Genomic DNA, 72,089 nt, shown 5'->3' with positions numbered 1-72,089 from the left:
TGTTGATATAAATATCCATGCATTTTTTTTTTTTTTAAAGCTAAACCTTTGGTATATGTTTCACGAATGCACATGTTGGAATGTGTGGTTTGATTCAGCTGCAAGATTGAACAATTCATTCACTGATGTTCCAACATGTTTGCACTGATCTGATTACACATGACCTGCACATTTTCTTGTTGAACCTGTATGCGTGGATGTCAAGACCTGTTGAAATGCAATAAGCCATGTGTGCCTGCTGCTAATGTTTTTGGAATGGCTTTCCCTAAGTTGTAAGCTAACATGACTATTACTGTAAATCAGCTTTGCATTATTTTCCTCAACAAAGGGGTGCTTTACAAAGATATAATCATTTCCCTAGTAAATCCATTGTATTATGAATTATAAGGCAGACAAAAACTTGTTAGTACAAGAAACAAGGAAGGACCTTCTTTGCATAAGCAATTGAAAAAAAAAGTGTGTGCCAATTGAAGATTAAACCAAGAAAACCTGGTGAAAATGAGTACAATAAAGAGCTGTGCACTATGCAGGTTTAGACAATGGGGAATACACCTAATACATTGATAATTATTATTATTTGTTTATTTAGCAGACGTCTTTATCCAAGGTGACTTACAGAAACTAGGATGTGTAAACTATGCATCAGCTGCAGAGTCACTTAGAACGTCTCACCCGAAAGACAGATCACAAGGATATTAAGTGACTTGCTCAGGGTCACCCAGTGAGTCAGCGAGTGAGCCGAGATTGGAGCCAGGGACTTCCTGATTACAAGTCCTGGACCACACAGCCTCCTGAGTCAAATATACCTGCTCACATTATGATAGATATACAGTGTAACATTTTTTTCTTGAGAAGTTTGTGCTATGTTTGTATTAGATAAAGCATTTTACAGCACAGGGTGATCGACCTAGATTCAAGGTTATCCCAAGTTTACCCCTAAGGGAGGTTCCCCAGTGCTGTGAAATTCTCCAATAAAATCCACGGTGGCTTTCCCAGCGAGTATAAAATCAATTTTGGGTACAACCTCAGTGCAAGGGTTCCCAAACTGTAGTCCCAGGTTGGCGATTAGACCAGGGAAACCTGGTGAAAATTAGTCATATAAAGAGCTTTGCAGTATGCAGGTTTAGACAATTGGGTATACTGCAGGCGCCAGGTGCAGTATGCTCAAAACACTGACGCCAAAAAAACACTTGGGAGTGTTTTCAACATACATTCAAAACACTCTACTAGTCACTTTCAAAACACTCAGGTCATGTTCATAACACTACTTCTACATTCAAAACACTTGCACGCTCAAAACCCTCTATACATTAAAGTCCATATCTCACATAGAAAATATTTTTTTGGCTTTGGGGTCGTACTTGGTTTACTTTCACAATGAGCAAGAAATTAAATTTTAAATTTTAGAGCACTGAGAGGCTATCAATCAAACTATCAATAATTCCGGAAAATACCGACAACGCACCGATGATGCACGAAGTTGGCGTGATGTCACTATGGGAACCCATACCAGGCACAGCAGAGAGATATACATGGCTTCAGAATGTGAAAGCGATCATTACGAATTTCGCAGACGTTTTGAGTAGTCTGTACTACAGTAAGGGCAGCGGGAGTGTGGTGTGTAATGAAAGAAATTGTGGGGAGGAAGTATAAGTGGTTTGACGCCCGATTCCGAACAGTTTCGAACCTCCAGCGGGAGAAAATAACCACGCTGGCATGAGGAATGCGAGCGACACGCCCCCTTGTCTGCGGGTCGGCAATTCTGAATGTTGTTCTTGTATGTGTTTGTACTGGTTTACAGTACTCTGACGTTCATGGGTTTTTTTGTTTTGTTTTGTTTTTTATTAAGTCAGCAATATGAACTCATGTTTATTTTCTTTGGGTCGTTTTGGGGCACTGAGTTTATTTGATAACGGTATATTGTATAATAATAATTATGATAATAATAATAATATCTGGTCTGAAAAAACAAATGCAACACTTGCAGGGAACTGATTGTGTCGTGCAGTGGATAGCCTAGTTGTATTGAACACTAGTGCACAGGGTAAGAAAAAATCTATGGTAATCATTTTTATATCTGTATGAAGTGTCTTATAGATGTAGCTATTTAAAAATGTATTTTTGATATAAAAGTAAACGGTACGGAATTGTTTAATTAAGGCTGGTAAAAAAAAAATATTTCGGTTTCTAAATGGTTCCGCTGTTGTCAGGGGAAAATGAATCAATGGTCACTTACTTGAAGATTGTCTTCGCGAACAGCTGTCTTTGTAAAGGTCTGCGTGTGTTTGTGAACTTGTGTACCACTGTTTTACAAAAGAGAAAAAATAAAATTTGTACCTGCCAGAAACCAACAAACAAAAGCTTTAGTCTCTGTGTTCTGAAGTGATCATTGCATTGTGCGCTGAGGAACTTGTTGATTTTACTTTCACGGTATACAGTACTTTTTTTCATGCAATGCATTCCCTTGCGACCTATCCGAGGTGAAATGTATTTTTGACACCGTTTAACCATCGCGAAATGGTTCTGTTTTCCCTAGTGACGTCACAGATGTCAAGATTCAAAATCAGGGCTTTTTGGCTGAAGCTGAGGCACTCAACACAAGCTTTACGATTGTAAATTTGTTACAGTTGCAGTGCCATAGTATATATATATATATACGTAGCTGTCTTTTTGCCATTTTAGCAGGGCTACATCAAATTCACTTTTAGCACATATTTTCTCTGACTGAAAAAGTTAAAGTCTCACATGAGAACACATGTAATGGTGAAGGGTCTTAGACACTCTTTGGTTATGTTATTAAGGTTTGAAAGTTTGAAATAAACTTACACATTCTCTACCCACTTATGAAAAACATAAAAATACATATTTTTATTTTTAAATAATAAACCCTGGCAGCAGTGGCGTAGCCAGGATTTTTTTTTTTTCTGGGAGGGGATGGAAATGGTAACTTTTTAAAGGTGAGTAATCACAGTGGTGCAATTGGCAACCTGATTTCTTATTCGTGCATTGACGTTTTATTTTCGAAAAATAAAGAACAATCTTTTTTTTAACATTAGATCCAATAACCAAATACAATGTTGTGCAAAACGGTTTAAAAAAAAAAAAAAAGATTCTGTTTAGAACATTTCTGATTAAAAATAAAAAAGGAAATACAAAGCAAAGGATGCGCATCAGATTTTAATTTCACATTATGATAATAAATAAAAAATAATGATATATAATTTATACTTCTGGTTGTTGATTTGTGTTAACTAATATTTTGTGTTCAAAGCAAAGCAAACCATTTTATTTACTCTCGCAAATCCTGACATTTAATTACCACTTGACTGGCGCAAGACTGCCGGTGGTAGCTGCTATCTTGTTGTCTTCAGACGGTTCATAAACAGTTTTCTGCCGTTTAGACAAATTAGGGCGACAAAAACAAATAGCTAATTTTTTTATTATTATTTTTTTCCTTTTCCCTACCGCTGTCAGGCCATACTTCATGTCTCTCACTCAGAGTTACGTCACGTTGCGCGTCTGTTTGGACTGTAAAGTGTAAAAGCTGTGTGCATTGTACAATCAGAAGAATTCAAGGTTGAAACTCTCACACACACTCAAACGATTTTTTTTTTTGGTAAGGGGGGGGGGGGGGGGGGCGGGTGATATGTTGCAAGCCAAATGAATCTGATTTTGCAAGTTGTATTTGGTTGTACAGAGTAGTGGTGAAAAAAATAACTTATGCAAGGCTCTCGTTTCCTTCTGTATTTTGCGCATTCGTCTTTTTTGGGCATTACAGTTCAGAAATTAGGATTTAAGAGTTATGTTTTTGTGCACGTTGTACTGGTTTTACTCAAACTGATTCCTGTTCAGGTGTTTATGAATCGGAATAATAAGAGACATGCAGTTCTTTCTTGTTTGATGACCAAGAAAAATAACTGCATTTCTAAAATGTTCAATTATACAAAGGTGTCTAATTTAAAGGTTTGATAAAAAAAATAAAAAAAAAATGTCTGTTTAGTTTTTGCAATTTATTTTATTTACTAAAATTAAAGTGTTTCACATTTTTTTTATTTTCACTCAGTGCATATGCCATGTGATTTACATCTTTCACAATATGTATTAAAATTAATAAAGGACAGTTTAGGTTATATTTATTTATAATGTTACAGGTTTAAACATCTAAAATGTTTTTAATTTGACATTTGACATTGATGCTTTATGAGTGTAAATGGCAGTCATTGCTGGAGTTTCCATTGCTGTATAATGCTGAATGTTATAAGACTAGTAAGAGACAACTAGGAACATTCATTCTATACCCAGGTTGTTTCTTCCAAACATTTATATTGCTTTTCTCATTGTAGACCGAACATAAATCAGGCCTGTAGTGTACATACTGAAGTATGTTTTCTCTATAAGGTTTATTACCAAGTACAAGGGTGTTTTTAATGGTCCATAGGAGACTAAATGGCTTTGAACTGCTACTTAAAAGGGTCTGGTTAATTATTGGCAGATTGACAAGCTACAACTGAAAGCCTTCATTTTAAAGAATTTAAAAGACCTGCATTATGTAACACACATTGGCATTTGGATACATCACTGATGTCAGTACAATAGTTGAACAGCATGTTTTACTGCTGACATTTAGTTATTGGTATTTCTATAATGTTATTGGTTTATGAATATGGCCCTTATTCTTCATGCATCTGGTTATGTATTGTTTTCTCCTGTGTATAGCTGCTGAGGTAGCTGAGCCCGTGCCCCAGTTTTCCACTACATCCCTTTAATTTTTTATGATTTTTTTTCCAGGACACACCTTTTATATATAAAAAGATCCCTTCACTTAAATGTAAGTTACTGAATGGAAATGGATTTAAGACATTGGGGTACACCTCTTTGCTTTACAAAATGAGAACAAAACAAAAGCTGTACATGTATTTTTATGCTCACAAAAAAAGACTTGGGAGGAATAGAGTTATCCCCTACACATGTTTTACATTTGAACCTAGCAAAACACATAAGTACCCCCTCTGTTCTTGTAGCTATCCCTTGGTTCAGTCTTTTATATATAATAATAATATTCGATTTGCTGACATTGTATAAAATTTCCAGAACTGATCTTCTACTGGAATGAAGGTTGCACAGGGCTCTCTTTGTTCTTTATTCTAACAAGTTCAGTGAGGTTTAACTTCAATTCAATGCCAATCTTTCTCAATTACTTCCTATGCCCTGTTTAAATAGAAGCAAGCTGGAAGGCAGCCAGCTGAACTTGCCCAAGTGTCACAAGCTGATCCGAAGTGCCACAGAGTATTTGTTGTAGTCTTACCTACCTGGATGCACGCAGTCTGTTTTCCATTATGGAAGCAGTGCTGTCGCAAACACTTGCGGTGTCCCTCAAGGGTATGCTCTTGGGCCTTTTCTCTTTAACATCTACATGCTTCCTTTGGGTCACCTCATCCGCCAACATAGCCTCATGTTTCACTCCTATGCAGATGACACCCAGCTCTACCTAAAACTAGACCCTGGATGTCCCTCTGCCATGGTCTGGCTCTCAGCTTGCATGTCTGCCAATTTTCTTCAGCTCAACACTAACAAATCTGAACTTCTTCTAGTAGGATCAAAAACTCAACTAAAGAATCTCAATATTGCTTCCTTGAACCTTGGAAACGGTCTGCTGCTACCTTCCCCCACTGTACAAAGTCTTGTTGTACTTCTGGATAGTAACCTCTCCTTTGATGTCCAATTTTCCTCTGTAGTCAAATCCTCCTTCTACCACCTCCGAAACCTCTCAAAGGTCCGTCCCTACCTTTCCCTCCCGGATGCAGAGATACTCTGTCATGCATTCATCTCCTCTTGACTCAACTACTGCAACTCTCTCTATGGTGGTCTTCCGTCACGCACCATAAACCGATTGCAGCTGGTTTAAAATGCCGCTGCTAGGATCCTTACCAGATGTAAAAAACATGATTACATTACCCACTGTCTTGCCCAGCTGCACTGGCTACCTGTAAAGTTCAGAATTACTTTCAAAATTCTCCTGCTTGACTACAAGGCCCTTCATCACACAGGTCCTGAGTATCTCTCCAACCTGCTGACCCGCCATGTCCCTGCACGCAAGCTGAGGTCCTCTGACTCTGGCTTGCTTGTTATACCCAAGCAAAAGTGCACCACACTCGGAGAGCACTCTTTTAGCTTCATGGCCCCAACTCTCTAGAACTCTCTCCTAGCTTTGGTGTGTGCAGCTCCCAGTCGCTCGCTTCAAATCAGCTCGCAAGACCCATGTGTTCTCTCTTGCTTTCAATGCTCTTTAAGCCTGATATATGTTATTAGCTGTTGTCTAAATTGCTATTTCAGGTTTTTCACGCCATCTTATTCGTATGATTCTGTCTGACACAGGCATCCACAATGTTTCGAATTCACATCCTAGCCCTGTATTTAATGTAATATGCCTGTAGTTAATGTATTTGCATTGTAATATGCCTGTAGTTAATGTATTTGCATTGTAATATGCCTGTATTTAATGTATTTGCATTTTTTTTTTACTGTTTGTATTTAATGTGCTATGCCCTGTATTTCACTGTATTTAATGTATTATGCATTGTTCCTCACTGTCTTGTAAAGCGCTTTGTGATGGTGGCCCACTATGAAAGGCGCTATATAAAATAAAGATTGATTGATTGATTGATAGTCATACTTCTGGAACACTCCTTCTACGTCACAACATGACAATTGGAAACTACAATTCCTTCCATCTTATTGCTCTATAAATCTGTCTCAAAACACCTTCTGCTATATATGACTCTTCCTGTTCATATCACTCGAAAATATATAAAGCCAATAAGAGACATTTGTCCCCCTATCAGATGGCGAGAGAGAAAGGGGGAGGGGTGGGGAGGGGAGAAGCAAGTTCTTTCTTTTCAGTTTCTTTAGTTTTGTGCAATTAACACTGTATAGAGAACACTACCCCTCCAAGTGAGATATTCTAGGCTACTTATCAGAATATGTATTACTGTGTAGCTGTAAATATTGGGTACACATTTTCAAGGCGTTTAATCCAATTTATAATTTATTTTCTAAAAGATCAAGATCACATAAGTACTCTCCAGTTGTGTATTTCTAATTCTGACAGCTCTACGTAGATTACTAGCCTCTCTAAAAAGCAGGGAGTGAAAATGGAGTCTCTCTTAGAACAACAAGCGGGCGTTTGCCTGTGTGGAAGGCTAAAGAATGTGCCACTCCTACATAACCACTCGACAAATGAACTCCAGCTGTTATTTTAAAGACACCTCAGTTGTTCCTTACCATTTTTTTTTTCTTTTTTTTTTTACAAATTTAGAGCTCAGCTTGTGAACAAATGAATCTTTTGGGTGGTAGAAATGAATGTAAAGTCAGTAAAAACAATGACAGTAGCCAAGCACTGTAAAAAAAATAAATACTTATGGCACATTCCTTACATATTAAGAGTAATTAGACTGAATCCTGCTTGCAGTTTACTAAGATTTTATTGTCACAATGGGTATGCCACTTCAGGCATGATGCCTTGGTAGACTATAAAGTTTTCAGGAAATTAATAGCATCACTGTGGGATTTTTTTTGTGTTATAGACTATTTTACTGTTTTCTGGTCTCAAGGATTTTTTCAGTTATAAAAGTGTATCTAAAGTATTACAAAGTATCAGTATTTTATGCTAATTGACATAGTCGGTTTAGAACAGAAGAAGGTTTTAAAATTTCATCAGATGTCACTAATAAGTGTCTTCTGTCCCACACTGTTAAGCATTTTCTGTGGTGGTGGTGCTTTCTCATTGAACCCAAGAACTAAAAAGACATGTACCAGACATGGAGGAAATGACTGTAAGACATTTGTAAATTAAACCAAAACGAATCTGTCTGCAACTATTTTACATCAGAAACAAATATACAGTCAGAGTACCATTTCACTCGGATCAAATGTTGATAATTCATTCTAACGTATAAGGTGCTTTACAACATATTGTATAAAAAAAAAGCTGAAAAACAATAATCGATCTTCCTTTTGTTGAACCTTTCCTGAACACATTCCTTGACTTCTTCACCTCGTCACAGAAATAACGAAACATTTCCAAATCTGCTTAGAGACGTCACTGTACAGAGTATTCCTACCTCATACTGTATTGTTTCAGTGGTTACAACTTGTATGAGTTTCAGTGTCGATATTATGACATTACTTATATCTTATTTTTTAAAGCTTTCTACATTCTGGTCAACACTGAGTGTCACTACTTTGTATCTACAAATTTGAGCTCTTTCATTCACGCCTCAAGTTCCCATGACTGATTGCCAGGTGTTGCCAATTCTTCATTTATTTTTAGTAAAAAAGGCGGAAGGGCTTCCCACGTGTTTAGTAACCAGCTGTGCACCTCACATTTGGCATGCTGAAATGACCAAAGTAGGATACAGCAGTGCTTTTCCTCTTACTTTGCAAGATGAGCACACCACGCACTCCAGCTAATTATAAAGTAATCAAAGACAGACTGTGAGCAGCTTGTTTAATACACATCTGGATGTCGCTTTGACTATGCAAGTCAAAAACAGAGTAATACTTAACCCTATCTTCAGTATAGTACACACTGTGCATTTCATGAAAACCTGGAGTATAGAAACACTCAGCTGGTGATGTCAAGCCTCGTATCATATCAACGGTCACATTACATTATTTTTTTAGATTATTTGTATGAGATTTATTAAAGTATATCCCTTGTGATGTTTACACAGCTGTTATTTGTATTTTTAAAGTATATCTTTTCTCCCACATGGCAGTTAAACTGCCAACAAAATTGTTGTTCTCCATTCACATGACTTATAATCTAATATTTTACATTTTAAATCTTTTGAGACTGAAAAGACAGTGGCTAACTTGACAGAAAGCATGGTTCCCTCTCCATGCTTACTGTAAGTCTAGTCTGTACTGTACTGCAGGGAGAGCATAGCAAATTCATGGCACATCTTAAATGAGTGGACAAATTGTTAAATCTCATCACACCTCATCATTATAAATATATTTGACACAATATTTAGAGTAATTGGTCAGTGAATGTCAATTAATCTATTGTTCTGCTTGTTATAAAAAAACACAGAATCCAATTTAGATTTGAATGTGTGGTGGTAATAAAAATAATCTGCAGATGTGCCCAAGCGGCCACATTTATGATTCAAAGTTCTCTGAAAAAATGATAACTGATACAGTGATGAAAACTACACGCCCAGATGACTACCGAATCAATAATGCAAGCCAATTCTATAGATACTGTAGGTCGAATAAAGAAAACAACACCATATTTAAATACTTTATGAATAAGCAGACAGTATTTGGCATACATGATGAGTCATTAGTCAGACCTGATTATACTATATTGGAACCTGTTTGCATAATCAAGCAGTATATCTTATATATATATATAATTATATATATAATTGCCTTACACAATCAGGCAACAAAAGCTTTCAAACCAGAGTTCAGTGCATAAAAGTCTGCCGTCTGCATACTACAATATTACACTGACCCATATGAAGGATTTATATGCATGCCATGTAAAAATGTTCACTGTTTACAAAACCATCTGCTCACAGTTAACTTAAATAAGCTTCGCCCCCCCCCCCCCCCCCCCCCCCCCACCTCCCCCTCCAATTAATTATCTACAGACACTCTGCATTGGTACACAGAACTCATGATGGATACCATTTTAAACAACTGATAGTATTGTCAACAGAATTGTATTTATAGTAAGTTTCTGGGTTTCATAATCTGTAAAATAGGGCAATATGTGAAAAATATTCATAATTTGAAGGATTTAAGCTTTCCATCAAAAAAACCTTAGTGTTGTCCAATCCTGGATTTTGTACCGACTGTACACCTGTCAGAATGCACCAGTGACACAGTACTACTGATAAAGAAAAATCCTGTGACTAATACGCTGAGGATACAAACTGCAGAGACACTGAGTGTGCAGTACAAACACCGCTGCCAAGTTTAATGATTAGCATTGTTGTAGTGTAGTAGATGGCTGTTGATCCGTATGCAAGTGAATGTTTAGCTCTGTGTACTCAGGGAAGGAATTGATTGATTCAGAAGTCACTGCGTATAATCAGACAGTAAAAGTGCTTTCATGCAGGGGTGGTCAAACATTAGCTGATATCACAGTTAATTTCTTATATGCTTGTCCAATGTTTAATAGCCCCTTTAAAAATGATATCTTATGACCTTGTCATGTGCTTTTTACTGCATTGTGGTTACCTGGTAATTACATTGAAGAAAACAACCACATGTGTGTATACAGTGGATTTCCAAAAGATACTTTCAACATTTAATGTATTGCTAGTATAGGGTGTTGAGGTTTATTATATCTTCCTCTGCTGAAAATATGTTTAAGATTAGGATTACAATACCTTTTTGTACTGCACTGTTGTATTGTATTACTGTGTAGAGATTTGTATTGGCAGTATTGCAAGGTCCCCTTTTTACAAGAATATTTTGGCACTAAAACAAACAGGACATAATATTAGGATATGTGGAAATTCTTGGTTAGAGTTATTTAAGAAATTGACTACTTAAACCCACCTTATTAGCATTCTGTTATGTTAGCTAAATGTGCCTAATTGATCTCTAACTGAAATAGTTGCTAATTGTACAGGTTTATATTATTTATAATTGTATACATCATACTTATGAGCAATGTCAAAAAATACTTTATCAGCAGCTTAGATTTTCTTTAGGGCATACATTTTTCTTTTTTTACATTTTAATATACAGTACTGTTAAAAAATCGGCCTCAGTTAAATGATCTACCTCAGTTAAATTATTAAAATATCCTGGTCAATGCCTTATTACTGAAACAAATTTTTCAGCTTTTGAAACACATAAAAATAACTGTGAGCAACATTACCCAGAAGTTACAGAAGCTTTCAAAACTTCGGACAAAACCATTTTTACCACAAGAATATTTCCCTCGTCTGGTGTCATCATCTGTAGAGTTCCAATTCAGTAGGGGACATGACACATAGTGGGCTATGCTGCTGACTCAATAGGAAAGTATTGCTATATATTTTTTAACTGGATTAAGACGAAACAACTTCAAATGAGGAACTTGCTTGTGCTGTCTGTGTTCATTGTATACAGTGGTCTTTCACGAGCAAGTACTTCACATTTGTTTGCATGACACAGCAACTTTTGCATAGAGTATTGTCTTCAATATAATGTCATCTCTTTACATATTCAACAGTTAATGTTTTTTTTAGCTGATTATTATAAGAGTAAAATTGAAAAAATCATGGTAACATAGAAAAATGTGCATTAAAATTGGATTTTTTTTTGTTGTAAACTCTTAGCTGTCTTTCTCACGCAATGTTTTAATTGTTACAGAGAAATAAGGAAGGAGTACTCTGAATGAGAATTAGATTGAGAAAGATAAAACTGGATGTTGGGGGTTGCCGGGACTTATAAACAAGAATGGAACTTGTGCCATCTATTTATGCCCTGGCAATGTTTTCTTTATGTTTTCTTAATGTGCTTTGCATTAATTGCTTCTATTATCTTAATATTTGTCTGCAAAATATACTGTTTACTGCACATGTACAGTAGCTTCCTCTCTACACAGGGATTTGAAATCCAGGTGAAAAGACAGCAACCTAAAACCTTTATCATCTGCTAACCAACCACTAATGGATGATTTACCTCTTTTATAAATAAAGGACCACAGGGTTTAGGCTCCTGGCACTGTGAATTGAATGTGGTTTGACCCATTCCAGTTATATGTACTGCATCATAGCTGAACTCAGTTATTATCATGTACGGTTTTAATAAGGAATTGATTCCAAAGATAATCTCAGGCAAAATGTTGCAGGTTCCAGTTTGATTATAATAACCAACTTCCATACAGCAAAAGACACATTCAATTAGATGGTGGGAGGCAGTGTTAGGTAATGGTTTGCTAAATTGCTGCTACTCAATGGAATTCTTCCCACAGTCAGAAGGAAAATGCCTCTAGGTTCTGCCTACACCCAGTTATGTACTCACCTATAATCCTGAATAATCACTTGCGGTTTGGATTTTGCACTTTATGGTGTAACTTGTTATTTTTTACTGCTTGAAGAAAATACTCCCATCTTCTCAGAAAAGTTCTAGCATTGCCAGTGACAACCATTTGAAAGGCCTGTTTTCAATACTATCTTGAAGTAAGTTCTGGAAGTACTGTAGTCTATAAGTATCATTTATCTATCACATATTCCAGCTAATGCTGCAGGACAAGCTACATAAGTTGATTTTTTTTGGCAAAATATAAGGAAACCTCCCCAGTTAAACATGGCAACCTTAACATAATTTATAACCATGTTTATTCAGATCCTAACAAGCTCACCATTCCTAGCAATAGCTGGCTTTGTGTGGTCTAAAGCAACAGCAAGAACATTTTTTTTTTTTGGTACTGTATATGAGAGGTCAAGGAGGTAGCTTTTAGAATAGCGTCTTGGCATCCAACCAAAAAACCAGCTCATATCAAAACATTCCTGAGCTTTTCATTAAACTGTTGAGCAATACTAGCAGAGTGTAGCTGGTGCAACCATGACATTCTCCAGCTGCAGATAACATTCCTGTTAGCATGGCCCACAGTTCAAGAGATCACACCCATCAAACAGCTAGCTGCCCTTAACGTTTCGCTATGTTGTACATATCTTTCTATAGGGAGCTTGTGTTTGAAGTGTAAAGCTGAGAGAGTTTGCTGCAGCCAGTTCCTGCCACGTTGTTCCTTTACCGGCACTCCCCATATTTGTTTGCCTGGAGCTCATCCAACTATATATCAATGCAGCCCTGCTCCTCTCCAACAGGATATAGCTGCAGGTGATGGACTGCAGTGCTTGCTCATGGGGCTCCTGAAAGGAGCACACTGACATTCAGCCTATCTCAGGGATTGGTACAGTTTAGGAATTACACAACACCAAAACATTATTCAAAATAATGCAACAGTTAGTGTTGCAAGATAGAGGAAAGTTGAGCTGCCATATTCCATAAGGGAAAGTATTCCATTTAAGTTTTGTGAATATGGGTCTTTTTACCAGTCCTGAACCTTACCCTAAAATGTGTGTTTTGGGAAGAAAATCCACTGATTAATCACACTTCCCAGTTGACATCCCAATTAGCAATTCAAGTTTCAAATAAGCTATGGAAACCATAGCGTCACAAATAATTGTTGTGCAAAAAGAAAACGTTCACATGAAACAGAATTCTACAGCTACAGCCAAAGGTTTTGCATCACCTAGAATTTTAGGATTAAGACATAATTTAAATAAATAAATCAATATAAAAAATATATGAACATAATTTAGATCTCTTATTTAACATCATGTAATCAAAGAGTCTACCGGAAGCCATATTAGTAGAATAGTATTTCATGTTAGATTTAGAAATTTATGGAACTCTACAAAACCATATGTAATGGAATATGTTACATAACATTATTCAGTAGGTTTCATTTTACTTTATGTAGCAAAATTAGTTAATTCTATAGGGTGATGCAAAACTTTTGGCCATAGCTGTGTACTGTTATATTGCAACACATTAGTTACTTAATTACTATCTCAGGCATCAGATGGAAACTTAATGCAATATGATTTCCTTTTCCTTTTATCTGGCGTTAGAAGCAGTGACAGCAAGTGCAACATTCTATAATCTGATGCTGGAGGAAAGTCCAGAAACTTTGGTTATTAGTTTCTCATCAAAATGAAAAGCGACATTGGTGCATCACGACCCTTCATCAGGAATCTCAACAGAGTAAAACAGCATTATTACATATATAGTCTGTGAAAAACCAATGCACAGAAATGCCACCAGCCTGGATTTGCTTGACAAAATGAAAAGGTTCCCAAACAAACAAACAAACAAAAAACTACTACTGTATAGTACTGTATCCAAGCCTTATACAATTTTCATAACTTGGAAGTAACTACTGTATTCCTGTAGTGGAATTACATTTTTAGGTTTTGTAACAAAGACAGACACTTTATTATTTTCACAGGTTCAGGTTGAAGTTCAAGCCTGAGTCACAAAACTGTTTGCAGAAATCCACCATGTACAGTCCTGAGCTGAAACGGACTGTGTGGGAGAATCTTATCAGCAGTAGACAGGTCACAGAACTAAGAGAACAGAGGGCCATATCTCTATAACAGTAGACACGGTATTGTTCACGGTAATGTACTTACTGTATTTACAGTCTTGTTGTATAACATTAGACATGCTTTTTCACGCTTTTTCTTGTTTAGTCTGGATGGAACAAATGATGTTGAGTAGTTTTAAAAAGAAAATTTAAATGTATTTCGATTTTAGTATTTTTTGTACTAAAAAAGGCAAAATGGAAGTTTACTGTGTTATTATTCATGTTATATGTTCTTCTGGTGTATATGTAAGAATTGAAAACCTTATAGTTGGATAAATGACCAATAAGTGAATAAATGGCAGTGGATGGGGCAGGCCCCCCCCCCCAGAAAGAAGTCTTCTTCTGGGGATATATTAGGTCTTTAAGTACCAACAAACAGGTACCTGTATGAAATGCAGGTGTGTCTACAAAAATAACGCTGCTCCAAATGTTAACTAAATTAAATCTGTAATTAAAAACAAAGTAATATTAATATTATTAATAATAAAACTATCTTGTCCCAGAATGTCCAGGTGATTTGTTTTACAGCTGTGTTCAAAGGATTAGCACCAACCTATAGAATGAACTCATTTTGCTTCATGAAGTCGAATGAAACCTGCTGAATAATGTTATGCTAACATATTGAATTACACACCGCTTTGTAATTTTCCATATACAATGAAAAACTGACAACTATTCAAAAATGTGGCATTTCGAAATATAACAGGAAATACTAGACTACTTGGCTTCTGGTAGATTTTTGCAATAACATTTTTTAGTTTCTTTGATTACATGATGTTAAATAAAAGATTTAAATTATGTTCAGCAATGCATTGCTTGGAAATTACATTTCATTTGCTATCCATTTTGTTCATTCGATATTTTTTAACTATTACAACGGACATAAAACTGAGGCAGTTTCTTTTCTTACTAATAGGCCAAGGGTGTGGTGTTCCAATAGCATAAAAATTGAGGATATTAAGGCATTCAAACATCCAGCTTATACATTAAATGGAATTTGAAATCCACATATCACAAAGATAAGGAAATCTGCAGAAAATGGTATGTCAAGTACTGTCAGTAAGTGTATTTAGTGTGTTGGATTTGTAGTTAATCTTTTGCTGAGAAGTGTATTACATCAATCTTTAAAATCATTTAGGTTGCTGGTTAAAAGCCATATATGAGGAATGTTAATTCCCTTGTCAATACATCAAGGCATTCCAAAGTAAGTCTGAGAGAGTTATAAAGAATAGGGGAGGCGAATTGCATTGTGGGAAATGCATCTTATTTTCAAGGTTAACCGCTTTCGGTTCAGTTAACATTCACCCCAAGCTATAGAACCGCAGGGAACATTCAGGCTGTTTTCTGCCAGAAATTTTTTAAGCAACTTGTTATAAGTGACATTTTCAATCAATATGCAACACTAAAGCAAAAAGTATTTATTTCAGTAACTTGGTGAAATTGTTTTGAAAATGTTGCCTAGCCAGCTCAATAGTTGCCAGAAAAGCTTCATTGATGTTCTATGGCCCGCAGGCAATTTAAGCAATCTGCTATGCGTAACACAGCACTTGTATGTACCCGTCTTGAATTTCAATTATATTTTTTTGTATTCTGCTGTTCCCTTTCAATTCGAAGACGACCACCAACAACATTACGTATGGGATATGCCTAACAATAGGCAGGTCATCTTCTCTTTCCAGGTATCAGTGTTACGGTAAGTAATCTAACGTTCTGTGTGCTGACATGCTCGAATCACCAAGAATCTGATAGAGGAAAGAATTAGTCATGCAAAAACCAAAAACAGTCCAAGGCAACTTGCATTAGACAGAACAATGGAAAACATTCCTGCTTAGTTGCTATGAGTTCATGTACCTTTAATTCCCAATGGTACATTGAATTGCTGTTGCTCTCTATGCCAAAGTGTGCAATGCTGTAGTCTGTTCCCTTATTCTAATGTTCAGTGCTTATTAGCAAATGTTTCTCAGATTTTAGATTGTGCAATTCAGGAAATTGGAAATTTGCTGTCTGCTGAAAAAGACCATCTATAGAATGTCTGACAATGTCTAGAAAGTAGAATAATGGCAGGATGCCCTATTTCTCCACTGGCTTTTACCATGGCATAATCATTTGCTAATTATTAGGCCGTCAAAATGGGTAGTGGTAGGAGAACGATTGGCTTCTGGAATGCAACTGCCACCAATTAGAGCATACGTGGATGACATGACAATCAGTGATGACTACAACAGTAGCCTGTGCTGATCGGTTATTGGGCAAACTAATCAATAACATTGAATGGGCACAAATGCAATTCAAGCCCACTAAATCAAGGAGCATCTCTATAATTAAAGTAGTGGATAAAAGGTTCTACATTAACGGTGAGGCAATACCAACAGTGTCTGAGAAGCCTGTAAAAAGTCTTGGAAGATGGTATGACAGGGATCTAAAGGACACAGTTCGTGTGGGAGAAGTAAGACAACAAGCAGTGCAGGGTTGAAGAGCACAGACAGCAGCGCTTTACAGGGCAAACTTAGGCTGATGCGCTAGGGAGGCCGCACTGTGGTTGGTCCCTGGAACCAGCATTGTAGCCGTTGTGTGTGCTGATGCGCCAGGGAGGCAAAATAGGCTGATCCCTGGAGCCAGCATTACACTTCAGCCATCAACACCAAGCAGAAGGATATCTACATCATCAGATGGAAGGAAATGCAGATGGATCACATTAGTTTACAGTAAAAGAATCTATGTTTTAGTTGGTGCTTATCTTGGCGAGAGCTAAGTCCAATATCAGCAAGAAGTTTTAAAACCTACTCTATGTAATGGAAATCGCAGTTTTTTGGCTGTCCAAAAATAGTGAATATCACCATGTGATTCCATATATTACTGGCTTCAGAGGTTTGCTTTGGGCTCAGTAACAAAGAGGCTGTACATGTATAGACAGGGAGTCAGGGATACCCCTGCTGAGGCTTATCCAAACACAGTGCAACAAGGCCACACACTGCTAGTACAAAGCAGGATATCATACAGCAGAGAAAACACCAACCTGCAGGGAAATTACATTGTACAAACTTTTTCTCATGATATTATATTCCACGGAGCCAGACTCACTGTTGACTGTTCATGATTTTGCATTTATTGTCTAAGTTTCTTCAGTGATAGTAGTTTATATATACTGTATATATCAAATTAGTTATATTATCTCTTGGGAGCTGGGAAACGGAAATGATCTCTTCTAACAATACAGCTCATTAACCGCATTGTAAATAAAGACATGCTATTGCAGACAGACTTGTAAACACTCATAACATGCAATGCAAGCTCTGCCTAGACGTTATAAGTGTTCCATTACAAGGCAATGCTGTGGATGAACATTTTAAAACAGTTGGGGATTTTTCTTGAGAGAATGTTGCAAAACTTCAAATTTCATTTCAAATAAAGACAGAATATTTGAAAGATTTTTTTTTGTATCAATTTTCGTGAAGGATAAAGTAAAAATGTATTAATGTAACAGAATTAGTACAAGACACATCACATCTTTAATAGATGATCACCTGGTGAAATATAATGCAAATTACATGTAGGGTTAAAAAGATGTTCATAGCCACCCTTGTTGTTCTTTGGTAGATGGATATTGTTTAGAGACTAATTCATTACTGTCTGTAATAAAGGTATAAATAAGAGCCAAGTTCCTGGACCACATGTTAAACTAGCCTGTATCTGATATTTACTCACTAAACATAGCAGTTAGTAACTGGCATAGTCCTTCAGATTCAGGTTTGTTATAGCACCAAAAGGATTGATTAAAAGAACTATGTCCAAAAGTAACATAGTTCTCATGTTATGAACAATTCAGGCAATGATACTCAAATATAATGTCTGGCACATGAACAGATTTTCTGAACATGTCTTATTTTTATAATGGGTCCATTTTATATGGCTTATATTAGTGTTAAGCTGAAGCATTACTAAAACTCTTACCGTCTGTTTAATAAATTGCTTATGTTCAGATGGACGCCAGATTGTGATTAAAATACAATACTTTCCTGCTTCCAGTATACATTCAATATCTGCCCCCTGGTGGTGAAATTGTGCATTCAGTCACTAATCTTTCCAGTGTTGGATGAATAGGTAATAGATGAATTGGTATGTAGGACTGTATAGTCCAGGGTCTTACCCATACTCAGAGGGGTGAACTATCAAGGGAGCTACACAGAAAAGGAGAACATTTTGGGAAAATGAAGTTTGAACAATATGTAACTTTGCTTTTTGAATTATAACAATGGCTCAGATGCTGCAGTATTCTGATGTCACATCTGCACCTACAGCACAGTAGAGGCCTGGTTAAGAAAGAATACACAAACTGAGCTTAGATTAATGCATTACGAAGCAACTATTCATCAAAGTGGTTCATTTGAGGTTTCTGTGGTTCTGTTGTTTATGGCCTGCTGTTATTACAACTGTTTTTTGGAGTTTCACTGGTACAACTTGTTTTTGTTCCCTGGCAGACATAATGTCTAGCTGAAAGGAATTTCTAAAGCTCTGAAATTAAAAGTTCCTGTGTTGCCAAGGCAAATATTTCAAAATATTGATGTGGAATAGTTCAGCTTGTAAGTTAACATACAGCGGTGCCCACAATGAATGGATTCAGAAGTCCAGCAGAGGTTCTAGCACAAGTTACAGTCATCAGACCTATGAAGCACACATGTATACTGCTTTTCTTGTACATTATTAGGCCCTTTGTTATTGCCTGCAAGGTGACATTATAGTACAGTAGGTTCTCATTCATTGTCACACCAGTCATTAAGGTGTAATTCTGCACAATTACAGTAGATGGCACTGATAGGTGTAAGCTTACACTAGGAAATTCTATAAGAAACCCCAACTAACACACTTAAAAGGATGTAATACATTTAAGGAAGTGGTCACAAATTAAGAAAATGTACCCAGTGATAGTCTACAAAAATCCACACCCACCCAATCTGGATTTGAAAATGTACTGTTTTCCAGTAGGAAATCAGAAAGTGTGTTTATATACTCTGTAGTTGGTATGCAGATCTAGCTACCCAACTCTCTTCCAGAAGGCAAGTGAAAACAATATGCTGCATGCCTATGTTTTGCCTTGTTGAATGGAATTCATTGTAATCGCCCCAAGGATTGTTTTATGTTAAATATCTAGTATATACTGTACATCATCATCATTCCTTAATTAGCAAGGGCGTGTACAGTGTGATACACACATTACTGAGCCACTTATAAATGTATACCATAGTAAAAGTGTAAAAAGCACAGTGAAAGCATGTCAGGGGCAATTCTAGGGTTTTTTGTTTGGGGTGGCAAGAGATACTGTGGGGTGAGTTGGCGGGGGTGGGGGGGGGGGATGACGAGGAGGAGGTACGGTATAAAATCAATAACAAAAACAGCAGCAGCTTGATTTTAAAACAACTGGATCCTTCTGTTTTTATGGTACCTTGCAAAAATATCTACAAAGTCATTCATGTGCAGGGATTTTGCATGTTCAGATTCAATGCTTAGGACTCCAAGGTTTGCTCAGTCGGTTGTCTGCCATTACAGAACATTAGTGGCTTTTCACAATCTTCAGTGTAGAGAAGCTACGCTCACAAGCAGCACTGCTTACAGGTATTGTTACTGCAATTTTACATAAACGAAAAACCTCCTCAAATGGTTCCAGAAATCTTGTGAACTCAAGCAAACTGGATGGCTTCTGCATGCCACTCTTAACTTTGCGATCCAAGGTTCGATGGGCCTGATGTAGCTCATGGCTGGGATCTTCTATTTCTGAACCATATGTTTCTGCTAGTGGCTTTACAACATCTTTCTCCAAAAAGTCTTCACTGTTAGGACTCAGTGCATGTCTTCCCTTCATGATGTAGCAGTTTTTCTTTGAAAATCTACATTCTATTTCCCCGATCATGCTGTGAAGAATGCAGTTAGAATGTGTGTTCTGAAAGTGTCCTTGTTACTTCCATCCTTTCAATACTCAACTGTAGACATCACTACTGATCCTTCAAGTCTTGGACGTGGAGTTATTTTTTTGATACTTGTTGTGATGGGAACATGGCAACGGTTAGCTGTATTAACAACATCTGTCCAGATATCATCAAAGTGAACTTCACTACGAGACTGCTGAAGGGACTACTGTACAGCATCAATCAGGTCAATAGCTCTTGCCAAATCATGTTTTGGTGACTGGAGCATATCTGACAAAGTCTTTGTTTCACCTAGAATCTTGCGGAACACAGCAAGTAGACCAATGAAAGCAATGTCAATTTGAGCAAGTAAGCCATGTGCATCTACTGCTCTATCTGAATGGTCTGCAGTTATTTCCTCTAGTACACGGATTATTGCTGGCAATGGATTCATGACATTTTTGCATGCAAAGTTCCTACACACCCATCGTGTATCACTTAACCTTTGAAGCTCTCTTGGCATACCTTCATAAATCTTTTTTCTGGATTTGCAACCACTTATGGTGCATGTAAGACCCAGAAATAAACACATACAATTTATCTAATAAAGAAAAGAAATTAGCAGCTTCTTTGACTGATTTCACTGAATCAACAAGGACTAAGTTTAAGCATTCTGTATGGTGTTGCTTGTGTATTTTGCATTCTGAGGCTCCAACGGCTTTCTTTCTAATAATAGATTTTGCTTTCCAACCAAACGTAGAATTTCCAGAAAGTTTCCTTTATTTTTAGACTCTTTGGATTCACAATGTCCCCTCTAAGCAATGTTTTGTGTTGCAGTTAAAAGGAGCACTTCTGCAATCGTCTTGATATACTGCCGGTATATTTTTCCTGTAGCCTTCGTTGATCAGCTGCAACACGGAGCTGTTAATATCTGCCACGCTCTGGTATTTTTTCCAGTCTCCCAATTTGATTTCACATGTGAAGCAAATCCACCATCTTTGAATGTAGCCTGTTTCCAGTTGGAGTAACCTGTTGATGTGAAAGCTGGGTCAGGAGGTGTACTTGGCAGAGCAAAGTGGCGGCAGGCAAAGCAATGCACTGCATCTCTGCTTTGAGAGAGTTCCAACCACGAATGTGCTTTGTACCACGAGGATTGAAAACTTCGCCACCTCCTTTTTGGGGGACTCTTGTGAGAACAGGTCTTATTGGGTCTTAAATTCTGAATCTTGAAATATCTAAAATATTAATAATAATAATAATAATAATAATAATAATAATAATAATAATAATAATAATAATATTAATAATAATAATAATAATAATAATAATAATAATGCTTCTATTGATGTAATTTAATTATATTGAACATATATTTACTAGTTTTGCACAACACTAATGTTATTTAAGCATTTAAAAAATACACTGCCCAAAACTATTTGGGATAATACAACTCAGCTATCTTCTTTCATATATACAGTAGCTTCCAGGATTACTCATACACTTGATACAATGTAACTGAAAGTTGTTTTTAGCAAAACATATACAAGTGTACATTCAGTATTTGTTACATATAAAGGAAAACATGAAAAATTGTAAGACTATCAGTATTAGATATCGTAAAAATATTAAACGTCTGTGACATTCATTTACAGTTATATGAGTTGTCAATTGTGGTAGCACATCTGTTTCGGGAGAAAACCTACACCTTTAAAAAAAAAAAAAAAAAACCTTCGTTGAGGCACTTAGACTGAAAACGAAAAAATACACCTACACGCAACCACGTCCTTGCAGCCACAGCGGTCATTCTTAATCCTGACACCTGTTGCAACTTGTGTGTGAATCTTCAAACCAACGTCAATGGGTGATTACAAAAACATTTTCCTTGCTGCCAGGTATTTTCATTCTTGCCTGTGTGACGCAGCCCATAGGAATATCGCCTAGAAAGTGTCCTGAGGGCATCAGATAATGTTTAATGGTTAGGTATTGTGTCTGAGGTTAGGTTTTAGGGCAGGGGTTTCTTAAGGTTAGATTTGGGGCTGGGTTTGGCACAGGGTGGCTTGATTTCGTAGTTTCCGAGCTCTGGAAGTGAAAGGTGGGAGTAAATGTCAAATGCCCTAGAATATCTGATGCCCTCAGGACACTTTCTAAGGGATATTCCTTCACGCTGCGTGATGTACCTTTACTTCCCTCCGCTGTTTAAACTTTGACACTGCACTTCCTCTACAGCTTCACATGGATTGCTGTTTACTCCCATTTTTTAATTTTTTGCTAACTTTGTAAGCGCCTATGTCTTTTACCAGCGGCTTTGTGGTATAAAGTTTTTTTTTGTTTTTTTTTTTAACTGTACTTTGCAACTCTTTCTCGGAATTGAATCCCAGCTTGTGGTGTCTGCGCAATGGCGTGTTGTGGTAAATACCAGGTAAGGAATGTACATATTTATAGGATTAGAATAGAGGACCGAACCATTTAACTTCGTTCGAGCGCTTAAAGCCTGTAATTGCAACATGTTTACTTTTTATTGTTATGGCTTATATTGGGGTTTGCAGTTTTTTGCTGTTCTATTGATTTAAATAAAAATGAAAATTCAATACTATTACTCAGCCATCAAATACTTTTTTTGTATTTGTTCAAGGAACGTACAAAATAGACAGCATCATTCAAACATACAGGTGTTACAAAGAATTCTGTTCCCCCATGGAAATCAGTTTTCCCTGTCAGTAATTTACCGCGTTTCGTCTGGATTTTTTTTATTTATCTATTTTTTTGTTTGTTTTTATTTTTTTGTCGCGTCGTACGTGATTTGTTGCAAATTTCAGTTTGACGCAGAACTACTGGAAGTCTCAAACACATTTAGAAAAAAAAACTACAATACAAAATCATAACACTTAAGAATAAAACTGCAGTTATTCCCATTGATTCCGTGTTCATTGTGAAAACATAGACATCAGATGTTGGAACGAAACCCGAATCAATCACACCGTTCAATACAGTTTTCACAGGTGTTCATTATTAAAACAAAATGCATATTCTTGAACTTAATTTTTGGTTCGGCTGGCTATATGTGAGCGTTACATTCGTGGGCATGATAACGACTATGGGTAATTATTGAGGGATATGCATTACGAAAAGTAATCAACAATGGTACAAATATGTAATAACTTACCATACACCACTGATGTTACCCCCCCCCCCCCCCCCCCCCCCCCCCCCCCCCCCCAATAATATTTTATTCAGTTCAGTTAATGATGCACTCAGTACTTACTGTTTTAATTTAGGTGTCAGAGGAAAAAATCCCTAATGGCAGACTATGGAGGCCACTTATTTACAGAAGATGTACTGACATAGCATGGCTAATCATTTTCTTCATTTTCTGGGCAGGAATGGTAAGTAGAATGTTTTAATAAACCTCTATAACCAATAGTATAATACATATTTTGGGAAATGGTTTTCCCACATGTCATCCAGAGGAGTACCCAATATGTAGTTATATTTTACCTTTACCTTTAGAAATAAGATGAAATGCACATTTTTTAACCCCAAAACTGATTTGCAGAGTTACATTGACCACATTGTGACAAAAACAAACCATGGTAAAACATTACATAGAGTATGTCAAAGTTGGTGGTGGTAATGTGGGTTCACGTAAGAACACATAACTAGCTTTTATTCATTCTATGAGTAGTTGCTGGTGTTAACCGAAATATGACTCTCTTTTTAGATCTTAGTTGTTAGCTTTTCACTTAAAAAATTATTGAGGTTCATATCAAAGATACAACAGTGTTTTTTATTGTATTTAGAATAAACCAAACTGGAAGGTTAAATAAATACTGTGGTTTATTTATCATTAATCAATCCACATACGCTGGAATAACCCAAATAACTGCATTGAAAAGGCAAGCCTTCACTTTCTATCCCGGCAGATGTTTGTAACTGGTTATGCCATAACGGCTGGGGCTACCGAGAGGCTGCTCTTCGGCTATGACAGCTATGGGAATGTCTGCGGACGGAGAAACTTGCCTATCAAAGGAGCGCCCCTTTCAGGACAGGACATGACTGATCGGAAGTAAGTATATTCAATTAAAAAGCTTGAAGCAGCGGCAGTGCATAGCTGACATAGACGAGAATGGCAGCACCACCAGCTCACTTACTCTGTATCCATCATGTTTAACCATGCTGGTTCTAGAATGGTGTGTTTCCATTACCTCCCAATGTGTCTCACTGTATCAGGATTCCAGTACTGCACCCTGGTGTTTTAAAACCACTATAATAATGCAAGCAGTCAGTCTTTATGACACCTAGTGTAGTCATGATGGGTAATTAGCAGTTAGATGACATTTTATTGTAGTTCTTTGGTTCCAGGTAGACAACCATGTAAAAATGTGCGATGAATTTGCCAGTTATGCCTAATATTTTGGAATGTTAAACATGTAGCTTGGCATTGCAAAGTTTATGTATACGGCAAGTAGGGGTATTAAAAGTTTTTTTTTTTTTTTTTTTTAATCTTAGTGTAAACATGTGCAGTGAATTGTGAGGGTTAAAGCTGTAACATTTTTGATGCAGACCATACAAGCTCCAATGATAGTTTGAAGCTGGAATACACCTAAAAGTGGCACAAAAGTATCTGAGAAGGTTTTATAGATACTCCACCTCAGTGCTGGTTTTCATTAACTATTATTTCAAAAGTCAACATTGCTATTGCGTGTTGTGGGTGTGATGGTAGTAAAAGACACTGATCTGCAGTCACAGATAAGGACATTTTACAGTTTTCCACAGATATACAGATATATGTCTAAGTCTGCCGCTGAGCTTAACCATTACAAGTAGAGGTTAACACGCATCACCTTATTCTAACACAAATGCTAGAGTTATGTTATTCATGCAGGATCAAGAACTGTTCTGGATAAAGGGCTCTTTAAAAAAATTGATGTGTGTGCATTTCCCAGTATCCCCTATAGGGGTCAGGAGAGTGCCATTGATTGTCCACTAAACAACATTTGCTTCCTACCCTACTCCCTGAAGCATTAAACATTGAGAGATTAATAAGCCTGCTTCAAATTATTGACAAAAGCTGCACTGTTCACAGACCCCTTAGTGGAGTGCTGTAGTCTGCTACTGAGAGACTGCAGCATAGAAAGGAACCCGTGGAATTATGTGGTCTATGATACTATGAAAGCACCATGCCTTTCTTTTCTATCACCAATCTAAAATAACTCTTGTATTACTTAAGGCCTAACAGTGTAATAGTATTTGTGTTTTTGGTCCTTATCATTTGTTTTTGTTTCCTGTCAATGTCGAGTCTAGTGCCTGTTTATTATTTTGTGACTGGTTAAGAAAAAATAAAAGTCAAAGTTTGACCAATTTAAAAAGTACCATATTATTTTGGTGAGAATTAGCTTTCTTAAAATTCAGAAGGGATACGTTTTACAAGCAGCTGTGACTTGTGCTGTATGTTTTAGGATGAAAATGATTCTGTGTTTTATTCCAAACAGGGAGGTGTTTTTTCTTAATTCTTGCAACCTCGAAATTCGAAACATGAAAATAAATTCAATCGCTTTATGTGTCTCGAGCTGCCCACGGGAGCAACTTAACAATAGGAAAGAAGTCCAACGTTTTGCTGAAAGAAACGGTACGTACCTTCTTGAAAAGACTGCTAACCTTACTAAAGTCCACTTCCATTGTTACGTTCCATTTTGTATGTCAGCACTGACTGAACTAATCAATGGCAAGAGTCAGCCAATGAATAGCTGCCATAGTCACTATGGCAACCATTCATTTGTTGACACTTGCCTTTGATGAGTTTAGTAAGTATTGATATACAAGATGGCATCATGTAATATTGGTTGTTTAAGGTCTAGTATATGTACTGGATTTGAACTGAACTCTATTCATAAATAAAAAGTCTGTTTTGATGTAATAAATAACCATTAAACAGTACTACACTTTTGATGTTTTCTTTAACAACCAAAAGCATGACAGAATTGTATTTGGTCCATCAAAACAGACTTAAAAACCAGAATTCTGTTACACAGGTTTCCTCTAAGTGATACCATGCTGTGTATTTTTTCCAGCATTTTATCTGAATCGGGTTAAGGAGAAAACAGGCATTAACTGCTTAAGAGGCACTGGATTCTATTGCTTAGTTATCCGGTTCTAGTTTTGTAAATTGAACAGGCATTTGTTCTCGTTTCAAATTAATCAAAGATTACAGTAAACACTTTGTATATATTCCTTCATATTATTTATTTTAATGTTATATTTTTGTCATGTCAAAGTGTAACGTCCCTAAAAAAATTATATTCCTTGCAAAATGTAGGTGCCCTTTCATCAAACCCCAAAATGCTTCTTATTGTTTTCAATCACTCGACAACACCCACAGTACAGAAATGTTCATTAATGATCAACAAAATGAGAATATGTTCAAAAAAATGATGTAAAGCTGGTACATTTGTATCTCAGAAACTGGAGAGGAACAGGAAATTAAAACAAGGTAAAGGCAATCATCCAAATAAAGCTGAAGCACTAACGGATAACGACAAAGAACATCTGTACAGCACTGAAACACTACGTTAAAAAAGAAAAAAAAAACTGTACTGCTGAACCTCGTCCTCTTTAATATTAGCATCACAAGCGTATCCATGAATTATAAAAAATAATAGATGGGCCTCTTCATGCAGTGAGTTACAGGAAAACAATTCCATCTCGGATTTCTGTGACAGTTTATAAATTACTTGGGAGTCCAGTGCCGTTCACTCTTGTATGCAGAGCAATGGAGAATTTCTTTAATAAAAGGAAACGGTCGGCACGCAAATTTGAGAATGCCTAATCCAGGATTTTTATGTTGTTCCCATCAAAATTGCATGCTTAAAACACTGTTCTGTAATGTGATTTGTGTTTATAGGGTCCTATCTTTGTGTCTACAATTTAAACAGTTCAGAGTATACTCTAAATGCCCATGCAGCAGAACTCTGCCCCATGCTGCCTGTGCCTCCAAGGTAGGGACTACTTTATTTTAAACCATAAAATCCTCCCCATGAGTTACTGTCATTCAGAACTGCAGGCTAGAATGAGAATATTTTCAGCATCTTAAAATCATTAACACCGTCATAATGACAGCCCATGTCTGCAGCTGGCTGCACTTTCTTCTCATTAGCTTCAGTACCATTTAACTTCTTCCCCATTTTATTGATGAGGATTTAATTATTGATGTGTTTTAGAACATTTTGCTCATACTAAAAATGACTCTGATTTCATTGTCTAAGATCCTGCCTGCCTCCCTACTTCCTCTTTTTAATTTTACAAAGTCCAAAAATTGTTGCCAGTCCTTGTTGCCTGTGGGTCTGTTTGAACCATTACATGAGATTGTTTTGCATTTGTATCTGTTGACTTGTTTCCCCTGTCCTACTGGCTAATTGATCTGCTGGCAGGAGCAGAACCTGACAACTTTCAATTGTTGACTCAGCTGCTCAACCTCAGGCGAGTTACACAGGGCCTGGCAACACGAAAGCCAGCACTACTACTACAACTACTAATACTACTGTACTACTAATTATTATAATAATGATAATAATAGTAGAAAAACATATAGAAACAGTGGCATAGGTGGTGACCCTGGGTGGTGATCATGAATCTGCACTGTATTTTTCTCCATTTTGAAATAATGTTCTCTGTAGAAAAAATCTAGACTGGAGGTCGAGGGCATTATTTAAACAGGGGAGTTTCATTAGTACTGAGGCACACACAACATCAATGTCATTACTATTATACTAAAACAAGTTATTTATTTACTTACCTCTGTTTGAAATAATCATTGGAGTCTGTTCACTTTTTAAGAGCAGGGTGTGTGCGTCATAGTGACGCATTTAATCAGTAAGCAGTGGTTTTAGTACAGGTGCAGTTAATCAGCAGAACAGAACAGCTGACCTCCATAGAAACCAGTGGGAGAGCAGTGTCCGAATGTTGTATTATATATGATATCTAATATTAAGGATGTATAAGTCTCATGATGTTTCTTGTGGATTTAATTTGGTGGGTGGCACATCAAAGTTTCTGCTAATCATCTGCATTAAAATAATGGAGTTAACACAATATTAAGTATTCAGTGACGAGTGTCATAATACTAGTGTAAGTAAGCAATTGCAAGTCTGTAGTGGGACATATCTGGCACAGTAAGTAAATATCTACAAAAGCAGCCAAAAATAACTAGCAGCAGAAAGTAAAATTATATTAATGTAATTGAATTTGGTTGCAAAACAAGATTAGAAAACATTGGAAGTAGCAGGCACTAAATTGAAGTCGATGACCATGTAGTGAAATCTCGTATTTGGACTGGCATAAACATTTTTAATAGTTATTAAACTAAAACAGTGAGGAACATGTTGTGATGAATTATATTTATTTATTTATTGCAGCAAATCATTCCCACTCTTCAGACGGTGTATTCCTCAAACCCCAGAGTGCTACTCACAGTTTGTGCCAGTTCTGATCAATGTTGTCAATGAAATGGACCTTTTTCATCGGATTATAGCTGGAATCATGACAAGCAAAGACAGTATCATAGGACTTTGTGCGCTTGCAGTAGGTAAGGTTACCATAGACCCTAAGCAGGGCATTAGTAAGACTTGGATCCTTTGGATGACAGTGTTTTGCCAAATGACTTTTATTTTTGAAAGTCAATCATTTTTGTTGCAGCTAAAAATGTGTCTGAATTAATTTTTCTCTCATTTTTTTCCACAGTATTCTCTTTAATAATGGTGGCCATTTTCAGATTTATTGCAGTAATACTGGTTCACATTTTAGTAGCTCTGGTTGTGTTTGGTCTGTTTTGTAAGTATTACAGTAACTTTTACAGTCTGTAAATGTCTGCATTAAAATGTATGTATTCTTTTCAAAACATTGCTTTTTTAAACAAATTAAATCAAGTGTGTTGAGCTTTATAAAACAGTATATCCTTCTAAAAATGAGTAGATGTGTTTGTAATGTTTCAGAGTAAGTAACGCGGGAGAGTAGATGCTGCAGTAGCTCATACAATCTGCACAGCTAGTAGAGCAATAATCGTAACATTTTTTCTTCCCTCGTGGCTGTAAATTGTACCCTTGTCTAACCAGTAATGAACTGTATAAGTTTAATAAAGATCTCAAGGTCTTGTTTTCTTCCTGTTTAGTTGTGTCCAGTGTTCTGTGGTGGCTTTATTATGACCATGTGACGGACCCCAGCATTGAACTGGAATCAGAAAAAGAGAACAGCAAGTTTTTACTGGCCTTTGCTGTCGGCACTACAGTTATATCAGTAAGAACTCCATTTATATACAGTATTTTCAATTTTGTACCCTGACAGAAAAAAAAAAATCTTATGGTTACATTCAGGACAATTAAGTTTAAATTCATCCAAAAGCACACTCTGACATGTCACAACAACATAGGACCAACAACTAGACAGCTGTTAAGTTGTGAACATGGCTGTGACCTTGTTCATGAAAGTAACCACTGCTTTTTCTTATGCTAATTGTGTTAAAATTGTTTTCTTTTAAATTTTATCTTAAATAAATACTTTAAATGCATTCCAATGTATTTTTTCCCCTGTTTTCAGATAATCATCTTTGTTTTAATCTTGGTAATGCGGAGAAGACTGAAGCTGATGACTGAGCTATTCCGAGTGGCCAGTGAAACAATCAGTGCTGTCCCTCTACTGCTGCTACAGCCAGTCTGGACCTTCATTATCCTTATCTTCTTCTGGGCCTACTGGGTGGCTGTGCTGCTCAGTCTGGGCACTGCAGGTCTGTTTTAAATGTACAGCCCGGGAGGAACAAACAACTAGAAAAGCTGTGGTTCACATGTCACTGTATCCAAACAAATGTAAAAAAAAAAAAAAAAAAAACTTTAAAGCTTTACATTGAACAGATGACAGAGAAGCCAGATGGGTTTCATCTAGCAAAGTTAAGCTTCAACGTATGAATTGGTTTTCTATCTGGGCAGTTACTGAACCACAGGCCCAGCAGGATGTGTTGTATGGCACAAGCTATAACACTTTAATATGTTTAAGAATTGTTCCAAAGTTAAAACGTGGTGTTTAAGGTGTCTTCTTATTGTGGGAACTCGTCTTCTCTTTGTTGTCCTCTTGCTCAAAGTGCACACGATGATGTCTTTTATGTAATAAACAATCTATTCCGTTATATTGAAGATCTTCACTCCTGGCCTGTCCTGTACCACTAATTCAAAGAAGGGATGGATGTTAACTGTACAGTATGAGGATCCAGAATCTCAGTGTATTTATTCTACATTCATTTTCCATTTTTAAAACAGTGCTGACGTCTCCAGTTTCAACTGGTAATAAATATTTAAGTACTGGAACAGCATATAAAGCTTCTGGTAACATTTAGGCTTTCTTTGTTTTTGCAGCTAGGATTCAAGGATGAAAAATTGTAGTAACGCATATCCTCCATTAGGTGTTGCATATGCTTCCATTATTTTTACATTATGCTATTATAAGTGCAGTATGTGTCAACAACCAATTTCTTCATGAAAATCTAACAAAGACTTTACTGTCAGTTTTGGTAATGTTTGAATCAAGTAAACTTAGGGTAACAGTATCCTGGGAGACAGTTAGCATGGTTTTTTAGCATTATATCACACCAGACTTTAAATTCTGCACACCAGCGACCCCTGTGGTCTGGCTGGGCGCCTGCAGGCTTGCCTGTAAACTGCATAGAGCTGCGTTGTCCTCCGACGCTGTAGCTCTGAGGTGGCTGCATGGTAGGTCTGCAGTATGAAAAAGAAGCGATCGTCTGACGGCACACGCTTCGGAGGATGGGGTGTTAGTGGTGAGCTGAGCGTAAAAAATAGGTTATTCCAAATTGGGAGAAAATGATTAAAACAATTGGCAACTACTAAATTAAAAAAAAAAATTGAAATGTCTTTTCTAGGTAAGCTATAAAAAAGGCCAACAAAATGCTCAGATATATAGTGAAAAGTGTTGAATTTAAATCAAGGGAAGTAATGTTAAAACTTTACAATGCATTAGTAAGACCTAATTTAGGATATTGTGTTCAGTTCTGGTCACCTTGCTACAAAAAGGTTATTGCTGCTCTAGAAAGAATGCAAAGAAAAGAGTGACCAGAATTATTCCTGGGTTAAAAGGCATGTCATATGCAGACAGGCTAAAAAAATTGAATCTATTCATTCTTGAACAAAGAAGACTATGCGGCCATCTGATTCAAGTATTCAGAATTCTAAACGGTATTGACAATGTCGACCCAGGGGACTTTTTCGACCTAAAAAAAAAAAAAAAACAAGGACCAGGGGTCACAAATGGAGATTCGATAAAGGGGCATTCAGAACACAAAAATGGAGGCACTTTTTTACACAGAGAATTGTGGGGGTCTGGAACCAGCACCCCAGTAATGTTGTTGAAGCTGACACCCTGGGATCCTTCAAGAAGCTGCTTAATGAGATTCTGGGATCAATAAGCTACTAACAACCAAAACGAGCTAGATGGGCCGAATGGCCTCCTCTCGTTTGTAACCTTTGTTATGTTCGTATGTTCTTCTAATGTTCTTATGCTATCATAAAAACCTTAAGAGCTGGGGAGAGCACAGCCTTTAGGATTATGGTAAACTTGTATTTAATTTCTTCTACCCCCCCAGGCACTGCCTATGCCACTAATGGTGGCCATGTAGAGTACAAGCCTCTCTCTGCCATCCGGTACATGTGGTGGTACCATTTATTTGGACTGATCTGGACCAGTGAGTTCATCCTTGCCTGCCAGCAGATGATCATATCTGGAGCAGTGGTTTCCTGTTACTTCAACAGGTGAGGACTGAAGTTCTTTATCTTTTCTTTCATGTGGATTAGTGCTTTGAGTACAGTTTTGTTCAGCATGCTCTATTAGCATGGAATTTTGTTACAAAAAGGAAACTCACAGCAGGGCTTTTTATAATCTGAAAGCTAGACTTCCTTGGATAACTAGTGGGTCAGGGATGAAAAGGTGCATGATTTTAATGGTCTAACTGTCAATTAGTAACCAAATCCCCATTTCTTGAATTTAGCCCATAGTAAAAAAAACTTGAAATGTTCTGCTTCTAAAATACTTCTGGGCTTTTAGGCTCAAAAATAAGCCAGTGGTGTAGCAATGATTTTTAAAGGCATGTATATAAGGCAGTGCAAATTGTGGCCTTTTAATTAGTGGCAGATTGTTATAAATTCAAATTGTTTTTAAACATATGGATCTTTTCCTTGTCAAAACACTTCCCCATGTAAATTCATTTTTTATTTCACCTTTAATGTACCTGGCAGTCTAGTCGTGTCTAAAAAAAAAGAATACATAAATTGGGAAATAGTTTATCCTCTTTACAGTAAGTTTTAGCATCACCATATTTCAGGAGGGTAAGTCATTGAATGTAATTTAATTCACAAATGATACAGCGCTAGCAGTACGAGTCTGTAGCCCAGCAGTGCTCAACATGTTATATTCCCACGGGTTGTATTTAAATGTCTTAACAATGACAAAATATCTAATTAAAATACACTACCTTCAAAGTTGAAATTGTGGTGATCAAATGACCACAGCATAGCTGAAAACCCCAAAGAAATACAAGCTGGGAAGGTGTTTCAGCTGGTTAATGTGCATTTCAAAAATGCTGCACATGTACATTACAGCAGCTCCAAACAGTTTCCTGTATCACAAGAGAGTTGGAGTTACTTAAGCCAAGAGGGGTTCATCTGCCTGGATTGTAGGCCTAACTGTTCCATATGGTCTAGTCAGAATCATCAGATTAAAGTAAAGCTTCATGACCTGGAAAACATTCTAGATACTAGATCGGTATTCACCTATGGACCCTATTTACAAAGTATCAAAAACTGTCCAATTATTCCTGATTTGGCGGTGGTGGGGGATTTTATTTTCAGTTTCTTTTCCAAATCATGTTAACCATGCTGGCTATTTTCCATTGCTTTGTTGAGTTTTTGTATTAATAATTATTCATGATAAATCTGTAACTGGCACAGAGAGGGCTCATTATGTAATACACAATTATTTTGATCAATTATGTATTGGCTTTTAAACAAATACAAAACTGTACCAAGCAAATCAAAAATGCAAAACATAACGAGGAAAACCGTTTAACGAGAGCAAAGCTCTGTTAATAATTAGTAATGAGCTGCCCAGCTGGGTTTAGGCAGTTGTCCAGGAAACCACTGTTGTCATGAAAGACACTTTGCTTGTTGCTGTGGATGTTTTTACCAAACAAGGGGTTTATTCAATTGATCTAAATGGTGTAAGGTCTGAATACCATCATAGTTTCAATAAGTACAGTAGGACACTGCCTGTTACTTCACATACAGAATTAAACTGAAGAGACTCTTATGCTTTTGATTTACATAATATTAGTACACAGATGTAGAACTATCCCAGCAGTTTCCATAAACCAACAAAACTGGGGAATGGGTAGTAACAAAATAAAAAGAAAGAAGATGTGTATAAACAAATCCCTAGCATGCTTGAGCAGGGTACTTTCCAGGAGCACAAACTCTGAGTCGTAAAACACTGATCTCATATCTGCTGAATCTAAAACATTGCTGTTTAAACTGAAGAGAAGTGCTTTAAATACCCCCTAAAGGCTTGCTTAAGCACGGATTAAGCGAATCAAATCCAGATTGTACAGAGACCTGTTTTAATAAACATAGACCCTTCTGTTATCTTTGGATGTTGCTGTGAACCGTTTCATAACATCCCAAACCTCATGTATCAGGTTTATTTAAATAGAAGCCTCACTTAATTAGGTTCATCTTATCACTGAAAAAGGGAGAAATAAACGTTTTAGCCCGAACATTGAGCATTTATGAGAATTAAACTGCTCATATTTCAAACTCTGTTCATCACATTGTGGCGGAGTGTCCCGCCCCTATTTATTATTATTTGTATTTTTGTTTGCGGCGCGGATAAAAGCGCAGCGTCTTTAGCAATTGTTATTTTCTGTCTCCTCTCTTTCTCCCCGTACCTCCTCTCTGTACACCCCAACCATGCAACACAGACAGCTGCAGGTTCTTATACTCTGGCCGAGGGGTTAACTAGCTATTAATTATGTTATTATGCCTCGGCCACAGTCTGCACACGTTTGGTAAGGATGCATGACTGTCAGCTAGTTAAATAATCAGTAGCTGATCAGTCATGCATCCTCACAGGGTTTTTAAATTATAAATATAAAAAACAATAACAAAAGACGCTGCGCTTTTATCCGCGCCGCAAACAAAAATACAAATAATAATAAATAGGGGCGGGACACTCCGCCACACACATTTAACTGATTTTTTTCATATAATATCAGCAGTACATTATATTTTCAACAATATCACCTTGCTTCACCCATCTACAAAGATCTGTAGTGTCTGTGATACCACTAGATCAACATAACTAATCACCATGTCCTATCAAAAGCAATCATTTACATCACAGCTTGCTATTACCAGGGGGAAAAATAGAGTAGAAACTAAATGAAAAGATATCATTCATCTGAGTAAACTGCATTCAGCGTTATCATCTGTAATGAGCTAGTGATTTATAGTGCAACCTGTTGGCAGGCAACATAAAGCCATAGTTCTTAAACAAATAAAAAACGCAACCTCCTTTTACATAGACAATAACTATAGTGTTGTCTTGTAGTAAGATAAACATTTTCAAGTGAAGCTGCTCAGTAGCACCAAGATGTCTGAAGCAATGTTTATTAGGTGCTTTGCAATGCCTCTTCGACATTTTTATTTCAGTTTCATATCTAGGTTATCAAAAGGTTTCTGTCTTTTCAAATATAATAAATAACCAATCATTTATTGTTACTAAGTCATTTTTTATTAGTTTTTATGTTTTACGCCTTTTAAAGTTTCTATTTGTTTACAGAATATTGCAACTAATAGTTAGAAAGTTCTGTCTTTGCTGCAAGTCATTGAAAAAGGGTCAAAGGTTACATCCATGTGCTAGTTACAGTAAACTTGTTGCCACACTTTCAGTGCCTCATATTTCAGAAACCATTTGAGATGCAGACTTCATATTTACAATGGGGTATAAACCCCTCGTGTGGAATATGTCAGTGGTGTTGACCTTGACCTGAAACTGGAAATGCTCTTGTCCTTGAAGAAGAGGAGTAGCAGGGTGTGTCTGTGTGCTGCTAAACATGTATAAAATTATGTTAATTTATGTTTCATGGGTATTTGTTGTTTTTGCTGCTGGAAGTTAAATGAAATAGAAGTAATATAAACACTGTCAGTATCAGAAACAGACTGTTATTCCAGATTCAAGGGAACACACATGAGGGTATTTCTAAATGTAGAAGGGTTACGTTTATATGTTTTTTCCCTTCAAAGAGTTTTACTATCCCTTTACGGTATGCATTACATATTTTCCTTTGGAAACCTGTATAAATCCTAGTTTAAAGAAGGAATGGCTCTAATATTCAGTCACATAAACATTCTTTAGGAATAACTTTCAAAACATGTTACATTTTCATGCAAGAAAATATTTCACTGTGAATGCAAAAGCACTACCATAATATGTCAATTGAAATATGTTTTTGCTCGTGTTTTTGTTTGCTATGGTAATTTTCCAGTTTGCCTACATTAATAAATATCATGCACTGATGTCATTTTTCCACTCATAAATGTTGCAAATGCTAGGGTTGATCCAGGGACCAGTAAGTAAAGCTTCATGAGGTGCAATTAAAAGATTATACCAGAAAACCTGGAATTTATTTTTCAAACTGCAGTAACTTAAAGTATCTTTTTGACAAAGAGCAATGAGATTGAAAGACAACGTTTGTATCTTCAGTGTGTTGCTTGCTGTGTATTTCTTGTCTGGACTGTGTAATGCACACATACAATTAAATAGTGTTGAGTAAAGGTGAGGAAGTCATTGCGATCTTTCGTTGTCCTCATGCCTGTATTCTCAGTGTTGTAATAATAAATAAATCAAAGGCATGGCATGCATCTAAAAAAATATATTGTGATTGGTTTGTTGTTTTGGTTTTTGTCTAGGGATAAAAATAATCCACCCAGCCACTCAATCCTGTCTTCAATATCTAACCTCTCCAACTACCACCTCGGCACAGTGGCAAAAGGCTCCCTTATTATCACTTTAGTGAGGATACCAAGGGTCATTCTCACTTACATCCACAGTACTTTACAAGGAAAGGTAAGGTACCGGCTGTGATACAGAATGTTTTCAACTACACAGCTATTCTTTTTAATATAAAAGCAGTCGTGGCTGAGAATAACAAGGGTGGAAATTGCCACATTAGGCATAACTTTCCCATGGCAAGAATCGTGAACCCAGCAGCAGTTATCCTGTATTGCCAGCTGAAGGCCTTGAGGGCATAGCAGTTGATGAAATGTTTGTACAGCAAACTTTAAGCTGCGGTTAGAACTTTTCACCTGCAACAGATTTCTCCTTAAACAGACACAAGTTCAGTAATTCTATCCGCAGAGTCACAAAGTAACACACAGACTTCTATGAAACAGAAAACTGTAAAAATTTCAAATATTTTATTTTTGTACAAAAGGGGGGTCTATTCTAGTGCTAAGAACTGTAATAATTTAGACTGTAAATGTTTTAAAAGCTACTATGACAAAAGTAGTATTTTATTAATATTGGCATGTATGCTTGCTGCTCCCTGCTTGTTACATATAATTGAATAGAAGCTCAGTATTCATTTTGGAGCTTAAACACACATTGCTTTTGTAAAAATGACCCTTGTCCTTTGCTTTACAGCTCAGTTGCATAATTCCTGCTACACCTTACAGCTTGCACTGTCAAGGACAGAGCATCAGATTAATTATTCAACACTATGTCAGTGCTACTGCTGGGTCACATAATTGCATCCTCTCTCTCTCTCTCTCTCTCTCTCTCTCTCTCTCTCTCTCTCTCTCTCTATGCCTGTTTTTTTTATTTTTTTCTGATGCAGTCCTTTTACAGTATATTCTCCTTGTTGACCTTGTGTGATTGAGGCTCTGGAAATATCTTTTTTTTTTTCTTTTATTCATGGCTACATTTTGAAGCATCTTGATTTTCCATTACAATTTCTGACAGAAAGGTATTGAACGCCTGTAGAAGCACAAACAGTACTGCTGTGTTCTTGCCCACACTAGACTGGTAATGTTACTAGTTTGCTGGCATAGTTCACAGTATGTACAGCACAGTACTATTGATAAGGGCACAGTATAATCAATATCATTAACAAAGCTGACAGAGTTTATCTGTCTGTCAATGATATTTAATTAAGCAGATTATTAAACAAAGGTTTGTGTGTGTGAATTGTGTTGTTAATTTTAGGACAATGCCTGTGCCAGATGCATGGTCAGAAGCTGTACTTGCTGCCTATGCTGTCTGGAAAAGTGTCTGCGTTATTTAAACCAGGTAAATACAACTCTTAATCTTCATTTTACTAATTATTAGTAATATGTTCGATTTGGTGTTAGATTTGAACATATAATAATTTATATTGTCTTTTAATAAGGCTATTCCTAGAGTACACTGTCCTTTTTTTTGTCAAGTTCTACAGTGTTTGCCTAACATTACATCTGGTGTGTTTCTATTGATAAAATAAACCATACTCCCCTCAACTTTTTCAACTACTGCCTATGGAGCTAATATTACATTTCTTAATATAAAACATGAGTGAATGTTCAAAAGTGCATGTCAGCATTCTGAGCCACTGGGGCTGAAGCTGCTACAGTAAGTTGTGATATTGAGCCAAACTGTATGATACATACAGTACATGCAAATTTACCAGTATGATATTGATACAGTACAGTGTCAGAAACTGATGAACACAATGATTGGTTGATTATGTAATATCACAATTTGTGTATTTCTCGGTCCTTCGGGTGAGACTTAAAACTGAGGTCCTGTTGTAAGTGACTCTGCAGCAGCAGTGGTGCCTAGTTCACCCCCTAGTCTCTAAGTCGCTATGGATAAAAGCGTCTGCTAAATGACTAATTAATAATATTTATAATAATACCTTATCTTACATTTTGCTTTCTTTAGGAACATTTACCATAAATGTGTTCATTTTCCTAATGCGGTAATTTCTTTGTTCATATTTTCTTTTACAATGTGAAGGTAAATGGATTACTAAAATAAAATCATCTTTGACAACAGTGGCTGTCATATATGGGCTACTTTAAGGTATTGTGTGGAGCTTCATTTAATCATTTTCAGCTGTGGCTGTTGCATATTTTAACTTCTGGAGTCACCTTATTTGAATGCTTAACAAAAATCTTCAATCTTGGATGGCTCGCTTGAAATGATACATCTTTCCCCGAACTGAAATTGGTTCCCTACAATATTGTGGTCATCGTAGATGTTTCTGGCTTGAGGTTAGGTTTTTCAGAGAAGCCATAAGCCTAGCTTCGTGTGTTGAGCAGCAACACTGGTTCGTTTTTTGGCTTTCTCTTAAAGAAGATCAGTGGTTACCAGGGTAACCAACTCTCTCTGGACTCTATAATTGAATCTTGAGTTTTTAAACTTTAATTCAGCTGTTACACAAAGCAGTGATTATTCCCAGCCAGCAGACTGTGGAAAGAAAAAAGTCAGGTTTTGAATGTGTGCCATGGTGCCTTTCTCATGAATCTAATAGGAGATTGTCAGTGCCTTTGCTGTGCCTAAAACCTAGAACTGCAGAAACATGTCCGTTTTATTAGTTTTGTGCAGATCTGAAGACTTGTGAGCAGCAACACTCCCTCATTTCATTCTTTAGCCTTTCCGACTGAAGAAAGCAGTTCCCTGTTTAGGAAGCCTATTCCTTCTCTTTGATGTAAAATATTTTTACTTTTTTTTTTCAATCTGCTTCTTTGAAGATGCAATGGGACTGAGCAATCTCTCTCCTCTTCCTAGTGGATTTTTGACCTTAACAGCTCAAAAACTACAAGCTGTGCTTGTCATTGAATTAGGAGGAAACCATAGGGGGTTCAAAGGGCACGAAAGCTCACTGAACCCCTTGGGAACCTGCCTGGAAACCTGTGAGCAAATATTCTGATCATTGTTATGCGATTTATAGGCCTTCTCTAGCCAAACCATAGTTGATTTTGCGAAGGTACACAGGAAGAGACTGATTTTCAGAACTTGGTAAGTAGATTTAAAGTAAATTTGCCCACTTTTATACAGTTCAAATGTATACATTATGTGGCATTTCTACGTCCGATTTTAGTTCGGCACAGTGAAGGAAACAAATATGTGATTGGCTCCAGAGCTTTATCATTGGAGGTTTACTAAACACAGTGTACCAAGCTATGAAAATCAGGCACTAAATCTACAAGTGCAGTTCAATAAGAGACACACTCGCTGTCTGGATAATTGCATGGGCACATTCCTTAGCGTATTTAAGTAATTCCATGACAACAGACAGACCTGGTCAATCTGATTGGGTGAAACCATTGCACCTTAGTGAGCTGTCTATTGATATCACAAAATTGCAACTCCAGGTTGTGCCCATCACCAGAGCTCTTTACTTAGTTAATATTCATCGACAGTAAAGTGAGTATTGAAACAGGTGAACTGTTTTATAAATATGAATCCATTTTAAAGCTGCAGTATCCCACAGCTGGGTTCAATTTTTAGAATAAAATATAATTCCTTGTTCTCTGCTTTCTTCATTCTTTCACAGTTTACAGTTTTACAGTTTCCCGTGCTTTCAGGAAGAAAGCAGGCTCTGTTTACACTCTCCAAACATCAGAGTCACACCATTCCTCCGACAAGTACCTATTCTTATCAACAAAGCAAATATTCAGGTGCTTTGACATTGCTCCAGTGGGTAGCACAGCTGCAAGTAGTAGTCATTTTTCGCCCCACAAATTGCTGCAGACAGTATTTCTATACACTGGCCAACTTTGTACATACCAGACCTCCCCTAAATGAGGATTTGGCCTGTTTCCTGTATTTGCTAAATGTTTTGTGGGCCCAAAAGATTAGCTTTCAAAATACCAACTTGACCACATAAACGTTAACAGAGATTTGGGAATAACTTGCCTAGGGCATAATTTCAAACCCGTTGTATTCACTAGAAGGCAATTTAGGATACATATATACAGCGTGAACTATATAGTCTGACAGTTTTATATCTACTGTACTTCTAATCTGAAACATGTTATAACAGTGAAAATTGGTCCAATGTGCCTGTAAAGTCCTGCAGATGCTCGTGTGTTTGTGTTGGTCACAACACAGGAAAGAGGCCAGAGTTTTAGTATCAACCACAGTAAATTACAAAACTACAAACTTGTTTTTTGTTGTGTCATGGTATAGTAAAAAGTGATCTATGTTTTTTTTTTTGTTTTGTTTATTTTTGTTTTTTATTCTGTGATGTTTGCATCTTTTACTAGCTTATCAGTCCTTTGTTTTAGTCCTTGGTTACTCAAATCGCATATCTTGCACATATTTATCTTCTCTTAATATGTGGGCTTTTTTTTTATTGTTGTCTTTAAAGATTTCACTGTTCTGTGACTAAGATTCACCCTTTGGGAGCTGGTCTAATTGAAGAATTAAATGTAGTTAATTTATGTGTGCCCATTAATTTATGTTTGTCCATTTCTCTATTAACACACAGAATGCGTACACGGCTACTGCCATCAATGGAACAGATTTCTGCACATCAGCAAAAGAGGCGTTCTTCATTCTAGTAAAGAATTCACTTAACATAGCAGCCATCAACAGTTTTGGAGATTTCTTGCTATTCCTTGGGAAGGTTTGTTTTATTTTGGACAATAATCTTGACATTGTATTTAAAGTAATTTAATAGCGTGTTGATTATGCTACCTACCTTGTCTGAGATGATTTTCTAAACACTCATGGTACCATGGTTACACTTACGGTTTCTGTTCCAGCATAAAACCTGTTGTTTATTCCATCTTGTATGTTTTTATCTATAACTTTAGCTAGCATTAAGATGTTCCGTTCTATAAAGGATGGATTATGACTGACTTGGAACATTTTATTTTATTAGATTTCTGTTATGTATATGACTTGTTTTATATTACTATCAATTTATAATACTAATCTTGTGGAATTATGTATTATTTTTTTTACAGGTGTTTGTAGTTTGTTTCACCTGCTTTGGAGGTTTGATGGTGTTCAACTACCAGCGAGCTCTCCAGGTCTGGGTGGTTCCTCTGCTACTTGTTGCTTTTTTCTCTTACTTCGTTGCCCACTGCTTCCTTTCAGTGTTTGAGAGGGTGGTGGACTTGCTTTTTCTATGTTATGCCATTGATCTGGAAACCAATGATGGGTCTGCTGACAAACCCTATTTCATGGATAAAGCTCTAATGGTAAGAGAAATCCAAAAATGTTTTAATACTGTCAACACAATGGCTGCATATCCTACTTTTAGAGATGTGTGGTAAATATGCTGTGTGTAGGGTATTCCTTATATTATACTGTTTATTTGTAGCTATTGTAATTTTTCTAGACTCAGTTTTGTTTGATAATTCTCAAACACAAAAGACAAACTCATTTACTGGTTTATTTGTTTAGCTGACAAACTGCAATGCTGCTTCAGCTATGCGTGTATTACCCGAATCCACCGTATATGTCATTATCATCATCAAAATATTTTTAATTCCTGATATAACCAGTTTTAGAGGATACCTGTATAATCTGATGCTATTTTCTGCAGGAATTTATGAACAAAAGCAGTGAAGAAACAGGAAAAGTGAGAAATCCAAAAGCTGGAAATCACCCAGCTGGAACAGAAATGCACCCAATGGTAGGTTAGAAAAATCAGGCATTCTGAGGGCATCCAGGTAGTTATGGATCCTAATAAAGGGCTAGGCTGTGTATCTATGCAGCACACTGCACTTATGACATCTGTTCACTGAGCCAAACCAATACAAGTAAATTGCTTTTATTTGTTTTATCTACAGGTTTGAGAATCATGAATTTCATCTGCTGCTTTTTTTCTTATTGTAAATAAAACTTCTTATTTGAATGTTTTTATTTTTACTTTAACTGTTTATTCCTGTGTTGTACAGTATGTAGAGCAGGTAGATCTTGTATGGCTGAGATTGGTTCATTAAGGGGTAGTTGTAAGGATACACGCAAAGTGATTTGCAGGTACAAAACCCCCCTAAAAATGCAGCGTATGTAAAGAATGGTGTTCACCTGGCGTTCTGTACCCACTATCATATTTGCACTTTGCCATCATTAATCCATTAAAATTAATTGTAATGCAAATGAAGAAAAGAGCATGGAATTGGGCAGGATCTGGATACTAAGCGGGCGCAAACATTATAATTTGATGCAAGGATTTTGCCTTGCACTTAAGCAATTGCTGACCCCCCAAAACCCTTGTAGAAGTGAGTAACTAAGAGCTGTATAAAAGCACACACCTGCAGAGACCTTTCATTGGCTTCAGGATGGCTGCTGTTATACACTTCCTGATGCGGCGATACTTGGCTCTTGTTGAGGAGAGGCAGGAACACGTTCGGAGAAGGGCAAGACAAAGAAGACCCTGCATATTTATTCCCAGGGTCACTTTGTTTGGGATGCCGGAGGATGCAGTGCTAAATTTCATGCTGAGAGACCTCAGCCGTAAGGACTCTCCACTTCTTAGAAAACTTTAATTGCTCCTAAGCTTACATAGGGCGCAGTGCAAAGTAACTGCCTGGCCGCAATGCAATTTGCACTTTGCCTATACTTAAATCTACCTCTAAGTTAGCAGGTGAATACAATGTATTTTGAGGGAAGCTCCAGGAGGAATTTAGGGTCTCTTCACTATTGGCATAACAAAAGAAATGATATGAATGAGAACATTTATATAGCATTGTGAATTCTTTAATACCACAACGACCAAAGCTTCTGATGATCTGCATTTTAAAGCAATCTTGGATTGCAAATGTTTTGACAATGTAAAATATAAATGGATACTCTCAAAAAAATGTTTAAGTTTTGTTAGAATAAAGAACTGTTGGAAAAATCGGAGTTGAGGACGGCAAGTTTATAACACAACATTTATTTATAAAAAGAACCATACACAAAAAAAAGAGTTTGTATCGAAAGACATGGAAATAAATACATTTAAAAAAGGAAAATCAGAGTTTCTACATGGGTAGAGTATGGCACATTCAACAATGCAAGACTAATTAATAAAAACAGAAGTTTTACAATAAAAATAGTTTGGTCAGTTCTAATGAATATAACAAAACACTTTAACATTCATTCTTCATGATTTCAAAACACACAGTTCCAGTGATTTCAAAGCTAACATCAAGGACAGAGGAAATCACAATTTATCATTTTTGTTTTCTTCTTCTTCATCATTAGCCCTCAGATTTCCAGTAAGTCACAATGACATGAATAAAACTTTGTCCAAAAATATTACCATACCTCAATGTGGTAAAAAGTACATTGACTACTCCACTGTGATAAGTGTTTTTTTTTTTTAATCAAAATGTGCTTGCTTCTTTTTAAGAACTGAACAGAACAAGCTGAAAATTAAGAATGCAAGTAATACATTGAGACGGTAAAATGGTGCACATTGGATATTGCATAGATTGCCAAAGTGAACAGTAAGATGGCAAAGAACATTATTATTCACAGTACTCCGTACTTTATATAGGACAAAAGATTATTTAAAAAAAAAAAAAGTTATAAAAGGTGACCAGATAAATTGACCACAAAATGCAAAAGTTGAGGTTAGAGGAATTTAGGAATGTAGATAAGGCAATACTTTAATATTTTTTACTTGTTACTTTAGGCATCAGAAGATAAGGAAGACTAGCAAAGATACCAAAGGCTTGCTTGGTAGTTAAAACACTGGGTTAATACTGTTTTTTCTACAGACTACGTCACTTAATAATCTACGCCTTGGTCATTGTAGTGCCCTTGGTATTCATCGTTATAGTTGCCATCATACTCCTCCGGGTCCTCTGCTTGGTAGTCACTGTCACTGATCTCTGAGCCGTTTGTTCCTGTTCCCTGGCTTCCGTTGGTGTGTATTACAGGCTCTGTGGGGGCGGTGCAGTATTTGGAGTCGTATACTTGCCGGCCCAGCCCGTACACGCTCATGCCCTTTTGCGAGGCCACTTTGTTGGTGCCCATCTGTAGCGAGATGGTACTGGAGTCCACTGGCTGCAGCGCTGCCTTCTGGTCAAAGATGTCTCTTCTAGTTCCTGGAGCAACCATTCCAGCCTGACGATAGGAGAGATAGCATTCATGAAGGGAAATAAAATTTCAGTCTAAACATGTTTTTTCTAATTTGTAGAAATACTACCTGCCGAAGGATGATGTGTTTCAAGATAAACACATACCTGGCTTGCCCCTTTGTTGGTTCCCATCTGCAAGCTGATGGTAGTCTGATCATATGGTTTGTCGGTCTGTGTCTTTGGGTCGTAAAGGTGTCTCCTGGTCCCATATGCAGTCATACCGGCCTGGCTGGCACACTTGTTAGTTCCCATCTGCAGTTAAGGACATGAAATAAGATTTAGGTCTAAATTGAAATAATACCTGCACTGAGGCCCAGAAACACGGAATTATACTACACCAGTCCTACACATATGAGAATGGAATATCCCATAAAACAAACACTCACCTGCAGTCCAATAACACACTGGCCAGCCTTCATCTTTTCTTCATTAAAACACTTTTCTTGTTTGTCTGCATATTTCACTCCAATGTCAGTCTTTGGATTTATGCCTTTGGTCTTCGCCTAGTAAGTTAAAATGACAATAATGATTATAAACCAATAAAGGCTTTACTGAGCAGATTAACCCTTTGCGGTCCATTGTCGGACTGGGTCCAACATTGCAATTATTCCTCTCAGATCCTTTGTAGGACTGGGTCCGACATCATTATAGCAACGCAAAAAACGGGTTTCTAGTCGTTTTTTCTCCGGAAAAAGCCTAGAAAACCATTCAGTTGCCGAGTGGGAGCGACAGGAGCAGAGACAAGTCGAAAAAAAAAGGCGCATCTCATGAATAGTCATACATGGCCCTGGTATCAGATAACGGACGGTCGTAAGTGAACAAGCTGGCTGCCTGTGAATCAGCGCACAGAGAACACAGACATTTGCAGAGCTTTTTTGAGATGTTATAGTAATAAAATAATGACTTGGATCGCATTATTGAGGAGTTTGGTGATGAAATTGAGTGATCAGGAGATGATTGATCGGTATGTACGACTATTATTATTTATTTCTTACATAGGTGAAAGCTATAGCGAACGAAAGGGTGGGGCGGGGCTGGAGATGCCTAGTGAGTGCTTTGTTGATATGCAGGGCCATTTAAACCCGTTTGACTGTGAAAAAAAAAACTTTTAAACAGCACGTCTAAAATTAACTGCGCATGTGAAAATAAATTATACCTGGCGTGCCTGACGCGCAGTTAATAAATGGACCGCAAAGGGTTAACCCCACCACAACCCAGATTAGAATGTATAACACTGAGATGAAAAATGAAAAGGAGCATTCCTTGTCTCAATTTGTTTATTTACCAATTACTCTGACTCTGAAAAGTTTTAGAAAAACTTTGCACATACCATACTGGCCAGGGCCAGAAGCGAGGTCTGGACTTGGGTCAGGTTCCCAGACTCAAAGAGGTCATTCGCTTCAAAGATGTCATTAGGCTTCATCCCATAGGCTAGAATGGCTTTGATGAAATTCCCAAGGTTCTCCAGCTGTGAAAAAAATAAAACAATGCAGTCAGAACTGTGGCCTAACAGCACAGAGACAGATCTGTTTTTTTCAAAACATGTTTGTCAGTTGTCTTTAATACAGAGCTTTTTTAACACTAGAAGACCCGGAGATATACTCATACCTAGAAGCGCCGCAGCAGTCTTTCTGACAGCTGTATTTAAAACACTGTAAATAGTATAATGAAAGGAGAAACAGATATAATTAGTCTTTTTTTATTGAGTATGTCCCATAAACATCTGAACAACCAAAGCATACATATGAACATTTATTTTACATTTGAAAGCAAGAAAATAAAACAAACATCTGAACAGACATCGGTTACAACATACATATTTATAAAACTGAAATGATAGCAGTACATTTAACTTTTCAACAGAAATCGGTTTATAATCAGATGGGCAAAAGCAACTGAACAACGTAGATAAATAAACTTAGAAGAAAACTTTACAGAAGCGCATCAGCAAACAAGTTATAAAAAAAAGTATTTTTTTCTCTCCCACAAAAGGGTATTCCTTTACCTTGAGTCTAAGGCTGTTCACAATCAATAGAGATAATGTGCTTCTCCACGCCGCCTTTCTGCAGAGGGCACAGCTGTCCGAAGTTTTATTTTTATTACACTTGCCAACCTGGCATTGGCATCTCTTATGGCTCTTAGTGGGGTTGCCAGCTTCAGCTGTGGGTACACGCTTGGCAGTCTCCCTCTGTTCCAAATGCTTCTTGCAAAGTTCCTGGGTTAACTGTAAAAGTCTCTCCTTGGTAAATTCTTCGCCGTGCATTCTTTGTAAAGCACCCAGGAGTTGATGGCTGCTAGATCCATTACATTGTAAAATACCTAAACCAGCCACCGGCGGGAGCCAGCTTTCACAGAATACTTCCGTGCCATCTGATTCAAAACATCAACTCCATATTTTGTTGCTTTGTAAAACTCCACGTTCTGTGTAATCAAAATAAAATTGTTTTCTGTGTGGCCATCAATGTGACTGCTCCCGGGGCTTTTAGGTATAATGTAATGTGTCTCCTTTATTTCTGCACTCCCGCATTTCATGCTTTGTGAGAATATTTAATACGGACAGAAAGGTACATGAACACTAGGGGTGGGAATTTCGAGTAATTCAGTGCTCGAGTACTCGATTGTTAAAAATTTCGAGTACTCAAGTACTCGAACCTAATGCCAGACAATATTATTCTACATATGCGCCACAAAAATTACCACATTAACACAGGAACTGCCGCAGTTATACTTCTACCTCAAACCGCTGCGGTTCTAGTGTACCACATATAAAGTACTACTTCAAAAAATGAAAACAATATAATAAAATAAACATTTTAAAAGAAACTAGTGTGTAAACAGGTATATGTACATACAAAACTGTAAAAACGAATGTAGTTTTTAATTTAAAACAAAAGTAACGGGTTAGCTCTTGCGTGTGTCATTCAGTGCAGCACAGAATCCAGGTTGAGCTCCTGCAGCTTTGCAGTTTTCTGATCAAAATGTTTCTGCTGAAGCGCTGTGGCAAGCTTCAAGATGAAATCTCTACTACTGATATTTTCCCTGGTGCATTCCTTGCACAAAAACGAAGGAATTGATGGCTGCTAGGTCCAGTAGAGATAAGAGGAATATTGTAGCATTCAAAATAAAAAAAAACATGTAATTAGTCAGTCAAAATTACGGCTTTGATGCGAGGTGGGCGGGCTTATAACTTACTTTCGTGATCCTGCCTTTCAAACGCGGTATTTATTGAGGAAAATTCATAAACGGACCACCACATTTAGACACACAAAAGAGGCTATTTAAAATTACTAAATCGGGTAACCTAGTAATTAAAATTTGAAAACCTCAACCCGTCAAAATGACTTGGCTAGCGTTAAGGTGGTATACATGAATGAAATATTGTAACGACCCCTGGTCTTGAGGCTCAAAGCAGGAGACGGAGATGGGATTCAGGCACTAACAAAACTACTTTATTAATTAAAACAGGGTCCGTAACCTAAAAACTCACTCGCTCTATTCCACACACACAGGCTCCGGCTTATGGCAAGCCATCGGGGCCATAAACGTATTAACACAACGCGTAAGAAAGTGTGGAGGTGGGGGAAAATCAGTTAGCATATTTATTTTGGCACATTATTTTCTGTTAGATAATGCTCTCTTGTTCACAGCTCCCAGTGTGATGTGAACCTGTGTTTGTTTGGAATGGAGGCCGACACGCTGCCAGCAGGACTATTAGCAACTGGACCCTGATTCGGCGGGTGGTTGGAGAATACAAAAATGAAACAAAGAGCCACCTAATATAAGGGCGCATCCCTGCCTGCGCTTTTGGTCTTCACTCTGTCGTGTGTGTTTTGAAACAATAAGTATAAGTATTTTAAAAGGCATTGGGTTTTAGAGAAGTGCTGGAAATGGGGGGCGTATTGGTTTTATTGTTGTTTAGTGAGCCCCGTCTCCTCGATTGTAGTGAGTCGCACTGCCCTTAGTTTTAAATGGAAATCTTGGAAATCACCTGTATTTAATAAAACGATGTTCATTGCTCGACATAATATTGTGGTCTCATTTCTCTTCTGGTATTCTGCCTGGCTGATCCCACCCCGAGCAGAAAGAATCAGTGCCCCTCACGGGTGCTAGAACTTTTATAGTACAACTGTTTCAGGTAACTTCTTTCTTGTACTACATCTTATTGTGTATGTGTGTGTATATATATATATATATATATATATATATATATATATATATATATATATATATATATATATATATAAAAAAAAATCCCCCCCTCACATCCAAACTCTGTTGCTTCAAATAGTAGCCTAGTAGTGTACTGATATTCCTGGAGTTTAAATATTGTCTTAGACTTTTAATTGAAGATTACAAGTTTTGTTTTTTTTTTTAATTAAATGATTCCTTTTTTGTAAGAATATTCCAAGCAGAATGATCTTTGTAAATCAGGCTTATTTTAAAATATGGAATAGATAATTAAGTCCATTTACAAAAGTTACAATTGTTCAGCACTGCCATTTGAACATTAAAATCTAAACGGTACGAAAATAAATGTTACAGTATATTTCTGTCTCCACTTAGGATGTCTACCCCCCCTCCCCAGATAAATTTGGAATTTACGCAAATGAGCTATTAAAAAATAAACATTTAAGTTGCAATATCATGAATTCATTTGTAAATTAGGCCTATTTTATGCATGAGACCTTATCTACCTACAAAAGTAAAAAAAAAACTTGATTGGCTGTTGCGTGACTCATTACGCCCCTAAACGATACTGTCCCCCCATTGGCTCTTTATGCTACGCGTAGCGTAAATTTCACTACGGGTTGGGTTTTAACATTATGGCCCTTTTGGCGTTTACCATTGTTTTTAGGACATGTAGCCTAATCACAGTCTTCTTTGTGTGTTGAACACTGGTTCTCATTGGTCACTTTCTTATGCGTTTGTCAATATGTTTTTGGCCCCGATGGCTTGCCATACCAGCTCTATCAGTCCCCTCACACAGAGAAGAGAGCGGACCACTACTCTCATGGGGGGATGGGGGCCAGCAAAGGCATCTAGATGACATGGTCCGCACCCAACAGCGGCTCACACACCCACACTACCGAAACTATTGGTATGATCCCACCCTGGAAAAATACAAATAATGTAAATGCACAGGATCAGATTAAACAAAAAAGTCTGCCAACCTGAACTGACGGGGTCGCTACAATATATTGAACTTGCATTCATGGAGAATTATTTACCCCACCCCTAATGAACGCGCAGGCCCATATGTGTTACACGAGTAGAGAAAATTAAAGATAAACACCAAAATGACTGCTGCGGGGCTTCTAGTGTTAATAGTTTTGGTCTTCATCTCATTATCAGTAAAGCGTGTGTGTGTGTGTGTGTGTGTGAGAGTGAGGGAGACTACAAATTCACATACCTGTTTATTTTTATTAGGTGAATATTGCCAGGTTAGGATTGTATGTTGCATTTTGTTTATGTATGCGTTTTCTTTCGGACATGATAAACTGGCAAAGGAGGACAATCCAGCCAAGGACAAGCTCATGAACGCAATCTAGTCACACTACAATAAAGGACTGATTATAATTCATCACTTTCTTACAACTCTATCACGCAATAACTTTAAGGCAACATGCTTAAAATTGGGAAAAATCACTGGAACAATCACAATTCAGAACTAGCCACTGGGTATGTGTATATTTCAGTCCAATCGCTTTAAAATAAAAAGGGAAAACACCTCGTTTGAGCTTATAAATCAAAGAGAAGGCAAAGTCATTCTGGGTTTTCCCCCCCATTTAAATACAAGTACATTTGTTTGTTTTTTGATGTAGTGTTATCAGATTCCAAATTACTGTTCTTAAGAGTTACATTAGAAATGGCTGCAAGGCACAATGCTTGCATACCATCTTTGCAAAAAAGCTTTTCAATTTATTTAGATTATTTTTAAAAAACTGTATTGAGTGGATCTCATTTAAAAAAAACTTTGTCCACTTTGAAGTTAATGAGGTTTGTGCATGCATTTCTTACCTTATGCCAGTTAAGTTGGGAATGGTTAATTTTCTTCACCGATCCAGGCTGAAGTTTGTTTATCAATCTAGTTTAAAAAAATAATAGTAATTATATAAAATATAATATGTAGTTTACCATTTGCATCTATTTAATATACCTCCTATCTTACCAATGTCTCTAGGTCTATACCTAATATGTAAATTGACAAACAAAAGTTTAAACTATTTTTATATCTGTTAAAGAAATATTAAGGTCCTACTACATCTACCATGTAATATTTTGCATAGAATAGGAGTTGTTAAAGAAAGTTAGGATGTGGTATATGGAGCTAGCGTGACAGCTCAGTGAGACAACAGTGCTCTATATACTCACTCGCAGAGGATAACCCCGTCCTTGAGGCCCTTCTGGAAGCTTTCCCCCCCGATTGGCATGCCAGTGACGTCCTCGATCCAAACACGCAGCTCCTCCTCCTTCTGGGAGTCATATTTTTGAGCTATCTGTGGGCAGAAAATTAAACTAAATTAGTGGCTCCAGACCAATGCGGAGTTCAGTTATCGAATAACCTTTCAATTTTTTCTTATAAAATCTTCAACAGGTTATCCACTTCACATCTAACTGAGAAATTGGAGGTGCTAAAAAATAAAAATATATCTTTTTGATTACGGAAACTTTAACAGGTATTATATTGTACTGTTTTGCACAATTGCAAATTATATATATTATATATTATATATATATATATATACACACACAGAGTATTATATTATATATATATATATATATATATATATAAAATATATAATTGGGTGCAACGTAATTAAAATGTTCACCTACTGTTACACTCTCTGTTAAAAACTGCTGCTCCCAGTACAAGCCACAGAGGTCAGAGAACCATTGTAAACTCAGATCAGAACATGGTCTTATTTGAAGTGCTTTTTCAAACTCTAAATATAAAATGACTAAAGCTAAGGTTTACAAAATTTAAAAAAGGTAAACTATTAAGGAATGAAACAGAGACTACCAGAAGTAGACTGGAGTAAAATAGAGAAAACATCCACAGAAAAAGGATGGCTATTTTTCAAAAATGTAGTACTAGATGCGCAAAACAAATACATCCCAAAAAGCAGACAAATCAAAATCTAAAACAAAATGGCCAAAATGGTTTAATAGATAAATTAAAAATATATATATTTAGAGAAAAAAGGAACTTTACAGAGAGTTTAAAAGGGACCAAGAACAAAAGTACACAGAAAGAGTACTTGAAACTGCAAGCGCAAGTCAAAAAGGCAGTTAGAAAGGCCAAGAGAGAGATAGAAATGAACATTGCCAAGGTGGCTAAAACCAATTCCAATATTATAAAACAGCAAAAGAACATTCAAGGAGGAAGTAAAAAAAGAGGATACAAATGGCAACATTATAGATGAAGAGAAAAAATAGCAAATATATTAAATGATTACTTTTCACAAGTTTTTACAAAGGAAGATATGGACAGCATGACCTGTTCCTATACAGTTTTAAATAACTTTAGCATAACAGAGGCAGAAGTGTTAAACGGACTAGGCGCTCTTAAATTAAACAAATTCCCTGGACTGGATGAGATCCTCCCAATAGTATTCAAAGAAATGAAAGAAGTTATTTACAAATCACTAACCAAGATCATGCAACAGTCTCTTGAGACAGGGGTTGTACTGACAGACTGGAGGATTGCAAACGTAATACCGATCCACAAAAAGGGAGACAAAACCGAACCAGGTAACTACAGACCAATAAGCCTGACTTCTATTATATGTAAACTTATGGAACCTATAATAAGATCCAAAATAGAAAATTACCTATATGGTAACACTATCCTGGGAGACAGCATGGTTTTAGGAAAGGGAGATCGTGTCTTACTTACGTGTTTGATTTTTTGAGGATGCAACATCGACAATGGATAACTTCAAAGCATATGACATGGTTTATTTAGATTTCCAGAAAGCTTTTGACAAAGTCCTGCATAAAAGATTAATTCTCAAACTGAACGCAGTAGGGATTCAAGGAAATGCATGCACATGGATTAGGAAATGGTTAACATGTAAAAAACAGAAAAGTACTGATTTGAGGAGAAACCTCAAAATGGAATGAGGTAACCAGTGGAGTACCACAGGGATCAGTATTAGGTCCTCTACTCTTCCTATTCTACATTAAAGAATTAGATTCTGGTATAGTAAGCAAACTTGTTAAATTTGCAGACGACACAAAAATAGGGGGAGTGGCAAACACCATTGCAGCAGCAAAGGTCATTCAAAATGATCTAGACAGCATTCAGAACTCAGCAGACACATGGCAAATGACATTTAATAGAGAAAAGTGTAAGGTACTGCACACAGGCAATAAAAATGTCCATTATAAATACCATATGGGAGATACTGAAATTGAAGAAAGAATCTATGAAAAACATCTAGTTTATGTTGACTCAAATGTCTTCATCTAGACAACGTGGGGAAGCTAAAAAAGTAAATAAATAAATAAAAATTGGCCAACAAAATGCTCGGATATATAGTGAAAAGTGTTGAATTTAAATCAAGGGAAGAAATGTTAAAACTTTACAATGCATTAGTAAGACCTCATCTAGAATATTTTGTTCAGTTCTGGTCACCTTGCTACAAAAAGGATATTGCTGCCCTAGAAAGAGTGCAAAGAAGAGCGACTAGAATTATTCCTGGTTTAAAAGGCATGTCATAGGCAGACAGGCTAAACATTTAAAATTAGTCAGTCGAACAAATAAGACTACACGGCGATCCGATTCAAGCATTAAAAGTTACCATATTACAGAAACATATTTCAAGATTTTAACCCTTAAGCTTTGTAAAATACCTGGAGATCTCCACCAAAGCTACCACACGCCAATCACCTATTTTTCGAAACGTAGAAACAAGATTGTAATGCTGGAATTTGAGTTCAAGGACAATGAACCTCTCTCTCTACACTCAGCCATGAATGCTGCAGTTATATCCAGTCACAGTCCTGTAAACATCAGATTCCTCAATGAACACTTTTGTAGAAGTATTTATTATTAACCTGTTGCTTTTCCTTTACTGTATATACCTAGCATTACCTTAGTTATATAGTGATATTGAATCTTCTCATCACTAAAGCTTATCTATCTCTATTATTTTTTTTATTCTACCTATACAGTATTATGTGTTAATGAAGGAGTAAAAACATTTGCTCTGATAGACTGAAACCAATTATCTGTCTGGTTATTCAAAGTCTAGACCGATATAGACAAATACAAATGTATGGTAAGCGAGTGACAGGTTCACAAGCTTACCGGTTTTATTATAAATTAGCTTAAAACAGTACTAGTCACTTCCAGGGTTTGGCTTATGCACTGAAATATAGATTATCAGATTGCCAATGAGGTACAGTGCCCTACCCCAGAGGCTCACCCGTTTGTTTGTAATGCAGGTGGGTTGAAAGCCATCACCATAGAATTGCAGCTTAAGGACTTCAATAAAAAAAAAGAGCTCATGCAGTGCAGACAGGCTGTCTGCTCTCTTCAACACTCCCACTGAGGACAGATCTGCTACTCAAGGACAGTGCCACTTCTGATATACTTACATTACACACCAGATTTCTATAGACTGGTACACAATCAGTTCCTTTTCTTTTTACCATTATTCCCTTGTTAAGAGTTTTTTTTAGAACCAAGCGGTTAAAATCATCTCATGTTTTAAGGTCATTGATAGTTGTATATTTGGGTCGTTACGGAACCTCCCCTTTACAGATACAAATCTATCATTAAGTGTCCCAGCTGGAAACAGAAAAATCTCATTATGGAACACATTTTGCTCATTAGTGAATATGCTCGCTAAAATTCCATTACCTCTGACCCAGAACGTTATCAATTATAAGGAAAGGCATTTGGGTCATTTACCAAAAGGAGAATTTAAAAGGACAACGTGCCTTCAAAATGCTGCTGACACTTTCTTTTGGACTTCGGATAATCTGCTGGATCATACAAAAGCTTTCACATCTGTTAAAATACAATTATGCATAGAAAGAAAAAACACACCTTATCCCTTACCCACTACAGATGTACCCACAAAGAACTGCAATAGCACATATCAATACAAACACAGCTTGATTCGATTTGGACACAAGACCTTCCTTAAAGATGTGTCTACTAATGGAGAAATACTTTGCAACATTAAATGAGAAACCAAAAGAACCATCTGGGCGCCTAAGGTTACAACTCTCCCCCTCACTTCACGAAAGCATCTGGTTGTAGTTCCCAGAACTTAAAATGTGGATAACCTGAAACATATTGCATGCACAACACTGCTGATTAAATGCATTTCTACAAAGCATTCAATATCAAAATAATGTCAAGATATTAGGCAGTTTTTGTTTTGGTATGTTTTTTTTTTTTTTCTTCACTGTGTGCTTAGTTTGGCTGCTGATGAAAGGCTTCCATGACATTCAGGAAATTGGAGTGGTTGTAGAAACTATCAACATGGAGAAACAAAATAATCTTTTCAGCACGGAGAATCCACAATGAATGATTTATTGATGCAATTGCGGATGATTTAATGAACTGTGATGGGCGCTCAGGAGTGAGAGATAAATTTGGCCGGAGGCCTCGTCCGTGGGTGCTCGACAGCTACCTGCGGAAATAATAAATAATTAATGCACCCTACAATGGCACGCTGCCACCTACCCCCCAAATATTGAAGAAATTAATGAAAATGCACAGCTGAGATACAGCCAGTCCCCCAGAGCATGACTGTGCTGGGGGAAAGAGCCCAGCGTCTCCAGCCCCACCACGCACCCTGCAGAACTAAATACAAACCGCTCAGCACTCAGGTAAGGAAAAACCCCTTACTCACATATTTTTAATTTTTGGTGTAGGGGGAAACCTCAGGGAATGTGCGGCTGAGGGTAACCCTTCCTCCAGGCTCTAAGCGGTCGACTCCCGTTTCGGCCTCCCAGTGCATGACTGAAGCCAAAACAAAAGCAGTGACATGGAAGAATAACACACAGAGCCTTTATGCGCTTGCTGATGACGTGTTGCTGATTCTCCTTCCAGAAAAGCAACCAAGTTTACAAATCCCACGCTGAAAAATCTTCCAACAGTTTGCAAAACTGAAAATCTCTTAAGGGTTAATCCCCAAAGTTTCCCAGAAATGGAATGTTCCAAATTTGAAGAACATAGCAGAAGAGTAACTTTACACTGATAAAATTATATGCTTGCATGAAATTCATACACAACTCTTAACACAAGCAACCACCTAAAAACATCTTATACGAGTCATATTAAGTACTTTGTACTAAATAGACAGTGACATGACTGAGTTAGTCCTTTATCACCAGTGCTGTAAAAACTAACTTGGTCCCTGCAAATGCTGGCTCATTTATCTGTGGTACTGGACATTCTCAGTGGTAACTCAATAGTCACCTTCTAAAAGTGACAGCTTGGCTTGCAATCAAGATTTGTACCTCCTAATTCCAATCCTGCCTCCCTGTGCTCTGCACGTGTCACTGTATGTGCATTAAATCTGAAACAGTTAAGAGCATAAGAAAGGTTACAAACGAGAGGAGGCCATTCGGCCCATCTTGCTCGTTTGGTTGTTATTAGCTTATTCATCCCAGAATCTCATCAAGCAGCTTCTTGAAGGATCCCAGGGAGTCCGCTTCAACAACGTTACTGGGAAGTTGGTTCCAGATTCCCACAATTCTTTGTGTAAGAAAAGTGCCTCCTATATTCTGTTCTGAATGCCCCTTTATCTAATCTACATTTGTGACCTCTAGTCCTTTTTTTTTTTTTGTTTGTTTGTTCTTTTCAGGTCGAAAAAGTCCCTTGGGTCGACATTGTCAATACCTTTTAGAATTTTAAATGCTTGAATTGGATCGCCGCATAGTCTTCTTTTTTCAAGACTGAATAGATTCAATTCTTTTAGCCTGTCTGCATATAACATGCCTTTTAAAATCAGGAATAATTCTGGTCGCTCTTCTTTGCACTCTTTCTAGAGCAGCAATATCTTTTTTGTAGCGAGGTGACCAGAACTGAACACAATATTCTAGATGAGGTCTTACTAATGCATTGTAAAGTTAACATTACTGCCCTTGATTTAAATTCAACGCTTTTCACTATATATCCGAGCATTTTGTTGGCCTTTTTTATAGCTTCCCCACATTGTCTAGATGAAGACATTTTTGAATCAACATAAACTAGATCTTTTTTCAGATTCCTTCTTCAATTTCAGCATCTGCCATATGGTATTTATAATGGACATTTTTATTGTCTGCATGCAGTGCCTTGTCATTTGCCATGTGTCTGCCCAGTTCTGAATGTTGTCTAGATGATTTTGAATGACCTTTGCTGCTGCAACGGTGTTTGCCACTCCTCCTATTTTTGTGTCGTCTGCAAGTTTGCTTACTATACCAAAATCCAAGTCATTAATGTAGATTAGGAAGAGCAGAGGACATAATACTGATCCCTGTGCTACACCACTAGTTACCTCACTCCATTTTGAGGTTTCTCCTCTAATCAGTACTTTCTGTTTTCTACATGTTAACCACTCCCTAATCCATGTGCATGCATTTCCTTGAATCCCTACTGCGTTCAGTTTGAGAATTAATCTGCCATAGACCTGTTAAAATACAATGTTAATTTATTCTTTAATCAAAAAATAGTCTATGCAGTATATAAAACCAAGCTTTAATTCTTTAGTCAGTAATGCAACTTTGTTGTCATATCCAATGGGACAGTGTGTTTCGTGGGGTAGGGTGGTATTTTACATATACCCCATGTTCTTGTACACAGCTCAAGCTGCAATTCAAAATTCTTAAAGCTTTAGGACCATAAATACTATGCACACTACAAAGAGCCAGTGTAAACATGAAGCTTTGACAAGCACTTTTGTTTAAACATTTGTATGTTGGATTTAGCTATGAAGAGTGTTGGCATAATACGAGAGCTTCAAACCACAGGACACAAGTAAAAAAAACAAACAAAAAAAATCACTCCAAGTACGTAGTATTAAGGAGTTAATGATAAATTAGAAATAATAAGTTATAAACTAAAGGTTTCACCTCAACCACCATGCCGTTTCCTAGTGTGTAGAGTGGGTGACGGAGTAACGGATTTGCGATAATAACTAAATAAATGAACACATAAATTCAATTAAGTCTGGGGTTGACTATCAATTTTTTCAGGTACTTTTCTGTATGTACAACTCCAAAATTATTCCACAGAATAGAACTCACAAAACAGCTAGTTGCTTTTTTAAACAATTCGACTCACACAGCACACAGGCAGCGCCACAGCAGAGAGACAGTTCATCAGCATAACACCCACAAAACCACCTGTTTTCCTGTTATCCAATGATCCAAATAAACATACAAAAACGTTTTATACACGCGTCATCGCTGGGCTTCTGGGTAATGTAGTTTCAAAGCAATCCATTATTTTTTATAGTAGAATAACAGCAGTAAAAGACTGCTTTGCGCAGGGTTTGTTTTTTGGTTTTTTTTCTTTTAAAAAGGTGCAGTTGCAAAGCAGAATTCCATTCCCAAAATAACAATTCCATTCCCAATGCATAATTGGGATTTCCGTCCGTGATTCCGCGATCGATTTTAGGAATAAAATATGAAATATTGTCCAACTATTTTCCGGGTAGACTTTTGTGATATGATTTTGTAGTTTCTTTGATTACAATAAAAAAATATATATCTAAATTTATGTTCCTATATATGTCTCGATCCTAAAATTCTAGGTGATGCAAAACTTTTGTCCAAAGGCATTTGAAGCTACTTAGGGCCATATTTTCAAAGCATTTATACCAGTCTTTAATTAACTCCTATTGTTTTTAACAGAGAAAAATTGTATACTGAGAAAAATAACTTAAGGGTGCTTGGGAGACTTTGCATTATGTCGGCTCATTGTTTGGTTCTGGCTTTGTCCAGTGAAGAGGTTTTTTCCTCTATCCAACAAAATAGGAGTTAATTAAAGACTGGAGTCAAAACTTTGAAAATATAGCCCTTACTCTTTAATAAACCAAAATTCAAAGTAAATCAGGTAGTCATTAACATGCACTTTCTAAAGGAGCCGGGTGTTCCTTGTTCTCCGTGCATAAAGTAATCATTTCCTTCAAGCAGACAGTCTCTAGGAAGCGAGCCAAAAATATTTTTCCACTCAATGTTATCGTCAAACTCTTGCTTTTAAAGAAATCCGGAAAGGCATGGCTTCATCCCGCAGGAATCAAACCCCAGACGCAGTCCCCCAAAGTATTTCCTGCTGACTGCGCACAAACAAGGCAACATCTGGAGAACAAGCTAAGAAAAATGACACAGAAGCTACAAATGGCTTCCGTTTCAAGAAGTAAAAGTACAAAATTAAACACTGCCTTACAATCTAAATAACACCACCTTTTATATACTCTATGTATGACACCCAAGGCTCTTACTACTGTAGTAAAACAAAACGCAGAGGAGAGCTGATTAATGTAAAAACGATTTCAGTAGTAAAATGATGTCTGCATGATTACAGAATTTCAACCACAGAACCCAACTCTGACCGGTTTTGTTTCTTGAAGGAACACTGTGTCGTGTGTAATTTGTCAAGTATCAACAACCCTATTATCAGGATTGTACCCAAAAGGTTCAGTTGTATTGTGTCTGCAACTCCTTTTATGCCTGCTGTCACAAAAAAATAGCTACCCGGACAGCATGCACCGTTTCCTAGCAAAATATCAGTCACCAAGTTACAAATAATCTTTGAAAACTGGTACGTCAAGGCTTATAATTAAATAATGTGACAATCAACTACACTGAACAGCATGCAAATTCCCTGCAAACTAAAGGATTACTGCAGACTCCTAAGTAGTATTTTGCTCATGTTGGAACCTCCATCAATTTTGCCACAAAGTCATTCCAGATGTATTTATCATAAGTGTGTATAATATCCTCCATATACTGTATTTGGTAGGGTTTGGATGAGGTAATGACCTATAGACAGAGTATCAAGTGGCACTTCAGTACATCTGCTATATAGCTTAGCTTTTATTTGCTGGTAAAAAACAATTTGGCAATTTGGAGGGTTTTTACTCATATTCATAAGGACTGCAATAGATTAACCATCACATGAAAGCCATAGGACTATGGGCTACCTCCTAGTAATTTATTAATAGCAGGTATTTGTTTATTGATAACAGGTATTTGACCGACTTGACAGAGTGAAACGTAACCTTTCAAATTTCTATTTCAGTTGTTAAAATAATGAGGATACAAAGTGCCAAACAAGCCTGACACAATTAATGCAGCTGGTATTTATGAATAATTAACATGCCTTGGAGCTCAACAGACCTGATAATGTAGTAATAGAGGGAATTTGTGCTTGATTCAACATCTAGTACAGTTCACTGGCCCTCTCCCTCCACTTTTTTCCTAAACTTACAAAACTAATATACCAAAATGTATATAGACATGCCCTAGATCTATGTCCATCTCCAGTGCATACCATTTCATCATAATGTGCCTACAATACTTCAAACAGTTGCTGATAAAGTTGTCATACCTTGTACTTATCACAATTCATTTTAGGTGTGGATGCTTACCTATAATTTTGACCTCGGTGACCAATCGGAATAGTCCAACACAAAATTAGAATGACCCCAAATGTGCCGTTGTCAAGGGACTTGTATTCCCCTGAGTAATGGTGCAAAAATCCTGACCTTCTCCAGAAAGAGCACATTTGGTCCTAAAACATTGCTCACTTTTTTCACCAGGGAAACAATGATTTTATATTGAGTCTCTGTGATGTCATATGCCACTAGAATCAGTCTGTTCCCAGCACACATTTTCCAAACATTATTTGCGCCACAATTAGTCGTATTGTGTCAGCCTGCTTTGAGCTTGTCTGCAGGAGCCCTGAATGTGCCACTTCGGAGAACTGGCATATCAATCAGTGAAAGGCTTAAAATGATCTCAGTTAGGAAAATATCTGTTCTAAATTGACCTTTGAGTTACGGAGCTTTACTGAGAGCTTTCCATTATGTAGATTTCAACAATGAACTTTCCTAAAATTGAATTATTACAAATACTTTGGCATTGAACTAATCCAGAATATTTCAATACTTTGTGCCATAAGACTTTACTACTATTTTAGAATCTGTTTTATTCATAAAGGTTAAAAATCTCAGCAGGGATAACTGATCACATTGATATCCAAAATCTGTGCATAATGTGCATATTGTATTCTTCTGTAAATACAGCATTCATAAGCACTGTTTTAGAACACGGTTGTAACACCAACCTACAGCTCTAGCCAAAAGTTTGCATCACCTAGAATTTTATGATTGAGACATAATAAAAAACAGAAACTATATGAACATAAGTTAGATCTTTTTAACATCGTGTAATCAAAAAAACTACAAAATGATATCGCAAGAGTCTACCAGAAGCCATAAAAGTAATACGGCATTTCATGTTAGATTTTATATTTTTCAACTTGTCAGTTTCTTTTTTTGTCTTTTTTTTTTTTTTTTTTTTTTTAAATATATGGAAAATGGTATATAATTCAATATGTTAATGGAACATTATTCGGCAGGTTTTATTCGACTTTATGAAGAAAAATGAGTTAATTCTATAGGGTGCTGCAAAAGTTTTGCCCATAGCTGTAGTAAGCGCCATAATTCAGTAACTTTAAAATAATAGCAAAAAAGAATTAATGCGCCAGAATTCCATAGGAGTAACAAAGTACATTAAATACATTGCAAGCATCAAATTATATTTTAAAGATTATTCACAGATTCAGAAGAATTCCATTGGAACACCATAGGATAAGTATTTACCAGTGGGATTATGAATGCTGGCCTCGCCAATCAGAAGTACTAATAAAACACTGTACCATTTGTTTAAAGGTTAAATTGGGATTACTAGTCTTGCATTTTATTTAAAGTGTTTGCTTTTAAAAACAGCAGATGCCATGCATCATCTTCAGCAGGGGCAGTCTTCTCCCACACCCTCACAACAACATAGAGTTCAATAACCTTGATCCAAAAATTAGAACAACCTCGTCCGGACCCTCTCATATTTATGACTAATCCCACAATAATGGTTTTGGGAACCCACTTCCACGTCTAGTTTTCAGAGGCAGTACAGGCTTAAACCTTGATTATGCCTATGTGTAAATTTGTACAGACACACTCTGGCTAGCTTGAAACTGGAATGTTTTTTTTGGTTTTTTTTTTTTTTTAATGTCAACAGATTGTGTTTAATAATCTCATCCTCGCTAATGGCATTCAAGCAGTGTACTTAGCGAGCTCGGGAGGAATGTACTACAGGCCTCTTATTTAACTTCACTGCCTTGTTATGTTACTAACTACCAATGCAATGTCTCTTCTCAAGGCCATTTTTCAAAGGAAGATGTCTGAATGGGACTCCATTCACAGTCCCTTGGCTAGTGTCCAAGCAGCAATTTAGCAACCAGATGAGAAACATGAGCAGATCAGAGATCACTGCAGGAACAAGCAGACATTTTTGGAAAGCTGCAGATGGATTCATCCATTTATTATCATTTCTTTTGAAGAAATTGCCTTTTTTTCCCTTTTACAAAACAAAACCAGTCCACATTCCTAACTAAACACTATTTATAATGTATTAAAATTACCTGCTAAACATGTACAGAAAAAATGAAACACAAAACACACTGTAAAGACTACAAGTCATACTTTCCAGGGAAATCCTCCTGATCTGTTTCAGTGATCTGCTATCCGACCACATGGTACATTCTGAGTCCCTCTATACAATACAATAATATTCACATTTTTTAATGTGTATGTTTTCACTATAAAGGGTTCACATTTGAGGTGTTTGTTTATAGTTCAGTGTTTCATCTTTCTGTCCTGCCCTAGGGATTAGGTGGCAACATGCCATCTTCCTCGATGATTAAAGCCTTTTCTGAATCTCTTTATTCATCAATTTGTAAAATTCTGCTTCCAGCTGAATATTAAACTTGTGACTAAGAAAGAGCCTACTGCTTCACCCTCTTTGCACACTATACTGTATTTACCAATTACTTTACCCTACTGTATGTACATTGCATCCTGTACACTGGATATTTAATCAGGTGGAGTAACATATATATATATATATATATATATATATATATATATATATATATATATATATATATATATAGAGAGAGAGAATATATATATAGAGAGAGAGAGAGAGAGAGAGAGAGAGAGAGAGAGAGAGAGAGAGAGAGAGAGAGAGAGAGAGAGAGAGAGAGAGAGAGAGAGAGAGAGAGAGAGAGAGAGAGAGAGAGAGAGAGAGAGAGAGAGAGAGAGAGAGAGAGAGAGAGAAGAGAGAGAGAGAGAGAGAGAGAGAGAGAGAGAGAGAGAGAGAGAGAGAGAGAGAGAGAGAGAGAGAGAGAGAGAGAGAGGAGAGAGAGAGAGATCTATTTAATATTCTGCATATAGTTATGTTTCTCTCCATACTCACTATTGCCCTCCAAAGATTCAGAGTACTTGTGTGTTCCAAGAGCTGATCTCTATCAAAGGACAGACAGTGGTCAGGTGAGCTTTTCTTATTAGGAGCTGGTGACAAGAACCACGCTGGCTTCCCAGCTCACGTCAAGGTTACCTGAAGTATTATTTGATAATGATAAATACTTCATATTAAGAATAAGGGAATGAAATTAGATAAGTATGAAAGCAAAATACAAAGCGAGTTCTTCAAAGACAGGCCTTCTTGAAAGGTTTGATTGACATGTAAACTCACATACAGTTCCTAAATGACCACATCATTGCATTTCATTTTCCACTTAGTCTTCATACATTACAGAGAACTGATTCGAATGTTGGCAAGCCACAAAAGATTTCCTTTTAATAAAAAGCGATATGCTTTTCAGCCTGCTGGCAACTACTGTGAAAAATACTTGGATTTAGAGAACTCATTTATAGAAAAGAAATGGCATATAAATTGTAAGGCCCATTCCTCCACTCTCTTCAGTACCTGCCAAAAACATGAAGGCCATCGTGGGCCAACTAATATAATCCTGTATGTTAAATACTGGCCAACAGATACATTTTTCCAAAATCAGATTTGGATGTGTTTTTTTTTTTTTTTTAAATATTAAATACAAATATTTATTAGGTGAAGGAAGCCGCTAACTGAAAGAGTTCTGGAACCAATTATTTGTGACCACTGTTTGTTAACAGTAAACCAGAAACTTGATTTAGAAAAATATTTGCACCATTTCTACAGTATCTGCTCATACAAATGTAAAGAACCCAGCACTTTAGTTAAAAACTAGGACTTTTCTTTAAGGCCTAATTTACATCTGAAAGAAGCAGCATTGTTTATCAGAATCTTTTTTTTTTAGCCAGTATGTCAAGTTTTGCTGTCATGTGTGAAGGTATTGGTACTTTAAAAAGAAACGTTGTGATGTTTCCATGGAGCTGGCCTTGAGCAGCACAGATCCCCACTCCCAGAAAAATGAGACGTGGCAGGTTTGGCATTTTCTGTTAACTGAGCAATTGCTTCTTGTTATGCGATTACTATTTCATGGTGGGCAGCAGCTTACAGTCACATGTGGCCTCTGCTCCTACAGCACTAGCTCCCAGAAAACCCATTAAAAGAAAGCCATTTGACTGTCTGGCTCTTATCTTGCTGTGAACTATTTTTGTCAAGACGTTTCTTTCTGCACCCGGACTCTGATAAAAATCAACCTCTGACTCATTATTATTATACTGCTTTCCTGTTGCTCTTAGGAATTCGCTTTGCACACACTTCTGCTGGGATATCAAAATAAAGATATTTCAATGTCTGGTATATTTTTATATATGTTAATAAAATGCACACCGTTTGGAGAAATTAAATATCATATTTTAATTCCTAAAAAAAAATTCTATTTAGTTACATCATGTACCAAAATTGAGCATTTTAAATTTCTTACAACATAACCTACAGTACAGCTTTATTTATTTTTTTATTTTTTTTAATTACATCAATTAAGCACTTACATTAAGATAAAACCTTGTACTATTCTAAAATACCTAATCCAGTATAACTGTATCCAACGTGTATAGTAATAAATAAATAAATAAATAAATAAAAAGTGCACCCCCACAACTAGCCTCCACTACTGCTTGCCTAGTGGGGCTTCCTCAGAAAAAATGGTGATGTAATGTTTCAAGAATGCGATAAGGAAGGAGAAAAGGTCCATACAGTGCAAAGGTTTTGTTGTCGATATTTTAGAAGTTAGACTTTGTTGTCGATATTTTAGAAGTTATACTTAATAGAACAGCATATCAGCAAAGATACTGTATTATAGGATATTTTTGGTTCCATAATTTTAATGAGAACTTCAGATAATGTGGGATCCACTTTTTTGTAAAAAAAAGTTTGTTCTTAGAAAGCAAACTACCCTTGAAAAAATAAAGGGTGTTTGTAAATCGTTTTGAAAACATTAACTCCGCCATTCTAAGTGGGGATCGGATATAAAATAATTCTACTAGATCACTGAAGATGGGGTTTCTGTAATTCTTGCTGCGTTTTGTAACTTGAATAACAATGGCCTGGTAATTAGGTTCATTCATAGCTTAGAATGTGCCTTCTTTGAAAAGAAAACTATATTATATATAATTGGTATTGATACTGATTAATGACATTGATTTCAAAACACACTACACGCCATTTACAGTAGTATAGTGAGAAATGGATGGTGTCATGCTTTGATCTTATATAAAATCACCATTATCTATATAATACATACAATAACTATTTTTTTTATATGGTGAACTGTATACATTGTCTCATTTAACAACTTTCCTGTATGTATTTATTTCAATAAATAATTATTTTTCTTGCCGCCCTTGCACAAAGTCAACAAAGGAGAGCACAACACTAGACTCTCTGACCAGCATTCATATACCACAAACAAGGGGTTTACAAATTAAACTTGGTATAAAATACAATCATTTCAAGAAGAGGAAAAAAAAGAATGGACAGGAACTCCAATTAATTATTTTAAATACTCACAAAAAAAATAAATTAACGTTAATAAAAGCAAAGGAACAATACAATGCTCTAGGTCCTGTCCTGGCTTAACCCTTACCCCAGCTTTCGTGCCTCGCATTATCAACAGAAATTAGGAAAAGTGTAAACTAAAACTCTAGCAGCACGGTCACATAGTTACACGACACGCACAAAAAAAAGTATAGTTTTTAAACGCAAAATAAACAACAGGATTCATATCAAAACCGTTACTTTAACTAAAATAAACTCCATGTTCGAGGTTCTCTCTCCCCTGCTCCATTATGAGCGCCCATTAATTAGTTCAACGGAAATAAATCTCAGTTGATGTGGGATGCAATTCCCTTTTGTTTGTTTTTTTCTTACCTTGCTTTTTACTTCAGCGGATAAACCGTACGCTGGTCCCCTGTTAAACTGAGTCATTTTTTTGTTTTGTTTTGTTGCAAGTTTGAAAAAAAACTGTCAATATTCAAATAGAACGTATTCTTCCTTTTATGAAATAAATGGTTCAATACGTTCCGTACGCTCGCCTATCCCGGTTACTTACTTCAGCAGATTAAAAATTGCAGCTCATTTTTCGAGCTGAAAAACTGTCGCATGTGAATAGACAGACGCGTCAAACCAATCAGAGGCAGTGATTTTGCATACACTCTCTCTCTCTCTCTCTGTTGTGTAAGAAGCTCTTGAATAGTTACAATAAACGGAAAGGGAGAGGAAAACCATTCGTAATAAAATCAGTGGTATATTCTACCGAGACATTAATACTGAAACGATTACAGACTTTTTTATTATTATTATTATTATTATTATTATTATTTATTTATTTATTTATTTATTTATTTATTTAATCGTCGTGAAAAGCCAAAAAACTAAACGTTGTAAATGCACTTGTGGTTTAGGCTTTAGAAAATATAGTAGACACAATGGATTAAGTTTTACGTCGAAATAGCATTTACTTTGGGTTTTAAATATGCAGAACCTGTTTATCTACCGTGAAGTTACATGCACATGCATTAAAACGTGGCAGATGAAGATACCACATAACTGGGTTACTAACACCATTCAGCAGTATTGTAGCTGATAGCTGTAAATGTTGTTAAATTGACTCCTGGTATTTTTAATAGAAATTATTACTTCTATTCTGGAGAAAACACTACATTAAAATGTTAGTCTTAAGTAAAACTCTTATCATTTTTCACGTCCGGTTTATTAAAAATATAAATGACTTCGAACTGAAAGTTATACTAACCATCAGAGTATATCCTACCTTTATTACACATACGCAAATAGACTTAATCAATAATAATATTTAACTCTAGTACACCCCCTCAGATTCCACAAACACTTCTGGATGGTTTCACAGACCCTGATTTGCACTGCCATCTCTGCTATTGTTGTCAGGTGTCATTGAAGTCACCATCCCAACTCATTCCAGCCATGCTCAATGGGTCTAGGTGAGAATTCTGGCCACAGCAGTACATGTATATTGTTATTTGCTGTAGGAACTGTGCAACATCGCAAATGCTTGATCATTTTGCCAAAGCGATATGAGTAAAATCATTTGCTAAGCGATTACTTCTTGCAAAATAACGTTTGATTCCACCTAGTCAGTGTCATTGTCTTATTTTTTCCCCACAGCAGCAGTAAGTGACTGTAAACACAGACTGTAAAACTGTACTATGGTGTGTATTTTTGTGTGTGAATGTTTAAACTTGAAAGGATAACAAGAAAGTGAATTTGTCATGATATATTATCTTAAAACCACCATACACAGGAACATCTTGTATGTAAACGGGCTGGGATTGTTCAACACAGGCGTGGCATTTTTGGAACATTGATAAACTTAACCTGGGGTCCATTCAGACCCCACAGTGCTTTAGTATCAGTTATTATGTGGATCTAGTGACTTGATTTTTGTTTCCTTTTAGGTAGTTGTCAGACACCCATCTTGTTACACTATGCAAAGGATAATTCTAGTCCAGGTAGCCTAGGTAGCCTAGGTTTGGGGTCTATATGGACCCCAGGCATAGTGTATTGGCGGGTGCGACCTTCTTGTGTGAATATCTCAGGCGATAGCTAGATTCCTGGTGCAAGGCTTGTTTTAAGGTACAGCTTTCCAATAATGTATCGTATGTCCTGAAAAGACGTTCCTAAGTGAAACTACAGCAAACCGAAACTAAAGCTTGAGTCATGTTACATGAGTCACCTTCTAAGTTTCGTTTGTTGCCTATTACTCGGTCGCTTCAACAGATAGCATTTTGGTTTCAACATCATTTAAAAGTGCAGGCTTTGCGCTTTCCATTGATGTCAGGCATGCCCGTATGTGTGCTTTCTACCACCCATCATTCAGTGCTCCAATGCTGTGACACGCTGCAAATCGGTAGGTGTGTTCAAGTGCCTGTAACTCGAAAACTGAAAGATATACCAAATGAAAGAGGAGGGTTGGGGCTTTCCTATATCTCATGTGCCCGTGACATGTTCCTAGAATAAACTACAGTGTCCAGAATACAGTGGTGCCTTCACTTGCTTGGAGACAGCTGTGTGCATTGGGCATCTTACCCATTTTGCATAGCATAAACAACACATTATACCAAATGACGGCTAGAAAAGTAAAGGAAAATCAAAATAAAGTATTCATATACACATTTTCATTCATTCATTTACTGCAGTTGTTAGTTATATGTTGTTTTATTGCTGGGGTCCGGTTAGACCCCAGGTTACCAGGAAAGTCAGTTTTCCGACATGTCCTTATGAGGGTTAAATTAATGAAACACAAACAGAGATGCGAGAGTCTGCGAGATGTATTTAAACAACGAAAACAATTTAAAATAAGCAATATATCATGATTAATTTGGTATAATCATTGTGTAAAAAGTGCTTGGTAAAGTTATAAGCTCAAGAATATAGAATATACAGTGCCTTGCGAAAGTATTCGGCCCCCTTGAACTTTGCGACCTTTTGCCACATTTCAGGCTTCAAACATAAAGATATGAAACTGTAATTTTTTGTGAAGAATCAACAACAAGTGGGACACAATCATGAAGTGGAACGAAATTTATTGGATATTTCAAACTTTTTTAACAAATAAAAAACTGAAAAATTGGGCGTGCAAAATTATTCAGCCCCTTTACTTTTAGTGCAGCAAACTCTCTCCAGAAGTTCAGTGAGGATCTCTGAATGATCCAATGTTGACCTAAATGACTAATGATGATAAATAGAATCCACCTGTGTGTAATCAAGTCTCCGTATAAATGCACCTGCACTGTGATAGTCTCAGAGGTCCGTTTAAAGCGCAGAGAGCATCATGAAGAACAAGGAACACACCAGGCAGGTCCGAGATACTGTTGTGGAGAAGTTTAAAGCCGGATTTGGATACAAAAAGATTTCCCAAGCTTTAAACATCCCAAGGAGCACTGTGCAAGCGATAATATTGAAATGGAAGGAGTATCAGACCACTGCAAATCTACCAAGACCTGGCCGTCCCTCTAAACTTTCAGCTCATACAAGGAGAAGACTGATCAGAGATGCAGCCAAGAGGCCCATGATCACTCTGGATGAACTGCAGAGATCTACAGCTGAGGTGGGAGACTCTGTCCATAGGACAACAATCAGTCGTATACTGCACAAATCTGGCCTTTATGGAAGAGTGGCAAGAAGAAAGCCATTTCTTAAAGATATCCATTAAAAGTGTCGTTTACAGTTTGCCACAAGCCACCTGGGAGACACACCAAACATGTGGAAGAAGGTGCTCTGGTCAGATGAAACCAAAATCGAACTTTTTGGCAACAATGCAAAACGTTATGTTTGGCGTAAAAGCAACACAGCTCATCACCCTGAACACACCATCCCCACTGTCAAACATGGTGGTGGCAGCATCATGGTTTGGGCCTGCTTTTCTTCAGCAGGGACAGGGAAGATGGTTAAAATTGATGGGAAGATGGATGGAGCCAAATACAGGACCATTCTGGAAGAAAACCTGATGGAGTCTGCAAAAGACCTGAGACTGGGACGGAGATTTGTCTTCCAACAAGACAATGATCCAAAACATAAAGCAAAATCTACAATGGAATGGTACACAAATAAACATATCCAGGTGTTAGAATGGCCAAGTCAAAGTCCAGACCTGAATCCAATCGAGAATCTGTGGAAAGAACTGAAAACTGCTGTTCACAAATGCTCTCCATCCAACCTCACTGAGCTCGAGCTGTTTTGCAAGAAGGAATGGGCAAAAATTTCAGTCTCTCGATGTGCAAAACTGATAGAGACATACCCCAAGCGACTTACAGCTGTAATCGCAGCAAAAGGTGGCGCTACAAAGTATTAACTTAAGGGGGCTGAATAATTTTGCACGCCCAATTTTTCAGTTTTTTATTTGTTAAAAAAGTTTGAAATATCCAATAAATTTCGTTCCACTTCATGATTGTGTCCCACTTGTTGTTGATTCTTCACAAAAAATTACAGTTTCATATCTTTATGTTTGAAGCCTGAAATGTGGCAAAAGGTCGCAAAGTTCAAGGGGGCCGAATACTTTCGCAAGGCACTGTAGATAGATAAAAGAAGGGGGGGGGGGGGGGGATAAGGTACAATTTGCCACTGCCCCTAATACCCCTTAATCCTTGGAATAATTAAGTTATAACATTTCCATTGTGGATTGCCAGCTATGCCAAAAGAAGTTAAGTGAGTCTAGTCACAACTGTACAAACAAAATCCATTTAACACTGCTAACCACTGAGATGACTAGACAAGAATGATTGTAATAACAGGTAATGACTCAAATGACTAACACATGAGCCAACAGATGAATCTTTTCCACAAAATATTACACACAAAAGGATAAGACAAAAACAGACAGAAAGCCAGTAGGCAGCACAAGAAACATATACAGTAGGCCTACTAAGTACAGCTCGCAAATTGACAAAAACAGAAAAATGAGGAGGTTGCTAGGATTTGCTCAAACAGGTCTATGGGTTGTGCCATTGAAGCATAGACCTTCTCAAATAAAGAGTTTAAAGAGACTGACAGAAAAGTATTGTTTACCAGCATGGATAAAATTAGTGACATAATAATAGAGAGGACAATACAAAAAAGTGGGCCTATTGGAATAGGAAAGTAAAGTGAGGAATTTATCCAACAAACAAATAATGCCTAATGAAGGTAGAGGTTATTGTCTTTGAGATCAATAACTTAGACAACTATATATTTATATCCTTGTTTGCGAAATAGGTTTGATGTTATATAGGTTTTTGTCCATTCAGGATATCTTGAAATATTTAAAATACAACACTGCAGATAAACAGCTGCATCCTGGTACCTTTACTGTAGGTCTCATTGCGCTAGACCAAGGGTCTCCAACCCTGGTCCTGGAGAGCCCCTATCCAGCAGGTTTTATAGGTGTCTTTACATCATCAGTGGCCAAAGATCTGGAACACCTGTTAATCTTGACTAATTAAGCCAATATTTGGTTCAATTAAGTAACTGAGAGATTGGTTGAAATGAAAACCAGCAGCCACAGTAGCTCTCCAGGACCAGGGTTGGAGACCCCTGTGCTAGACCATGAAGTGATTAGGTACCAAGAAGCAGAAGTAACTTTATCTAGTGTTGTCTTTGAAATATCTTCATATTCCATTCTAATTGAAGTATAAAATACAGGCAAATAAGCTAAAGGTCTTCACCAGAAGAAAAGGGAGGACCAATAATAATATTAGTTCCCTGACGAATAAAACATCCTTCTTTACATCTGGGTATCAACCATAACAGCCCTGAATCGTTATACACCAGTCTCTTGCTTAGAAGTGAGTCCCTGCGCTGATGTAGGTAGCACCCCTACCTACAAGTACTGTCAGTGCAAGGCACTCCCCCTCTTTCATCTTTCAGCAGACGTTGTACACGCCTGAAGTTGGATCTCCGATTCTGTGAGACAAAATATTAAATTTTTTCGCTTAGTTGCTTTGTTATTATATACTCCTAGCTACAGCAATACATATTATCACTCTGATATATAGTTTCACGTTTGGCATGGTAAGGCTGGCCTTTCGAAAGAGGGTTTTATTTTGCCCTCTGCCATAGCGCCACGCTCGGCATGCCGAAGCGGACCGGATTCTTTGTTCTTGCTTCCAGCTACACGCTCAGCAAGGCAAGGCTAATTGTTCTGCCAGGGTTTTGTTTTTACCATCTGCTTATAGCTATATGCTCAGCGAGGCAAAGCTGATCCAGGCTGCGTAAGCATAGTTACTGCATACCCGTGTGACACCGCGCCCTGTCCATGGCTGAATTTGTGAACTGTGATCTGTGCCTGTGATTGTATACATATTGAATTGTCACGGTCATAATATTGATATATTACATTACAATGCCGGGTGTTCATAAATGTGTATCTTGTGGCTCTAGCATACCTGCTGAGGACACACATGAGCAATGCACTACGTGCTTGGACACTGAGCATGTCCAGAGAGCCATGATTGATTCCTTCTTTTGTCAGGCTTGTGAGTCTTTAGATTCCGAGTCCATGAGGAGGTGTGCCAGGCATACTGAGGCTATCAGGTCTCCGTCCACGGGCTCCATTACCTCGGCTCAGCAGCATTGTTCTAAATCCTACTCTAGTGCATGTGATGTGAGCGTCCCCCCACCGCTGCCTCATCCTGGTGGGTATTGACCTCACTCCCCACTACGAAGGTACCGATCTAGGAGCTGGGGTAGAGGCCGCTCTCCCTCCTATGATAGAAGGCACTCAAGGAGAAGGCACTCTTCCAGGTCACCAGATGGTGGCAGTTGCAGCCCTTTGAGTAAGTGTCAGTTTCGCCAATTTCAACAGCAGGCTGATGAGAGGCATGCCAAACT

At 37.0% G+C, this 72,089-nt stretch overlaps 2 protein-coding genes across 5 annotated transcripts; one reads left to right on the top strand and one right to left on the bottom strand.

Annotated features, from left to right (window-relative positions):
- Positions 1 to 21,972: 21,972 nt before the first annotated feature.
- LOC117417120 (choline transporter-like protein 3) lies at positions 21,973 to 48,429 on the top strand. Of its 4 annotated transcripts, none has more exons than XM_034028951.3 (16): positions 21,973 to 22,480; positions 23,337 to 23,444; positions 23,982 to 24,124; positions 25,551 to 25,687; positions 26,960 to 27,053; positions 28,470 to 28,639; positions 28,795 to 28,884; positions 29,222 to 29,346; positions 29,647 to 29,833; positions 31,700 to 31,865; positions 36,075 to 36,231; positions 37,369 to 37,452; positions 40,637 to 40,774; positions 41,118 to 41,354; positions 41,702 to 41,791; positions 47,876 to 48,429. In XM_034028951.3, exons 1-16 carry the CDS (start codon positions 22,457 to 22,459, stop codon positions 47,885 to 47,887), a joined length of 1,962 nt encoding a protein of 653 aa, XP_033884842.3. In that variant the 5' UTR covers positions 21,973 to 22,456; the 3' UTR covers positions 47,888 to 48,429. The 4 variants fall into 4 exon arrangements, with proteins under 4 accessions (XP_033884842.3, XP_033884843.3, XP_058890850.1 ...); XM_034028952.3 differs by lacking the exon at positions 47,876 to 48,429 and adding an exon at positions 41,949 to 43,466; XM_059034867.1 differs by lacking the exon at positions 47,876 to 48,429 and having other exon boundaries at positions 41,702 to 42,013.
- On the bottom strand, positions 43,021 to 65,843 carry LOC117417121 (calponin-3-like). Its single transcript, XM_034028953.3, has 7 exons — positions 65,619 to 65,843; positions 50,601 to 50,725; positions 50,247 to 50,313; positions 45,559 to 45,696; positions 44,615 to 44,731; positions 44,334 to 44,480; positions 43,021 to 44,214 (listed from the first exon to the last, which is right to left on the bottom strand). Exons 1-7 carry the CDS (start codon positions 65,673 to 65,675, stop codon positions 43,876 to 43,878), a joined length of 990 nt encoding a protein of 329 aa, XP_033884844.1. The 5' UTR covers positions 65,676 to 65,843; the 3' UTR covers positions 43,021 to 43,875.
- Positions 65,844 to 72,089: the final 6,246 nt, after the last annotated feature.

This window comes from Acipenser ruthenus, chromosome 12 (genome assembly GCF_902713425.1).
Source record: "Acipenser ruthenus chromosome 12, fAciRut3.2 maternal haplotype, whole genome shotgun sequence".
NCBI classification, from domain to species: domain Eukaryota; kingdom Metazoa; phylum Chordata; class Actinopteri; order Acipenseriformes; family Acipenseridae; genus Acipenser; species Acipenser ruthenus.
Note: the sequence above shows the minus strand (reverse complement) of the source record. Positions and strands in the feature narration are given on the sequence as shown.

Coding starts and splice junctions, on each gene's coding strand:
- LOC117417120 (XM_034028951.3), top strand. CDS start 22,457: ATGGCGTGTTGTGGTAAATACCAG. Junction 25,688..26,959: donor ACGTTTTGCTGAAAGAAACG/GTACGTACCTTC, acceptor TTGTGTTTATAG/GGTCCTATCTTTGTGTCTAC. Junction 37,453..40,636: donor GTCTGCGTTATTTAAACCAG/GTAAATACAACT, acceptor ATTAACACACAG/AATGCGTACACGGCTACTGC.
- LOC117417121 (XM_034028953.3), bottom strand. CDS start 65,675: ATGACTCAGTTTAACAGGGGACCAGCGTACGGTTTATCCGCTGAAGTA. Junction 45,697..50,246: donor CCCAACTTAACTGGCATAAG/GTAAGAAATGCA, acceptor TTTTTTTCACAG/CTGGAGAACCTTGGGAATTT. Junction 44,481..44,614: donor AGTGTGTTATTGGACTGCAG/GTGAGTGTTTGT, acceptor CCTTAACTGCAG/ATGGGAACTAACAAGTGTGC.